General features: G+C 36.2%; 2 long non-coding RNA genes and 1 pseudogene across 2 annotated transcripts; 1 reads left to right on the top strand and 2 right to left on the bottom strand.

Moving 5' to 3' along the window:
• Positions 1–33,296: 33,296 nt before the first annotated feature.
• Positions 33,297–37,073, bottom strand: LOC121676795. The gene is made up of 3 exons (XR_006020600.1): positions 37,063–37,073; positions 35,060–35,080; positions 33,297–33,402 (listed from the first exon to the last, which is right to left on the bottom strand). It is a non-coding gene; the product is annotated as an uncharacterized LOC121676795 (long non-coding RNA).
• A 976-nt stretch (positions 37,074–38,049) lies between these two features.
• On the bottom strand, positions 38,050–38,742 carry LOC121676609 (annotated as a pseudogene).
• An 8,632-nt stretch (positions 38,743–47,374) lies between these two features.
• Positions 47,375–68,533, top strand: LOC121676431. Its single transcript, XR_006020456.1, has 3 exons — positions 47,375–47,427; positions 56,093–56,098; positions 68,492–68,533. It is a non-coding gene; the product is annotated as an uncharacterized LOC121676431 (long non-coding RNA).
• The last annotated feature ends 3,556 nt before the right edge of the window (positions 68,534–72,089 follow it).

Here is a 72,089-nt window from a genome sequence, read left to right as displayed (position 1 = left end):
GATGCTGAGATCCAGCTGCAGCCCATGGAGGAGAGCAGGTGGATGCCTCAGAGGAGGCTGTTGCATCTGTGGGAGGCCTGTGCTGGAGCAGGGTCCTGGCAGACCATGGAGAGAGAAGTTCAACAGAAGCAGATTTCCTGGTAGGACTTTTGCTACATTTTCTCCCCCCGTCCATATGAGAAGGCTTTGGTCAGTGACTGGCATCCAAGCAGGGTAACACTCTACACCAGTATTTTACACAATCATTCTTTAGTGGGAAAGTAGAAAACAAAACCTGTCCAAACAAACAAAAAAAAGAATAACAGGTCAAATTACCATTGTTGGTTTTTTTCCTGTCAATTACCATTGACAAAAAAAGTATCAGAAATGTCTTTTGTAACTCAAGATGGAATTGAGATTGTCAGGTGAAGTTGAATGCCAGAGTCAGAAAAACAAGCAGTAGCATTATAAATTATCATGGAGCATATTTCAGCAACTTATTTTGGAAACAGCATTGAATACAGTGTTTCAAAGAGGAGAGATCATCAGATGAATAATTCACTCTATAATTTTAACAATGTTTGGTCTCTGCTCAACAAGTGGCTAAGCAAAAATAAAGCTTTAGATTAAATCAATTAGTTAATGCACTTAAAGGTCCTGATAAAACTCATAGATTTTCCACACTATAGAAACTCCACACCCTGCTAAGTTTCCTATATTGTATATGCAGCCCAAAGGCTAAAGTCATGACTTCAAATTAGTTTCTTCAATGTAAGGGACACATTAATCATCTAGAATCATGTTACCTCTGACATGACATGACATATTTTATTTTCTCTTTTGAGCTAGATATGGGATTTATATAGGGTCTTTAGTCTTTGATCTTAAAAGATTGAGGGGTTAATAAAATTATGAGGAAAACATTATATCTGATGGTCTAGGAGCATTTGAAACATGCCAATGCCAATACATTTTCTTAAAATAATGTTAAATTCAGGTAGCACTAGTAAAGGTATCAAGTCTTAAAGGCTCACAGACTCAGAGATGAAGAGGAAATTATCAGGATCAACAAAGCTAATTTTTTTAAAAGTATTTATAAGTCTACCTATAGATTTTCTTGGTTTCAGACTTCTCCAATTCAAAAATTCACCCACTTCTAACTAAAGTAAATACATCCGCCATAAAACTGGGAAGCATTTTCTTCCAACATGGGGACAGATAAAATGATTCACTTCAGCTTTGACTTTTATCTTGTCTGAAAAATCTAGACAGTGTTGTAGAATCATTTTGCCAGTTACTTTGAGAGAAGTGTGATACCTACACAGTGTTAATCAAATTTATTTTATAATTCCAGACTGACTATCCTGGTTGTTCTTGATTCTGTTTTGTTCTGCTCCCAAAACATGTTGTTCAAATTGATCCATTGAAACTGGATACATTTCTCCACCAAAAACTGAGATATATGTTAGGAAAGCCATCAATGGTATCTAGATAGTCTAATGTATAAAGTGATGGGAAAATTTAATTAATTAAAAAGGCATTTTATTATATTGATGGCTTGATTACATACTTATAATAATTGAACAATCCTATGTAATTTTCCAAAGAAGTAATAAGAAACTGTTAACCTCCCCTAAAAACCAAAAAACTGCAAATTATTATCACAGACCTGGTTAAATGATAGTGCTGGTTAAATGATATTTTAATTGGTAATGCAAAATTTGAGATATATCTATGAAGTAAGACAACTTCATTAAAGTTACTTAATTGAATCAATGTTAAGGATACAGTTCAGAGTGGCAGCCTTGACAGAGTCATATTCAGGAAGCTTTCTAAAAGAACATATCTTTGTGGGGTTTTTTTCAGATCTCTTTTAATTTGAATACTTATGAATAAAATTGTTAAATTTTGCAGGAAAGTGTTGATTTTCTTGAATCTTTGACAGCAACCAGGCAGATTTCCCAGGATAATGTTTCTTGCCAACAAGCCAATCTCTCTGGCAATCTGAAAATGTCAACTATCTGCCATGGAACTGGATACGGCATCACCTACTAGGTCTATCTTTAGCTAGGATACTCCACAGAGAGAGGGTTTCTTTTTAGGATATTCAGGGAATCTAAATCCTGAAGCTGAGTTGCCAGGAAGCTTTGCATTTCTGCTGTTGTGTCAGCATCTGCTTGAGGAAGATTTCTTTGGGCATGGATTCATTCAGCTTTGTGATGGTAGCTGGGAAGCTGAGACTTCAGATCTGCAGTGGGCGGTTTATTTCCAAGTCAAAACCCCTAAATATCAGTTGTTTAAAACTATTATAAAAAAAAATTATAACAATATGGGAATTTCATGAAGAAATGTATTTCTGGATTCTCTTTCATAAAATTTCTGGAGTTATGAACTGTTAAAAGGAACAACACAAGTAAAGACAAAACTGATTTAAATAATCATAATGAAACTGTGTTTTGCCTTAGAAAATTTGAACTTACCTCACTCCTTTCCTCACTCCTATCTGCACACATAACTTTGCCCTTTCAATATATTGTGAGCCCATTTCAAAATATCTCCTCTGTGTTAACAAGATCAGAGAGCACATTTCAACAGGTCAAATGTACATTAACTTGAATAGAAGAATTGAACAGTCTCATTATCAGCTTGGAAAGAACTCAGGGTTTAATTTTTACCCTTCTTCGGTAATATATTATTCTATATTTATCTATTTTCATATTTTCTTGAAGAAACCGCTGTGTTTCAAGAATAAGAGTTCTTAAAGACTAGTTAAGTTTTCAAACTATATATTCTAATATGAATACTTAAAAATTTTAGTGGTTGAGCCAGAAAAATAGATTAGTTTTCTAAAAAAAAATTAAATAATAAAAATCTCACAAAGCTTTCAAACTACTTTCTTTTCTTTTACCTCAGAAAATTCTTTAAATTTTATGTAACTCTAAGGGCAAATCATGGCTTACAGGTTATAGGTTGTGGGTGGGTTTTTTTTGTTTTGGTTTTTTTAATGTATTTTGTTTTTCTGGTTAGTAAGTTCAATATTGCTTTAAAATTGGTTATTCTTCCCTGTGTTAAAAATTAAAAACCCTCAGCAAATTCACATTCCTATAATTTTTGCTTTGGCATTCAAAAGCATGTATCTTTATGCAATACCTGACAGGTTGTGCAAGCATTGTACTGTGTTGGCTTTGGCTGGGATAGCACTAATGTTCTTCACAGTAGCTGGTATGGGGATGTGCTTTGGATTTGTGCTGAAAACAGCACTGATAACATAGGGATGTTTTCATTATTTCTGGACAGCTCTGACACAGAGTCAATACATTTTCTGCTTCTCATGCCACCCCACCAGTGAGGAGGCTGGGGATGCAAAGAAGTTAGGAGGGGACACAGATAGGATGACTAATCCCAAATGCCCCTAGGGATATTCCATACTGTATGATGCGCTCCGTACACAATGCTGAGTGACAAAGAATTAAGGCTGACATGCTCAAAATGATGGTGTTTTCTTCCCAGGTCACCATTACGTGTGATGGAGCCCTGCTTTCCTGGAAATGGCTGAACACCTGTCTGCCTGTAGGAAGTGGTGAATGAGTTCCTGTTTTACTTTGCTAATTCCTTGTTTTGCTTTGCTTGCATGTGCAGCTTTTGCTTTACCTTTTAAACTGTTTTTTATCTCAACCCGAAAGTTTCCTCACTTTTTCTGATTCTGATTCTCTTCCATCTTCTCACCTGAAGGAAGTGACAAAGTGGTTGTTTGGTACTTAGCTGCTGGCTGGGGTTAAACCACAACATGTACTTGCATAACTTTCAGTGGAACTTAGAGGAACTATCCAATGTGCTAAAATCAAAATATATTTTGGTGTATTTTCCATGAAAAAGACATGCCACCGAAATAGCTCTGATAAGATACTGAGTATACTAGAAAATGAGGACACCCCCCACACACACCTCCACACACAATGTCTCAAAAAGTGAAAATCAATTTTAAAAGGAGCATACTAGAATGTTAATCTTGAATAATTTGTACAATTTTTTTGTATAAATGCAGTGCAAATGCATGAGAGTTGTGACTTAAAAATAAAAGAGGCTGTGAATCGTCTATGGGATCTATCAGAGTTTATGGGATGGATTTTAGGACTAGATATTGTTGCAGTGGGGATCCTGCAAAATACATATATCAAACCAGGAGTCCCGTGGAAAGGAAATATATATGGACAGACAGATTCTTGCTAGATGTTTCAGAGATGTTTATTTCTCCAGCCGCATGGCCGGGGCTCTGCTGAGGAACTGCTCCAGTCACGGGACCCGAGGGTCCTTCTGCCCGCACAGGGAACACAAACCAACCAATGGGAACGAGACTGAGCAGGGGCAGGGAAACCCCGTGTCTGTGCCCTCAGGGCCCCTCTCCCAGGGCTACACGGCGGGGAGAGGAGACCCCAACAAGATATATGTAGTTCTTTATTTTAAAGAAGTTGTTGCCACACTTCAAACTTAATTAATCTTGGTGCCCAAGGTTTTTTGCTCTCTATCACATCTTGGACTGGGAATTTGCTATTTTGACCTACAGTACAAATTGAGTCCTGATGGGACTATAACCTTCAAATAGTGTTTATGTGTCAGTTATGCAATCCATCTATTTCCACAGTCCCCATCTTTTCTACGTACCCAAGAAAACACAAATAGGTAAATCCAGTGAAGAGTTTTTCTTGTCTCAGCCTGTAACAACCTTTGCAGTAATTCTAATAGGGAAGGTAAACACATCCACCTGTAAAAGACAGAAACAGTTTGATATTGCATAGCTTGTGGTAATCCCTTAGTCTACTAGACTAAAAAATCATGCATCTTTACAGTTGACTAAAGCAAGGGGAGAAAGGAAAAAAAAAATCTTCACTTAAAATTTGGAAGAATTCAAATTTCACTACCATTTCTTTTTCCTTTTCCAAGGAGAGCTGCTTTGTCAGGTTTACTGTTTCCCCACTAGGTTTCTTGATGTTGTGCCTTTGCAGTAGGTCAGTATTTACAGTTGAATAGCCTGTGTGGAACCATACCTACTTAGTGTGGTGGAATTCTTTTGTCACTTTTCTACTCTTATATTTTTAAACACAAATTATTGCACAAAAAGTCCAGAAATCAGAAAATATGGTTGGGAGGCTATGGGTTTGTAATTAAACAGGGAATGAAAAGTGGAAGTATGGCCTAGGATTTGTATAGTTGAAGTTTAATAATTAGAGGAGAATTGCACCTCCTGTGTTCATACTAAGACTGACACATGTCTTGGCTAGCGGAGTGGAGAAGTGCTACAGATTGTATCAGTAACTGGAGAGACAACACATTGCTTTGCCTCTGTTTTATTATGTATTGGATTTTTTTTTTTTTTTGGTCAGGTTTTAAAAGTGTGAACTGTTTTTATATTTTTCACAAGAGGCATTTTATGTTTTATTTATTAGGAATTAATTGGGTTTTATGTATTTGCCCTGCTCCAAGACACAGTCAATAACCCTAGGTGTTTCTTCCCTGAAGTAATAGGGCAGAAATGGAAGAAAGGACTTGCTTAGCAATACTGAGGGGAAACAAACAAAAAAAAAGTGAACTGACCAGCTAAAAACTGTTGAGGGTATTCAAAGCTATGTGTTTACACACTATGAAAGAGTAATGTATTTCAATATATTTTATATGTGTATTGAATGCACACATATTAACATTTTCAATTAGCATAATCTTTTCAATCAAAGAAACAATTATTACAGGCAAATATTAGTTCTGACAAAAGAAATATTTATTTTACAATGAAGATAGGTTAACCTTTTAGGTATAGTTATGAAGTACAGGTATTATAAAACAAGAAGGAAAAGTAAAATATATACTTCAAAGTAAGACTATTACACTAAACATATTGTTAAATCATTAAACTCCTATCTCTATATGGAAATTTGCTTCTGAAATCCTCTCCTTTATACAAGACAAGAAATTGCAATCCTTCATTACAGATACGCCAACACTGACTTCTCTGAAAATTTAGAAAATTTGTATTACCTGCAAAATTATTTCGCCATAGATTTGCAATTTTTTCCCTCTCCTATATGTTCCTGCTTAACAGGCCTCTAGAGAAGTACACATTTCAGCATCAGTAGCTACTCTTTCCCTTTTCTGCTGAAGCTGTCTATCATAAGAAGGTCTACAATTAGATTAGCTATTTAAAGAATATATATGATTTTTAAGTTCAATTGATAGTTTTAATATTTTTTTGCTTACTTAAACTAAGTTTCAAAAGACAAATAGGTTAACCTACTTTGAAGCATTCAGAAATTATCTACAGAAAGTATCCTGAAAATGTTAAATAAATTCTAATTTTATCTCTTTAGACCACACTCATTCTATAAAATTAGGAATATAATTCCAACATATTTCTCTGATAAATACTTTTTAAGTTCTGAGTAACGTAAGTGTCAAAATTTTAATGCATTATCTAATCTTTTAAGAACTTTATGGAATGAAAAAATGTATTTTCTTGGTAAGTCTCAGTATCTATATTTTTACTGGTGCTATTATACTGGTTATGATGGCAACACAAAGTTTGGTGATCTTTTGGCCATTCAAAAGTAGATGAATAAGGGCATACTTTTGTGTTTCTTTTTCTCCTAGAGCCTTTTGTTGTTGTTGGTCTTTATAATAAGCATTATTCTTTCATTTTAACATATCTTGGAATAAGAGAAGAATTCAAATAGTATGGTCTCTTATGTTCAGGTTCTTCAAACCTCTATGTTATTATTTCTTTACACTTTTTAAGCCTTTATTGATCTTACTAATTTCTGCCTCTAGAAAGTGTCTTTTTAATTTATTTATTTTGGTCTCTGCCAGCTTGCATACATTCATATAAACTCTCATCAAGGTTTTCTAAACATCTTTTGCATCTATCTTTTCTGATCCAGCAACAGAAGGACTTGGTATCTGATTTGTATCTTAATTATTATTAGCTGGAATAAAAGAATACAGGTAGGGTATGTTCTTATATAAACAGACTCTTCATATTTCCTTTATGAATAACTCATAGGTTGTCTGACGTTCCCACTTAATCACTTAAAAATTACTTTGGCTTAGTTTAAGTAGGAAAAAATCACACAGGTAATACAGCTTAGACATGACATTTATTAAAAGTACAGTACAAAATGTATTTCTCTGAAAACTGAGCAAACTTTAAGGTTTGGTTGCACAAAATTTTTTACATAGATATATGGCAACAGAATGGCTCTGTCACAAAATGTTTTAAAATTATAAATGTTACTACCCAAAAAATTATAAATAAATTGATCTCTCAAAACAGTATAATCTAAGACCTGAACTTTCTCAACCTAAGTCAGTATGAATACTTATAGAACTACATTTAAGCCAGTAATAAGAATAGATTAAACAAGTGTCATGGTTTAGCATAGTTTGGGTTTTTAGTTAAAGAGGGCTCCATCAGCCACAGAAGTGATTCTTTGCAAAGAGGTGCTTACAGCTTTCTCTAGACCTGACAGAACCAATCAACTGGCTCGTTTGAATATTGACACCTTTTTTGAGCCACTTAAGAAGCTTGAGACGCCTCTGCGATCCACGTTCAAGAACGAACAAACCCTGGGAAAGCTCTCTTGCTGCCGGCTTTTGGACAGGTAACTGGGGGCCCGTGGTGCAGCCCAGCCGGGCCGGGCCCTCCTCGGCGTGTCCTGGCTGAGATCTCAGCCGCTTCTGCTCGCTGGACACCCGGCACAGCCCCTCAGTGCGGGCCGGGCCAGCTGGGACACGGCCACCCCGGAGCCGTGAGGCCCTGTTCCACCCACGGCCCTGCTCCGTGCAGGCGGCCCCGTGGCTCAGCCAGCCCCTCCAGTGCGGCTGCCGACATAAAATGCTACACTGGAACGAGCTCCGGCCGCCACCCGGCAGAAATTAGGTGACCAACAGCAAAAGGCAAATTCCAGCTGCAAGGCCTGGGTGAGATTAAGTCTCTTAGTGCTGTAAGATTCTCTAAAACAGATGAAGCCTGCAGACATCAATCCTCTCCCGAATCAGAGGAAGAGGAAAGATGAGGGCAGGTGAAGAAAACACCATAAAGACACCAAAGTAAGTGAAGAAGGAAGAGCTGAAACCCCGAGAGAGGAGAAAGAGGAGATGCTTCAAACCTAGAAGCTGAAATTCTGTTGTAAAGCTATGGTGATGGACTATGATACATCAGAGTACCCGCTGTAATTTCATGAAAGCATGGGGGGGTGGAGCATTCAAACTGTACTTGTGAGCAAAAGTATCTGTGCTGAAACAAGCAAATGTTGAAGTAGCTGTGATTTGATGAGAAGCTTGAACAGAGAGAGATGAAAGTGATGAAGACCCTTGCTCCCAGGGAAGAACAAGACCTGAGATGAAGATGTTCCCAGAGGTAAGTGAGGAGAACCTTTGCTTCTGAACAGCTCATCCTTAAAATGGTACCCCAGTAGCTCAAGATTGGACCCTCGAAAACAGTTGTGGGGAAAGCTGTAAGTCAAGGGAAGGGACTCTCACATGTGAGCAGAGAACCAACTCGGGCGGCTGTCTCGCTGTGACATTAAAGCCATGAGAGAACTGTTTCTTGTGGAGATGTCTCCATAGCATGAGCAAGAGAGACTCCTGTCCCTAACTGAAAAAGAGATTATTATAGAGGTGGTAAACTGACTGAAAATCTCAAGGGTTGTCTTTTTACGTTGTCAGTGGGAGAAGGGAGAAAGGTGGGGGGAAGTGTTCTGAAGGTTTAGTCTGACTTTTTTTTTTTCTTCCTTTTAGGTCTGTTAATAAACTTCTTTATATTCTTTTGATTTTTGTGCCTGCTTTGCTTTCTCCTAATTCTTATCTCACAGAAGCAAAATAAGTAAGTAATGGATATTTTGAACCAAACCGCTACACTTAATTGGTGTTTCCGCCCAGTTTTACGAACAAAACCCTCTACAACAAGATAAGGAGAATTTTTTTTTTGAGGTCTTCTTATATCCATCAAAGTGAAAAGATTGACACGTTAAAAAAGTCTGTTAAAATCTTTTAAACTGCCTGTGTAGTATCACAACATCTCCCATTGCTTTCAATATCTGACCACTTATATAAACCAAATTATTCCCAAATGAATAAAACCAATTGTTTTTTATAGAATGTCAGAAAGTATAATAAAACTTAATATTGAAGAGGCATGAAGAAAAGTAAATGCTGACAAAGGATCTATAAAAGTTAATGTGCTCTGTTACTTGCAAAATATTCGTGGGATTACTGATGTCCCATTGGAGTAACAGAAGCACCCAAAGTGCTTAAAAACAAAATAATTGTAGTAATGACTTTTATTCCTGAAGTTAATATTATTCAAATGTAGCAGTATTTAGCAATTACAACCCTCCCTCAAAAAAACCCCCAAAAACAAAAGCAGGAGAAGTGTGTGAGTCTTCTTCCTGGGGAGCAATAAGCAGAAGACAACGTGATGAAAGGAGGAGTAAGGAGGAAGGTATTTTTAAAATTTAGTTTTTGTTTCTTATTACCCTACTCTGCTATTAATTGGTAATAAATTAAATGTTGGTCAAGTCTATTTTGCCTGTGATGGTATTTGGTGAGTGATCTCACCCTGTTGTTATCTCAACCTATGAGGATTTCATTGTATATTCTCTCACCTTTCCAGCTGAAGAGGAGGAGTGATAGAGTGGCTTTGGTGGCCACCCAATATATAGCTGGGGTCAACCCACTACAGTTTTGTAAGACACATGCTCATCTTGTTAACTTCCTTTTTTCTTCTTCAAAAATACATATAAAGACACTAAATACAGTATATGTAAGATTAGAGTAGCAATTGACCATGAAAGTCTAGTGAAGATTGTGGTTGGTGGGAATTTGAGAAAAACTGAAATGTGTGGAACTACACAAGAATCAGAAAATTATGTCCAGACACAGTGTGAAAAGAACAGGCCCTGATCTAGATGTTTAGAAAGAGTGTTCTGGCTGACTCAAATTTTTGCATATCCCTCTTGAAGCATTGTCAAAGGAAACAGTCTTCAGATGGTTTGGCAGATTTACCTGAATGTAAGAAGTCTGTTAAGAAATCTCAGAGTGAGCTATCACAGTGACTATTCATCTCTAAACACAGAAGACACAGGTTTTTAACTCTTTGGGATTGACACACCATGACATGACACAGTCATGTTCTGTATCAATCAGAATCAATTTATCTTTTCACAGTTAATAGTTGTTGAACTAAAAATACAGTTTTGGTGTTAGCCCTTGGTTAAAATTAAAATCTTCCAAAAAAACCCCCAGAAATCAAACCCAACATTTGAGGCTAGCATATACAGTAAAAATAGAAAAATAACATCATTAAACTATCTCTGTATTTCACTAGTTTGCAAAGATTTTGCTTCTGATGTTATTATTCAAGTCTCTAAAATCTTATTGTCTAGGAGGTTAGACAGAGAGAGAAACAGACAAGCATATGACTGTCAGGCTTATGTATTTAAAACACAATTTTTTCAAAGACTCAGTACTGAACAGTCCTTATTTTAAACAGACTTTTATTGTCCAGCTCAGTGTATCAGTGTGTGTCTTTGAACTGTGTTGAACCTTGATATGAGAAGAGTAAAAAAAACAGAACACCTGATCATTTACAATAATCAAAACATATTTTCTCAAGAATGAAATTATTCAGATTCTGCGAAAAAGATTGTCTGTCAAAAAAAAATGGGCTTTGGAAGCCCAGAGATACTGTTTAATGGAGCAGTATTTTTCCCACTGACTGCTCATTGCCCCCTGGCATGGACTAATCAGATGTAGAGACAGGATGCTTGAATTTTATCATGATTCTGAGCCTTTTAAATTCACAATTAGTCATTGAACTGACACCAGGTATATCAATGCAGACAATTTATTTTGATATAAAACTGTCTGGAGAAATTCTTTCTAAAAGAACTATGACTTGTAGCACAGTTAAATGTTGAAGTGGAAAGTGGGTATATCTAAGAAAAGGAAGGATCTGGTATGTACTTTCAGTGATCTGTAAAGAGTAAGTTACAGTTTTTATACTCTATGTGCACAGTGAACTAACATCAACAAAAAATTCCAAGGAGAGAGACTTTGGAACATCTCCCTTTTTTTTTTTTGTTTGGGTTTTGGGTTTCTTGTTTGTTGGCTTGTCATTATGGTTTTTGATTTTGTTTGTATACAAAAGAAAGGCCAGAAAATATAACCTGACAAAAGCTGTAAAGTAGGAGAAAAAAATCTGTTATTGATTAGACCTATGGTAAAGGGTTCAGGAGTCTCTATTCTGTTCTTAGCTTTATCACTCATTTTGTTGGGGTCTTAGGAGTGATTTGTTTTAACTTAGTGCATCTCTGTGCCTACATCTGTAAATTCTACAGTAAGTAGAGAAGATTGTACAGGGTTATGAAACCTGGACTAAGTGTTAATGGAGTCAGTCTGGTTCCAAATAAAGTGAAGTAGGTACAGGGGACATAATGAACATTGATTCTGCTGTGCTAGTCCTGTATTTTGATAGTGAACCAATATGAAGTGGAACACTGAGTTCTATAAATATTCTAAAAAATTTGTTTTTGTTTGGTTTTTATACTGCTGATTTTTTACATTTTTTCAATTCTTTTTCTCACCATTATATGTGAAAGAAGTCTCTATAGTTTTCAAATACAAAACTTTATACAAATTCTGATAGATTTAAAAAAAATTACCTCATGCTTTGCAGAAAAGGCATTTAATGTAAAAAGTTGCTTTCCCCAAGAAATTTACATTTGTTAGAATAAAAATTGTGTTGTGCTAAATAAGAATTACACCTTTTTTGTTTTGATTATATAAATAGTATAGATTTTGTTTAAACCTGTATAATTTAGATTTAAATCAATTTATGTTCCACTTCTTTTATTAATGTTTTTTCCCCTTATATTTATGATTTACAGTATAATGTCTATACAGTAGCTTATAAATATTTGTTACTGATGTGATTTTGTTACTCGGGAAACCTAAAATTATCATCACTTCAATCTGCTAAGGCCAAATAAATAAAATAAATAAGGTCATTGATGTTTGTTCTACTTGAATAAACAAATTCATTCAAAATTAACCCATGACTTTCTATAATTAAAAAACCCCACACACAACACTGTAAATTCCAAACTGCAGATGCTTATCCACAGTCTTGTCTTTGTATTAATTCATTTCCAAAGATCCTTTTATTTGTCCCAATTTGAAGCACATTCAGTACAAGTCAACAATACTGACTAAAAGTATAAGTTCTCATTTTCTGAGTTTCATGCAGTAAGGTGGAGCATCATGCTTGTAACTTCTTTTCCTTTTCCATAAATGACCCCAGCTGACCAAACATTATATATAGCATGCATTTGCATTTAGGAAGATCTATGTGTTAAAAAGAGTATCACTAAAGGATCCCAAGTATACAGCTTCATTCTTGCTTAAAATAGCGAGTGACATTATATTTTCTTGCCTGTGTTTGTGCAACACAACCCCTATCACTAAGTTCTAGCCACTTAAATTGTTAGGAAAATATTCTCCAGTGATTTTTGTGTACATTCCTACAATTTTCAAAGATACTGTTGGTTAGCTTGCCTCAGGATCTCAAGTGTTTTTCAGTCTTTCTATAGAGGAGTGGCATCTACTAAACCTCTTCTCCCAGACCTTGCCCCTTTGCTATGATTATCCAGTCAGCCACAATGATCATCCCAGTAAGTGTGAGCACCTGAATCTTGATCATAAAATCATAAAAACAAATTCCATTAAATCAAGTCTCTGCAAAAACCCAGTTATTTTTTTGGAACAATGATAAACAAGAGAAGGTGCATTTTAATTTACTAACAGATGTATATTTCTGTCTTATGAAATTATAACTCATTTTTCACATGAACAGTATTCTAAAATCTGAAAAAAAATTATCAAATTTTATGTTTTAAAGTCGATAATTGGTTCAAAAGTTTCAGTTTTCAGATAGCACCTCACTCTGTAGGACAAGAGGGATCATCCTATAAGCCTGAAATGTTTTTTTCCCACAGTTACTAGCATGTTAGGTAGAATTGTTTTACTTTTTTTAATACTGTTAATCCCATTAAATATAGAAATTTCTTATCTATGTTTTTCTTTTTGGTTGTTGTTTCACTGGATATATGCCAAAAAACCAGTTTGATGCCACTATATTGAACACTGTCTTCAGTTCTTGTAGGAGGCAATCTTTATCTTTCCATTTAACTGAGAATGCAATCTTTGGCAAGGCCATAAGGCTGCAAAAACATTTAATAAATTAATAGAATGGTCTTTGAATACTGCATGATACCGCAGCATCTGTCACAGATTCCTTCATGCACCAGTAGGTGAAGAATGGAGGGAGTTTTGGCTGCAGTCTCTAATATGACATCCACCAGAGAGCAGATATAATAGAGGAAGAAGAAAGCTGGCAAAGGGCTTAGGGCGATATCTTTCACACAGAGGAAATGAGGCTCTGCTTGCTGACTTGTTATACAGTTCTGCACTACTCCCTGCCCCATTTGGGGCTGTTTCTTGATGGGAAATGCTATAATAAATATTGATACTGTACTTCAAAATACCATCAACTTGTTTCTAACTAGCAATAAATTCAAAGCAGATGTGAAATTATTTCTGCCTGTTTATGGCTTGAAGAAGACTGGCAATCTGTAATTCAGCTTGACTAACAGATCAGAAGACATTCCACTTTCCTGTTCCTGCATTACTATTCTGCAAAATACTCTTAGTCCTACCTGATTAAGGAGAAAAGAAGACAAGTGTAATGTGTTGTTTTACTAAAATGTAATAAAGCACCTTCATTAAGCTTTATTTGAAACACAGAAAAATTACTAAAAATTATCAAAGGGTTCTTTATGTTCTTCAGCTATTGAACTGTTAAACATGTAAAAGAAAGAAAAACATCTACTTTATGCTGTTGGATGATTATATTAACAGCAAAAAACCCCTTCTTTTTATATTAATTGTGTTACAGAATGATTTATATTTGGAGGTATCTGAACTGGCAGCAAATCTGGAAAGCAAATATCTTTTTCTAGTCTTCTAAAGAAATTATTATTAAGTCAATTTTGCAAAACAAGATGCAATCCATGTGCCTTTCCTCTGCAGTCACAAAGATAAATAATCCTATAAAATGGATCATCTGATCATTGTTTTAGATGTCTGTTGCAGAGTTAAATAAAACCTGATACATATTTATTTATCACCACCATCTAAAAAGGAAGCCTAAAACACTTTTTCCATTTTTTACTTCTAAATTTTAGCTCTATAAAAGCTATAAAGGATGAACCTCACTATATTTAAATCATTTTATATATATATATAAAAATCAGTTTATAAGAACTATAAGATGAACACTGAATTAGAATTATTTTTATTAGAATGTTAGAAATATTTTTATATGTACACAAATATTAACAAGTTGTGTCAAATGTGATATTAACAGAAATTACACAGTTTCATTGTTCTCAAGCACAGTTCTTCAGGCTTTCTCATCTTCAAAAACTCTATTTGTATACAAACAAACCCAACAGTTCATGTGAGACTTTGATTTCAACTTCCACCTCACTTACTTTAATTAGCTAATCACATTCTGGCGTGCATATTCCTTGCACGCAATAAAAAACAATTTCAAATATCAAAATGCAGCTCCTATATTTAGCATTCAGTCAACACTTAATCAAAAAAGAATAAATATCATCTTGACAATATAATAATGTTTTAGAATAACATGCATAAGCAGATGAGACAGTAAGATCTATGAGTGGGATAATTGTTTTACCTTTCCTTTCTCATACAACTGGAATGAGATGACACTATATTCAAAACTCTTCTGCCCTTCAGATTTGTTTCTTCCTGATATTTTTTCAGCTACTCTTAAGTCTGAAAAATTTAAACCTTTTTGGGGGATATTTCTATTTAATCTCAATGACAAATTGTTAGGAGTTTATTTTAAAAAAATGGAATAGCTAAGGTTTCCAGCCAGAAAGTGCTTACATGTGAACCTGTAAATGTCAAGGGACTGAGCGTTCCTCCTGCTCATTAGGAAAAATGTGCAAGAGAGGGATTAAAAGACTTGTTTATGAGACCTGATAAAAGAAGAAAACACTAAGGTGAGTGTGCTGGTTATGCTGGGATAACTTTCTTCACATAGCTGGTATGGGTATGTGCTTTGGATTTGTGCTGAAAACAGTGCTGATAACACACGGATGTTTTAACTGTTGCTGAGCAGCTCTGACACAGTCAAGGTCTTTGCTTCTCACCCAACCCACTAGCAGGCAGGTTTGGGGTGCACAAGTTTGTTGGGACACAGCCAGGAGACCTGATTCCCATTTACCTAAGGGATATTCCATACCATATGACCTCATGCTCAGCATATAAATCTGGGGGAAAAAGAAGGAAAGAGACATTCAGAGTGAGGGCATTTGTCTTCCCAATTCAACATTGTGTGTGATGGCCTCCTGCTTTCCTGGGGATGGCTGAACACCTGTCTGCCCATAGGAACTGATGAATTAATTCCTTGTTTTCCCTTGCCTGTACATGTGGCTTTTGCTTTACCTTTTAAACTCTCTTTATCTCAATCCACTAGTTTTCTGACTTTTACTCTTCTGCTTCTCTCTCCACTCCCACTGTGGGGGGGGTAAGCGAGCAGCTATGTGGGGTTTAGTTGCTGGATGGGGTTAAACCACAGCAGTAACTGATATGCATTAATGGGAAAGACATGATAGCTATGTTATGTGTACATTAATTGTTAAGTGTGTATTAGTTTATTTATATAGTAGGTACACTGAAAATGAAAATTTACACATATGAACCTTTCATGAGCAAAGCAGCCTTGACTTGAGGAACTTCATGAAGTTTAATTCACTCTAAATTAACATGAACTTTTAATTACTGATTCAGGTACTAACAAGAGAAGTTAATTAAACCAACACTTAGAAAACCTACTTTTCTACTTACTCTTCAGGCTCTGCTTCAGTCTAGCACTTCTCTCTCACTTCCTCAATTTAACTCCCTTTCTTTTCATCACACATGACACTCAGTCCCTTCCAGTCCCTTTGGTGATGCAGTGGTCAGGGTACAGTAGGTTTTTTTCTGTTCCTTGCTTCTTACTGTTCTCCTGGCCCAGCATGTGTCCTTCACAGGCCACAGTCCTTTTGGGGTTGTCTTTGATCTCACATGGGTCCTCCATGGGCTGCAGTTTCTCAGAGCATTCCTCTTTCATTTAAGAGTTATTCCTTCAGGCCATTTTCAGTAATGTCCCCTTCCACATTCTTCCAAACCAGCCTCTTTACTTACTTCTTCCCATGTCCTGTTTTGAGGTTCGTCCCTGACCTCCTCTCACCTTTCTTCTTTTCTCTTGTCTCCTACCCCTAGCAGCTGCCACCCTTCCTCAAGCACATGTGATCAGAGGCACAGTATCCTCCTCTGGCTGATTGAAGGTTTGAGGCATGATGGGCTGTCTCCATCCTTTTTAGAGTAATCTAGAACCTGCTCTGACTGACACATCTGGCAGCCCCTGTTACTAAGCCTTGGCTTTTATGGCTAATACACAGCCACATGTTTTTTTCATGTTACACTTGCTCTGTTTCCATAGAGAAATGGATGAACGCACATTTTGTCCACAGTTTATTCAATAACTGAGCACAAATCCAGTTTGTCATTTCATTACTATGTTATCCATATCTTGTCTACATTAATATGCAGCTATAAGTCTTTAACAACTTCTTCTCTTACATTTGTTGTCATAGGTCTATGTAGGGATCATCAAATCAGTATTTGAGTGTCTTTAAGAATGTGAAATGGAAGCAAGATTCAAACTTATTGACTCAAATATTCCTCTTCTGAAAGACATTAGTCATGAGAATTGAGGAAAAAGAACAAGGCTTCCAGCCATCTGAAGCCTTGTTCTGAGCCATCTCTATTACTGCCTGGTAAATGATAAATTTATAACTTCTTGATCTATAAATTGCATTCAAGCTTTGATATTTCAGTCAAGGATGCATCTATCCTCCTGGACCTTCTTGAAAACCTTTGAAATACCTTTGTGCTTAAGTTTTCCACAATCTATTCAATATTTTGGGAAAAATCCCACATCACTAATACCAAAAAAACCACCATCCTTATGCTTACTTTTGGTGTATTATATGGGAATTTATACAGGAATATGCTTGTCCTAGTGAGAGAAAAGCACATAATTAGACAAACATGAACAATAGACAGTCCATTTCAATGAAGAAATACTAGTTTCTTGAAACACCCTTCATTTTGTTTCAGGAATATAGATGTCAGTAATAATTTCTACTGAGAACAATGCTTGATAGCAGTGAAGAACTAATAGGAGGGGGAAAAAATGGTTCCTTTAAATCTAGTTTAGCTTTAGCAGGGAGAAGTTCACAGCTGAGCCTAAAACCTGATTATCTGCAGTCCTGGTGGGCAAGCAATAGTACAAGGCTTGACTTGATAAAAGAGAGAGATAAGGCAAAAATATAGCTTTTGGTAAACAGCTGAAAGTATTTTTTGGCTGAAAGTGTCACGAGAAAATAATAAGTTGGCATTTTACGATGCTCTCACTTTTTTGAGTTTTGTGGGTTTTTTCACTGATAGAGGGCCAGAAGATTTTTTTTTTTTTCAATTTACTGCAAGAAAATGGAGAATAATCTTCACAAGGATTATCACAACTTAGTAGGGTTGAATCTGGTGAAAACTTTTTATCTTACACTTGCAATGTGTTTCTAGAACATTGACCTGCACAGGTCCTTATTTAGCTGATAAAGGAATCATGACAGAAAATCAGAAATAAGCAAGTAAATTCATGTACTGTTTTCTGCTTGGTATTGTCTAAAGGACAGTGGGAAAAAAAACTTAAAAAAACATTACAGAAATGCAGACATTCTAAGATAAACCAGATACAGTAGTTCACATGCATATCCTATTGACTATAAGGGCTGGTTTAAGCACATGTCTGTGTGGCCAAGAAAGAGAAAATTGGAAGTATCTTACTGTAGATTTTCAAATGGCCTACTCAAGTTCTGAAGTAATAGAAGATGCAACTGAAGTTCCTCACTTCCTTCAGTGGTATTTTCTTATAAATCACAGAACTGGTGAAATTGAAATGAGGGGGTCCATTGTATTTTGTTCTTTTTCTTTAACAAGGGAACTCCTATGACTTTAAAAGAATTCATATACTTTCTGACCTGGTTATACAAATATGCTTTCAGTAGGACTTTTTGCATCAGTCTCTGTACCAATTTAGCTTTACAAATTCAGGCCTATATGGTTTTAGAAGCATTATGTATCAACATCATGTAACAACATATCTTAGAAAAATGAACTGTAGCCAAGAAACCTGAAGGTGAACAGCAGACTTCTCTGTAAATAGTCAGGGTCATGAAAATAGCTGACCTGAAACTGTAACTGTTGTGTCAATCTGTTTTCTATCTGGATCATGATTTTTTTTTCATGGTGAAAAAAAATATTTATTATTGAAATTTACCTGTGTCATAAGCATAGAGAAGGGAGAATTAAATTCAATAGAACTGAAAAAAGATGACTATGATTCTGAGAAAAGCAGAAGAAATAGTCTCCACCACAGTCTTGAAACCAAGTTGTTTTGCCACAGACAGCTGCTTGGAATTCAAAAGCACAAAGTTCAGCAGTTACATGATTTTAGTTGCTGGTTTGCTGCAAAATTCCTCTGTGATGTTGGCTAAACCACCTGTCATCTGGTGACACATGACTTGCCATCTATCCCTTTCTTTATCTGTCATATGTTGATAATAATGCTGATTTATTTAACAGGAATGCAGTGATGATTAATTAGATACCTCAGAAAACACATACTTATGAAATATGAACTATCATCTCCATACAACACAGAATTTTTTTTTTCTTTAACACAGACTGTTAAATTATCTGCAAAGCTGTGCTTGGCAAACATTTGACCTGAAATTTTGTAGAAAAGGTTATGTGAGTTTTTCACGATTATTTTTTTCTTTTCTCTTCCCCAGAAATACTTTAAAGCAAGACAGTTTGTAATGCTAACCTTGCACTTTTACATAACTTTAGATTAACTTTTAATTAGATTAGATATTGACCTGGTGGCTATGTTGTGCCTTAATAATCTTCACATGTAATCCGTTAAACATTTATAAATTTTCTAAATGTAGGTGATTCAACAGAGATTGGTTCACAGAATTCTATGAGTGTGGTAATAAAAGTTCAAATGTTTATAGTATGGTTAATTATGAAATTATGCTGGGTGTTTGGACAAGCATATTGCTGTATGCAAAGGAAAATTGGTATACTGTGAAGTATTGTTAAGTGTCTGAATATTTTCCTATCTGGCTGGCTTAGTATCTGGAATACTTTAGATATGTCCTAATTTATTTAATTTTTTTTATATAGTAGAACTGCACCTAGCAAAGATAATTGAAGCAGGAGACAGCTTCTCAATAGCACAGCTAAAAGCATATAATTAAACTGGAATACATCTGGTGCCCTGTGCAGGTAGAGAGTTCTCAAGTTCCCCAGCTTTAGTAATAGGACGGCTAAATGAAGAAACAGAATTTTTAGCAAGTGATTATTCATTTGCTGAATATCTCTAATCAGGCTAGGACCTGTTTTTTTCAGAAGTTAGAACACTCAGCCTTTGGCAGTAATATACTCCTTATTTAATTAAAGTATTTAGTAATTTCTTCATATTTTCATTTGTGAGTTACCCAAATATTACTCAGTCATATCTCATGTCTCCCTAAATAGCAAGTAATTCTAAATGTCCTAAACTTTCTGCAAATTAAGTCCAAGGTATTCTATTAATAAGAAATGTTTTGAAAAAAATATCTTTCTTGTATAAAACCAAGTTTTAGAAATGCCTAATCTTTTTTTAATAAGTCTGTAACTTTGATAAAGCTCAGCTTATACAGCAGAAGAAAGTTTATCTAGGTGGCCTTTGAGAGTTCTAGGTTGATGTACTAATTTTAAAACAAACCAGTGGGAGATCATAAATCAGAATTACAATTTAACAGGAAAATTAAATAAATGCAATAGTACAAGAACACTGACAGAGTCAGGATACAACCGGACACCCTGTTAGTCAGGGTGGTGAAGTGGTCCAGTTGAAGCAGTGATCCTGCAGACGGGTCTGGTCCTCACCTGACAGTCCAGTAGTAGCTCTTGTCCTCAGGGAATCCAGTAAGTAAGGATTCCTTGTGCTGGTCCAAACCCGGGAGGATTGTATCCAGGTGGGAATGCTTGGTTCCTCCCCCTTGGGCGGAGCATCTCACAATGGGCTGATGCAATTCTATGAGTCCTGTGGTGGGGCCTTGATTGCCCATTGAGCAGAAATAGGCCCCAGTGGGAGTTATCAGGGATGAGTCATGGTAGGAGGTAACAAACACTGCCCCACCTGCTTTAACAGCTTGTGAAGATGATTGTAACCTAGGGCAGTTGAATATAGGAAACAAACCAGTATATATATATTTTTAATCAATTTTATCTATTATTATATCTCTAACATAGTTTTCTATCTTTTTTAAAATACTTTTTTTCCTATTTTTACCGTTGGCATTCCCATTGTAAATGGCTTGATTATATTAATCAAGCTGCTACCTGAAAAGAAGGACACAGAAAATTCTGTAACATATCATTTTTCATTATTCTTCAGTAAAATGAAAAATACAACTCCTTGTTTACTTATGAATGGAGATAAATTTAGACCACTTCAGACTGACAGATGATATTTGCAGAAAGTTATGAGTGACTGAAGAGTTAGTCTATGTTGGCTCCTGTTGCCTAAGGTCAGCAAATAATAAGCAGTTTTTATACAGTATGCATCCAGTTAAAGTTTCCTCATTGTGCTCTGACCTTACTCTGGCATAAGACATATTGACATAACTGGTGTACTTCAGAATAAATGCAGGTTTATGCACTTTGTATTTGGACAATGCTGTGTTCACCTGCTTCCTATATACACTGAACAACAGTTTACTCATTCTTCAATTTCCTAAGTCTCTGGCTACTCTTAATTATCCCAGTGACTAGCAGGTATTCAACAAACTGTACCGGAGACACCATCCAGAGTCACCCCTTATTTCTATCACCACTTACTGTGTGGTAGAAATGGAAGAATCTGGGTCTCCTGTACAAGTTCTTGGAATATACCTCTAGAAGTGTTATTCTTCATTCTTAGTCAAATCAGATTCAACTCCTTATCTACACTGACAAGAGAAAAAAGATGAATTATTACAATTATATAATGATTATATGATGAATTATAATGATGGAAGATCTAACCAATAGCTCAAATCCTAACACAGCACCAAGTTCAGACATATAGGGAAACAATCCACATCAGGTATTAAATTAAATTAAATGCCATCACACCTCTAAGCACTTTTTTTCACATCTCAAGATAGAAAAAAATTATAATCCTCTTTTAGAAAATCCATTTAAATATGTGAGTAGTAAGTAATTATATCTCTAAAATTAATAATATATTTTTTTATTTCTTGAGACCTTTTTGTATAGGTCAAAGGAGGTTGTTCTGCCCCTCTACTCCACTCTTGTAAGACCCCACATGGAGTACTGTGTTCAGCTCAGGACAGGAAGGATGTGGACATGCTGGAATGAGTCTAGAGGAAGGCCACAAAAATCATAAGAAGAATGGAACACTTCTCCTGTGAGGACAGGCTGAGATGGTCAGGGGTTGTTCAGTCTGGAGTAAGAAGGCTCTGGGAAGATATTATTGCAGCCTTTCAGTACTTAAGGGGGCCTATAAGAAAGATGGGGACAGATTTTCTAGCAGTAGCTGATGTGATAAGAAAAAAGGTAATGATTTTAAACTGTAGGAGGTTTGATTAAGATTATGTATAAGGAAGAAGTTTTTCATAATAAGGGTGGTGAAACACTAGAACAGGTTGCCTAGAGAGGCGGTAGATGCTTCATCCCTGCAAATGTACAAGGTCAGATTGGATGGAACTCTAAGCAACCTGATCTAGTTGAAGATGTCCCTGCCCATGGCAGGGAGTTAGAGTAGGTGGCCTTTCAAGGTCCCTTCCAACCCAAACTATTCTATTGATTCTCTGATTCTATAGATTTACAGTAGACCTAAGTTACAGAGGTCTCAAACAGGACATTAAAATTCTCCTCAGTTTATCACTTGGAATGAACCTCAGAATACTATTCTTATATTTCTTTATATTCCATTTTAAATTAAAGTACACAAAGATCTTAGCAGCATTAGTATTCCCAAAATATGTGGTTGTAGCTACACACTAGGATATAAAGGTACTTAGACAAGCAAGTATTGAAAACATTGCCCCTCTGTGATGGATGTATTCAAGTTGTTAATCAATCTAGTGGTAGTTCTGTACCATCTCCGAAAGAGGTCGAGCCTAAGTCATTATTGGGCGCAGCACATATCTAGTTCCAATCTGTTCTCTGAAAACCCGTGAAGAAACAGTGACACAGTGAGTTTGGAGCACCAACCATGTGACTGACGTGAATGGTTTTCCAAGGCTCATTTATCAAAGAACAAAACTAAGGAGTCTCACTCATACCTTTCTCATTGCATGTAATTTAACTACAAGCTAAGCACTTTATTCCATAAATATGACAGCCTAAGCAAGCTTTCTTTGAGCTCTCCCTGCTCAGGACCTGGCTGCATCTGAGCTGGGAGGTGTCTCTGAGCTGGCTGCTGACTCCTGAGCTGGGACATCTCTCAAGGTTGCTCATTGGGCAAACACCTTTTATATGGATCTTTGGTCAGTGACTGACATCACATAGAACCTTATACTACAGTGTGCTAAGATTCTGTATTGATAACTTTGATTTTGTCCTGGTGACTTTGATTCTCACTCGGTAGTTTTGAATCATTTTTACATTATTTGTGAAGTAAGTAATACAGTGAACACTGTAATCAAACTTTGTTAAGTCACACTTTTATAACATCTTATTTCAATATAAGTAGTTTTGCTGATACTTTTGTTGATGTTTCTTTGGGTCATCTAAATCACTCATTTTCAAAACCCTCTACATGACTGTAGAGTTTTCTGTCTTTTAGCCTTCCTAATGAAGCATATTCTCTCTCACCATTACAAGTGACAATGATACATGTTGATTGTTTAACAACACCTTGCTATCACAAACTAAATTCAACAGTAGGGAAACAGACAACTATTTGGATCTATTTATTTTGAATTGATTTGGTTGTTCTCCCAGTTTACATTAATTTAAATTTTTAGAGGCAGGTGACAAATATATAAACACTTCTGACACCTTTTCTCAATGTATGAGCTGAGGCAGTGGTCAGTGGAGAGATCCTAGGCTATTTATTCTTTGATAGAAATTCTGACAAAGCCCAGACTTCCTTTGCAAGCTTGGTGCTAGTACTGTGTTTCTCTCTTACATTTAACTCTGCCAAAACCCAGCATCTGTTCCCATATAGGGTGTTGACAACTGAAGCATTTTTCCATTGTGTTGTAATTCTGCCGAGACCAGGCATCTGCTCACAAATAGAGGTGTTGACAGTTGGAGCTCTAGCACTTTCCCTTTGTGCAGCAACTCTGTGGAAATCTGGCATCTGCTCATACACACAAGTTTTGACAGCACAAACTACAGTCTAACACTGAGTTACTCCAATGTAGGGGAACATGTGTAGTCATAGTTTTGGAGGGAGACACATTCACATGACATCAAATCCAAGAGATCAGAAGATAAAGCCGGTATAGGGCTTGGAGCATTTTTTAGCCAGCAGAAGTCTTCACAGAATCAATATACTATGATCTATATGGAGAATTTTTCCTTCATAACAGGTACCAGGAGAAAGTGAACCAGCACTCCAAAGACTCAGCTTTACACCTTTTCTCTATGACTTAGGAAGGTCCTCTGTGAGTCCTTAGTACTTGAGTAAGATAATTTCTGTTTCTTGCTATGCTGATCAGCAGAACTACTGTGATCTTGTTACTTTCTCTTGGAGCTTGTCTTGAATCCTCAGCCATTTTTAAGGTCTTAATAACCTTTCCTGTACATTTTAATGGCATCTGCATGGGAAACAGACTAAATTGTAGTTTAATAACTTTAACATATATTTTTTCTGAACTATGATGTGAAAGAAAAATCCCTATACTCTATTTTAGGAAAAACAGAAAATGACCAAGTAAATAACTTCTCCCAGATGTGCTTTCCTTAATTTTTGTATTTTTATTGTTTTTACAACTAGTTCTGCAGAGATTGTTTTTCTATAATAAATTTATTATTTATTATAGAAAACAGTCTGAAATGATTCTTAGATATCTCAGTCTTAAGGTACTAAATATAAATGAAAAATACGAAGAGAAACTACATTTTTTCTTTAGATTACTTCCTGTGAAAAAAATTGGCAAAGTGAATGAGAAAATTAAACAGTTCTTAAGAAAGCAAACAAAATTCTTTTGTGTGACATCATTACTTCAACAGTACATAAGTACCATATTAGGAATATGATGTTTTTTAACTATTTTTGTCCTAATTTCATATTTATAAAAGGCTTCAATTATATTGTGGACACAAAAATAAAATTAATGAAAATAAATACATCTAAATAGAAAGAAGGTAGCAGACAGACTCTCTCTGAAAAATAAAGCTTTGACATATGCAAAATTAAACTTACATATGCTTATATTAACAGATTTTGACTTGAACCTAGGACTACTCCATTGGTATTTCTCTACTTGAGATTCAGTATTAATTTGTATGTGAAAACAGAAAACCCCAGATAAATAAGTAGGGATTAGGGGTATTAAATATGTCATGCTTTGAAAGGTTTATAATAGGTAGTTTTTAAATGGTAATATGAATTGATTATCTGCTGGACTAGTTTCACAGTCTTTATGATGTCACATGTGAAAAATAAATGCCAGAGTTATACTTTGAATCTTACTGCCATAAGTTATATTCTACTCTTTTGATATATTTATCTATGGAACTGTATCTGTAGCTCTGCATATATGTATATTTATATCCTCTGCAGATGATATACATACACATGTGCATGTGCAATTCTAAAGAGTTTCCATTTTCAGAACTTAGTAAGTTTTGCATATGAATTTGTCAACATAAACCATGTTGTCTTGGGGTGACTTGATGATGTGTATCCCCTATCACCGCTCTTTGCCCAGACATGATTCCTGTGCCTTTCTGTGTCTTTAAAACTGGGTGCGAGAGAAGAAAAAAAAAGCCAGACGAACTTTTCAAAGCAGTTTGTGCTCCAAGGTCACATTACTATCTCTCTCTGCGTGCTTCTACAGCGGCAAGAGCAGAGGAAGCACCCTTCCTTTTTTTGTTTCTGAGTTTTTTGGCTTTTTCTCAGGAAAGAGACAGAGAGTTAAAATTCTTTGCTGTTTAGCTGGCTCACTAACTGAGGCAAGAACTTTTCTTGGACTGTTCTGCTCTGGACTGGATCACCAGCACCAGGAGGCTTATGCCACAGCCTGGTGGGGCCACACCCCAGCTCTGGAGAGAGAACAGCCACACCTATAGAAGGACTTTGAATTTTACCAGGTTCTCTCCACAGTGAGAGGTTTTATATTTAGCATTATTATTCCTTTCCCGTGTGTTTGTTATTAATTTTTTTTTTTCTCTTTCACTTTCCTCCAAGGAATATTTTTTTCCTGAACCTGGTGGGGGAGGGTTGGCTGTAACCTGCCTTCTGTCAGAGGACGTTCAAATTTGGATGTTCCTCCGAATCTGTCTCAAACCCGCACACATGTAAGACTGCTTCCACCATGTTTTTTCATCAGCACATGTTGCTCTGGATAATGTTAACACAGGTCAAGATGGAACCATTTACTTTCAACCAGAAAATCTATGCCTCTTTCATCACTGTAATTTCAATCCATGACTTACATCAGACAGCTGTTTGTTAACTGCTACACACAGAGACATGATTCAAGTGGTGTCTAGCCAGCCACCGAAGAGCTGGATGGTTGCCTGGAGACTAAATTTCAGTGTTCAGAATCTGCCTCTTTTAACAGGAAAGAACAAAAATTGCAGTTCACTCTAAAGATACTAAGCAACCATAGAGACACTTGTTGGTTTTGAGTGCTATTATTAAGGTTTGCTGCATCCTGAAATTACAGACGAGCGTAAACTAGAACATGAGATTTTTTTCATGGTCACCATACCTCTCATCTTGCTAATAAGAGATTCAGAGCTCAAATGAGACATTTTCATGATTGAGCCACAGCTTGCCTTTATCTCCAGCATCTTCAGCTTTCCACTGTCACCATAAATCTCTGCCCCAACTTCTTATTGCGTGTCACAGGATCATAGGATAATTCAAGTTGGAAGAAACCTGAGGAGACTGTGCATTACAATTCCCTGCCCTACGCAATGGTAGGCAGTTTTGCTCCTATTCATCACATCATATCAGAGAGGCATTTACCCTTGCTACATGCCTGAAACATTCATTTCAAACTGAAAATCACACCCACTGAGTTTATAAAACTTACCAAATGTAGTTTCTAAGGTTGCTATACTGAGACTTAATTCTGATGAAAGCCACATCACAGAAGACGTTTTCTGCAGATGTTCTCTGAAACTACAGACAAACCACAAATGAGGCTTTCCAAATTACTTCACTGAATAAAGTACCCAATTTCTATTATTTAAGTTTAGCCAAATGGCTTTTTTAAGCAAAATACATTTTGATTATTTATGCAAATACAACAAGTCTTTCGAAAATGTACTAACTTAATTGTTAAATAAAATAGCCCCACATCAACCCCCAAAATTGTCAGTGTTGAAGAATCATAGAGCGTTTTAGGAAGATAAGAGAAAAAACCAGCATGTTTCCAATTTTGGCATTTACCCTATATTCATATTCCATTAATTCTGGCTTTTTTTAAGGCTTTGGTTTTGGTTTGTTTGTGTTTAGAGAGGAAGTTGCCGTCTTCTTTCAATGAGGATTCTGTTCCGGTATTTCAACACAGCTACTTTTGGTTTGCTATAAGACAGGAAAATGCTACTGGTCATCCTTTTTAATGGAAAGGAAAATACTTTGTCTCAAGCAGCTATGACTAAGTGCTCATTGTTCGCCACTTCAAAGCAAGCTGGTCTTACGGAATACGCAGCTGCAATCACTTCCTCTCTCAAGACCACAAAACTGGCTGTTTGTCTTTGCACAGAAGTACCTCTGTAGACTACAAGTGACTGAAAGATATACCTGACACTTCTGTAGGCTGGGTAAGAGTGTCACACCTTTGTTGACCTGAATCAGATGTTTGGAGTCCTCTTCAGGGACATTGCAAAAAGTGAGGAAAACCTCCTGGTTAGGGATATAGTTGAGATTGTAGTTAAAGCTGAGAAACTTTGCATTGTTCCCAGGAAACAGGAGACCCTTTCACAAAGCATTAAAAAATCAGACTATATCATTAGTTATAATCAAAAAGCACAGTTTACTCTGTTAAAGATGCAATATTTTAACAGAAGAAAGATGCTAGAACTCACATGACTACTTGTTCCTTGTCACATTTTTCAATTTCATTAATATACTTCTTCTAAACGTCCTGTCTACTGACATTCTCCTCACTGATTTAAGGGAATCATTGCAGTAGTAGAAAAAATCATGTTTCCCTATACATCGTTCTAAGAGATACACAACAGGTGGATGTTAGAGTAGAAAACAAAACTCAAGAGAACTGCCATACAAAACAATTTAACATGAAAATCACTTAAAAAATTGTAAATTATAGTCTTAGAGACTTCATTTTTTAGAAGTCTCATTCATACTTTTGATACCTTTGTGGCTGCTATATAGACTGCCAAATATGGTTTTTGCTGTTACTGAAAACCTGTAGGCTTCTTATTGTTCTGTCACATTTTAAGGAACTTTGGCATGGTTTTATTTGTTTTATGTGTTTTTTAACAACTGGCTAGTAGTCAAGTTACTATTAACTGATCCAACTGACTAGCTGAAGCTCTGTGAGTAGATTACATGCTGAAGATCTGACAAACCTAGGTAACATTTGAGAAACAAAGAGCAGCCCTTTACACCAGCTGAGGCTGGGAAAGGCCAGTATACAAGTTTCAAACTTCACATGGGAATCAATAAGAAGGAAGTAAACTGTGATAAAGAAACAAAACTAAAAAGATCCCAAGGCTCAGGAGGAAAGAAGCAACACAAAGAGCTTTAAATTCCTCCTTGCACAGAATATGTTATAGAGCTGAGTAGCTAGACATCCCACCATTTCTCTCCTTAAAGAAGACTGATGCTGCTGACCAGAAGACAATGAAAATATGAGCCTAAAACCAAAGAAGGGCAGAAAACCTGAAATTATTTGTATAAACATTTTAAGCATATTATTGAAGCATATTATTGATGAAACTTTTGTGTATTGATCTGGGCCATGGGAATTGTTGTAACTATACTAATAGTTGCATTTTGATGGGATTGCTAAGTTTTTACTAGACTAATAGCAAATTCTTGGCTGTGTGTATATATATGCAAATATGTAATTTTCTTGTCTAAGAGATGCAAGATATCTTATTTCTTTGTAAAAGTCATCAGACATTTAAAAAGTCAGACCTACATATTTTTTCAAACTATCTTTTTCACATTTGGGACAAACAGGGATCTCTTTGATATAGGAATTAGCCGTGTGAAAATTTATAAATTACAGAAACATAAGACATTATTGCCTATGGATAGATATTGTTCTTTGGAAGAATATCTCTTTTTTTTTGGATATATGCAAAGTCATATGTGGAATAAGACAGCCAAATACTTAGAAAAAAGACTGTGTCATAATTAAAGCAGCTGAAATAAGTCTGAAGACTTTGATTTGATCTTCTGCTTTCTTATGATTTCTTGCATTCAGTTTTCTTCTTTACTAAGTTTTATAACACAATAATGGTGAAATTTTTAACTATTGAATTTGAGATAAACAATCAAAACTTTCTAGTTTTCTGGGCTCTAACTGGAATCAGTAGGAGATTTAAAATGTATAGTTAGTGGAACTAGTCTAGAAAAGGAGCTCACAGACACACAAAATGAGAGTGTGCTTTCCACTATAATTTTACTGCATGTCGTATCTCAGCTGTTAAAATAGGAATAATTACATTATCTTATTTTGGGAAAGCTTAGTAAAAATGTAGTCATTGTTCAAGTGATAGATTTGCAGGAAAAAAATTTGTATTCACAGCAGAAAAGAAATAGTTTATGTAAGCAAACCAAGGAGCATGCACCGCATAAACTGAAAACAGTCTCTTTTTAAGCCGACATTGCTGGCTTTGTTGGCTCAGTGATTCAGGTGTAGGGTCATAGCACAGGAAAACTTGGCAAGGGCTTATGTAATGAGAGACTGCACCACACTGACTTTTTACTACACAACTGACTGTCCTGGTCATGGCAGCTGGCAGCTCCCTGGGGTCAGGAACTGGGACCAGAAGGGGCCCTCCAGGGCAGCAGGGCTGGGCCTCACTGCCCAGCCTGTCCCATTTCCCCAGCCGGGGCCAGCCAGGCACTCAGCCCCATCCTCGGGCACCTCCTGGGCTGCGGACAGGCCGGGATCGAGCTGCGATGTGGACCTGTGGACAGTCCCGGTGCAGCAGTGCCCATGGCCAGGGGAGCCCGGGCGGCTGCAGCAGTGCTGGGAGAGGGGCTCGAAGTGCTGGGGCGGATATGTGGCCCTGGGGCCTGGGCGGGCAAGGAGAGGCACGAGGAGGCCGGGAGGGGTCCCAGGGTCTGAGAGGCTCTGGCATGGCAAATGAGATGACATAAATAACATGCAACCTGTTTTATTTCTGATGTGAATGCTTGATTTATCAGACCATTATTATGTTATTATATCTGTGTCATAAATCTTTGAATTTTATTTTAAAAAAATTATATTAGTCTTACTATTTTAATTATGTGGATGTCTTTGCTGCTCTGCACTGAGGTACATTTCAGGGAAAGGAACCATGTGGTCTCCCAGCTGCCCAGCTTCCTCTGTTCACTGAAATAAATTTTAATAATTCTAGCAAACTAATTTGTCTCTTTGAACTTTCCTGAATTTTGTCAACTTCTTTACTAATTTCTCTCTTCCTTACAAATCACCTTATCTTTTTTTCTGAAATCCTTGAAATATTCAGAATAGCAGGTTAGGCTGTATGTATTTCCTTGTCTTTACTATCAAAGTGTATTCAGATTTTTACCAGCAGTATGTTATGTTTCATTTTCTGAGCTATTTTTGACAATGCATCCTTTCTTACACTCTGGTCTGCCAGACTTTTACATACCCCGTTTTTATGAAAATCATTCAATTTTTTCCTGTGCATCCTGTGTGTTTTTAATCTCCAGTTTCCTGAAATTTTAAATCTGCTTTCATATACCATGTTCTGGCTTCTACATTTTCTTATTTTCAGTTAATTTATGTGGAGTCTTGTATTGAAAAATCATATCTCAAATAACATATTTCTTGAGTATTTCTCCTTGGTTTTATCTCTTACTTTCTACTTTTATATCTCTCGTATTTCACAGATTTCCATAATGTATTTTGCTTCCTTTGAATCTGTATATTTTGCTACCATACTCCTTGACTAAATGACTTGAATTTTTTCAAATTCACAATAACATTTCTTCTATACTCCTAGTGATTTCGATTTTGATTACAGATAGAATGAACTCCATAAAGTTTTGTTAGATGGTTTGTTTGGGTTTTTTTCTGTGTTTACTACTATCAAACCTTTATAAGAGGAATGTCTCCTCCAATGTAGGTTATCTGGTTCAGCTTCTGTAAATATCTCAATATCCACATAATTTTATGAGGCTTGGCTTTCTTGGAATATGGTCTCATTTCCTTTTGGTATGCTAATAAATTGCACATCAGTTTTCCTGTGTTGAGTCTGTATCTCTGCCGGTATCACTACTCATTTATGTTCAAAAATCTGTCAGCCATGAGTTTTGGCTTGCAGAAAGCTTGCTCAGAGCCTGGATAATAAGTAATGACACACAATTTACATTTTGATTGAAGGATCCAGCTCAATACACTCCGTATGCATGCCAATTGGTACGATCTGGCAGGAAAGCTGGTCAGCTTTTCATTTCGTTTTGTCTGCCCTGCTTGAAGACAAATGTTTCATAAACCATATTATTTCCTAGAGAGAAAAGGTCAGCTAGAATACTAAGGGCATTTTCAAGGACATCTTCATTTCTGCCACTTATATTTAGTCAGTGAATCATGTCTTCTATATCGCTGCCCATGCAGTGAAGATGAAATGCAACTTCTAATGTACTTTCAATTTTAGTGCATCCATCATTTATGTGCTTCCTGATTTCCAACATTGTTGAACAACATCTCTGTCCTAGTGAGAACATCATGCTTGAAATAGAGCTATTGCAAATATCAGATTGCTTTATATCTCTTTTTGTTCTGGTTCTGCCTGTAAGTTTTTCTTCCTTAGTCTTTATTTCACCATAATGTGTTAAAATTTTGATCTCACTCAATTGTTATGATTTTGTTGCTGCAGATTTTACAACATACTTTTACTTGGTGTTAAATGACTTGAATCTCTGTATTAATGACCACATCAAAGTGCCCAAAAGTTTTATACAATGAGCCAGTTGCCCTTGGAAAAAGTACCTTTGAAGAGGTGTCTGCTAACAACTGTAGTCCCACAATTGGAAGATAAAAGGTCTTTTGTAATCATAGAATCATAGAATCATAGAAGGGCCTGTGTTGGAAGGGACCTTACAGATCATCAAGTGCCAACTCCCCTGCCATGGGCGGGGACACCTTCCACTAGACCAGGTTGCTCAAAATTCCATCCAACCTGGCCTTGGACACTGCCAGGAACAGGGCATCCACAGCATCTCTGGGCAATGTGTTTGACTGCCTCACCTCTCACAGAAGTGAAGATTTTCTTCCTAATATCTAATCTAAACCTACTCTCTGTCAGTTTAAAGCCATTTCCTCATTCCCCCTTGTGTTGTTACTGCATGTTTGTCTTGGGGTGATCTATGATGATGGTCTATTCCCTGAACCTCTGCTTTATGCTCAAAAATGGTTGCTGTATCTTTAAAGTAGGTCTGGGGAGCCTTGGGCTCATTGGCGGGCTTTCTCAAAGCCTCACTCCCCAGGCATCCAGGGGTGCAGTATGGTGAGGGGTCAATTTTGGATAGGCATGAAGCTTCTAGGATGAGAAGAAATGTCCTCAAGTTTATCTAGGAGAGGTTTAAATTGGGTATTAGAAAAAAAAATATTTACTGAAAGTGTTATCAAGCATTGGAACAGGCTGCCAACGAAAGTGGTCAAGTCACCATCATTGGAGATACTGAAAAATCTTAAAGATACGACACTAAACATGGTTTAGTGGTGGACTCGTCCATGTTGGGTTTATGGTTGGACTCAATAATTTTAAAGAGTTTTCAGGAATGAAGATCAGAGGTATGTGGGCCGATTGCCCTATTAGGAAATACTTTGGTATAAGGTTTTTAACCATATATGTTTTGGCAGCAAAATGTTTATGTAGTATATTATTTTCATCTTCCGACATTGTCATTTTTATACAGATTGTAAAAAGTAGTGCAGGATGGTTGTTCAAGGGTGCCCATACAAATTTCTTATTAAGGGAAGTGAAAAATTAAATGGGTCATTTCTTTCAGAGTAAATGTGTGTTAATGGCGCCTTACTCAACAGAACTCTCTATTAAATGTATCATGGAGAAAATCTGATCACTTTAATGACTATAAAATAACCTCAACTCTTTTATTTTTGTCAGAACTGCAGAGTTAGAGAGTGCAAATCTAATATGGTTGGATTTTATTTTTTCCTTGTGCACTGACAACATAGTCATTGTTGTGAATACCACAAAATGAAAGATAAGAGAGTAGTGATAGCTGGTAAGTTAACTAAACTCTCACTTTATTAGGTGGAGATGTGTCTTAGGTTACAATGTAAGATGTAACCAAAAAAATGTATTCTATCACCATCTTCATAAACTGTTAAAAACAGGTGGGGCAGTGTTCCTTATCTCCTTCATGACTCATCTCTGATAACTGCCTCCGAGGGATATCTTCTGCTAATGGGCCATCAAGCCTCACTGCATGACTCATAAATTACATCCTCCCATTGTGAGATGCTCTGCCCAGGGGGAGGAACCAGGCATTCCTACCTGGATATAATCTGAGGTTTGGAACACCACAGGCAAACTTGCCTACTGCATTCCCAGAGGATGAGAGCTACATAACCACCACTGGACTGTCAGAGGAAGACCAGACCCTTCTACAGGATCACTGCTTCAACGGAACAACATCTATCCCTTCAACGGGACTGCAGCAACACTTTAATCAGACTGCTATCACCACCCTGACCAACAGGGTGTCAGATTGTATCCTGACTCTGTCAGTTTAAACCAGTGTTTCTGTATTATTGCATTTATCTTAATTTTCTTATTAAATTGTAATTCTGACTTGGGATCTCCCACTGGTTTGCTTTTAGACTAGTACAAGATGATATTTTATCTGGCAGTCATTTATCCAGAACAGAATATGTGCTTTATAATCATGCTATTTCATGCAAATATACCATCTCCTTGCTCTTCATTTTTGTCCATCAAGTACATGAAAAGCACAAGCCCTTTTCCACTTTGACTGCTGTTTCCTCAGGTCTTCTCTCATTTTCTGTGAATGTGTACTGTGGAAATATAGTGTACCTCCAGGTCTGTGGCTGGCATGTTTACTCTGCAAGTCCCAATCCCATCCTGACCCCATGAGTAGTGGCTAAATGGTCAGAACTGTAAGAGGAGCTTAGGGACAGTAGACATAATTTCTGTACACCAAATGCCAGGAATCCCACTACAACTGTAACATTTCGAATGATTACATACACTGGGTAATTGCTAAGTTGGTAAAATAAAGTTTTTAAACCCAACATCAGTCTCCCTTCACTGATGAACAAAAATTGAAATACCTTTCCTCCATAAAGCTAATCTAATAAGGAGGGTAAAATTCTTCCTAAAGCTAAAATATGACTAAAATGAATTCTGAAAATAAAGTGCCTGAAGACTGCTTAGCTTTAGTCATAAAGATAATGTGGGGCTTTGGGAGAAGAAAAATGCATGATACATGACGTTAAAAAAGTTACTGAAGGAAAGACATTTCCTATAGGAATATATATAGTCATCATCTCACCTAAGCAGTGAGATGATGAATAACTTTTTTTCTTGTACTGTAAGTTTTTAATTATTTATGCTAATAAAAGAAATGCTGCAAAAATACCCTGGGAGGGGTACTCTACATGGAAAGTACAGCACTCAGTCTGCAGTAAAATCCTGCACAGTATCAAACAGAGTAAAAATTTCGAAATAAGTTTCTTGATTCCTTAGCAAAATACTAGACATTTAGCACACTGGGAATCCAAAATGAATAAACAGGTGCAGCTGGCCACATACTAGTGCTTATCTCTGTGAGCCAGCCATTTATGCCATGACATTTCAGTACCATCCAACTTGTTTGAGTTCCTGTTTGAGTAGAGAATTCAATTTTAAACTTGCAAATCTTCTGTGCTGTGCATAGGAACAAGCTGTTGACAGTGAATGTTCTAAGACTGGTCAGGGAAAAAAACTCACTAACCTTTCCTATTTTGGGGGGAGGAGTGAGAGAACAAAATCCTTAATTCTTTGTGATGAATCTTTCTGACAAGTGATAGTGTTTTAAAAAGGAGAGGGGAAAAAGGAGTAAGTCTGCAACTTATTATTTTCCTATACTGTATATTTCTTTGTAATTTATTTCAATAAGTATTAATTTTTACACAAAAGTATTGTTCTAGTAGTATTTCCTCAACTGCTAAATGAATAATGGCTATTATTCACTAAGTTACTTAAGGTAGTAATTTTGAAATAAAGCTTTTAGTCAGAGTAGTATCACTGTATGATTCCTAAATGCATATATCAAACTATGATGTTTCTTGGAGGAGCTGGGAGTGGAAACCAGTAGTCACATATGTTGAAAAGCCAATTGATAAGCCTGTTTTGATCTCTGCTGGATTAGTAATAACTCCCTCTTTCACAAAAATAAATTTTAGGTGACATATGTTACATATATATAGTTACATATATTCTGTTATAAAAATTTTAAAGTTTGTATGATATATACTAAAGAAGTTTAAAAAGTGTGGTAAGTATTCCTAATTGCATACATGGAAATTGAATTAGTTTCTAATTTATTTTTTACTATTCAAATTATCTGTATTAATAAAATTCTCCAACCGTTGAATATAACTCCCCATTTCACTTCACAGACAGATAGAAAACATCTGAGGGCAGGAACCAAACTGGGGTTTCTAGGCACTACTAATCACTGAAGTTTGTTGCAGTAAAATGGGACTGCCCCAAGAAAACAGAGGGGAAAAGGAAGAGTGTTTTCAGACCCTTATTTAGGTACATTCCTTACTTAGAAAATCTGAGTTTACTCTGTTTCAAACATTACCTTCTTGAAGCTCATGTTCCAACAAGGGCTAATGTCAGAGCTCACTCAACTTTCCAGAATTTGTAGAAAACTTGCAGACTCAGATGTTTGATTTCATGTGTCTGGCTGACTTAGAAAGCTGCTAATTTGTGACATTCTCAGAAAAGACAGTAAGACTGACATTCACTATGTGATTAAAGTGCATAAGCATGCTTCAGGCAGTTTGTAGGTATTTTACTCAAACAGAATGTCTGAAGAAAAATCTGCTTAAGCACCTCCTCTTTTTCAAATCTCATGGCTTTCACCAAAATATATTCTATAGTGTTCAAAGCACTAATAAAATGAGTAACTACTTTAGGAAAATATTATGTAATAGAGAGTGCAGACTGGTGCCACCATCCGTAAAAAAAGGAAGACCAGTGATTCATTCATTTAATCTGTTCCCTGTTGGATTCCATGGCTATTTGTGACCAATCAACTTCAATGAGAGAAAATTTGGAGATAATGGGCAAGGGCAACATGCTTATGAATCTTAGGGAAGAATGAGTGAACTGACTACACCCATTGCAAAGACAGACTAACAAAGGGAAGTACAGGGTGTCCTTTACAATATATGGATAGCTACTTTAGTTGATGGGAGCACCTGGTTGTACAAATTTTTTACTCTAAATTGTTTCAATAAAAAACAATAAACAAAAAGAATTGGAAGAGAGCAGTAGGCTTGAGCTTCCTTCAAGCCATGTATTCCTTCCTTGAGACAGGAGATACCCCAGCACCATGACAGTGAGCACATTATAGAGATCTGTACTAAGAATCACATTTATATTTGAATCAGCATGCTCTGCCAAGTGTAATTTTTACTTTCGTTGTGATTTCAGTACACTGCAGTATCACTCTTATTAATGAAAATATTATGTAATGTCAAATAATTTGAAAGAAGTAAAATCAGTATTAAAATGAAACCATCTACATTAAACAGTGAGACTGCCACTCTCTTGTTCTAAAACAGTCCCCTCACCGCCGCCTTCCAAACTGGCAATACTCTGAACAATCATCTTGTTAATTTTATTCTGAATTTTCTTCATAAGATGCCTATGGAATCCAAGATTTGTGAACACCAGTTCTAGGAAAAGATTGCCAAATTCTGCTCCCTGAAATGTTTAGCATGGCACAGTACAGGTTTCTGTAAAACTCTTCAGAGCCTGTGTCAGTTCTCATATCAGTAGGTTAAAGCCATTGAAATCCCATAGATCTGAACTCCATAGATGTATTGCCAACGTCACATTTTTCTTCATCTTGAAGCTAGTGCATCTCCTCAAGTCTTAGGTTCTGATATAATTTCAGTGTGTAGAAAGATCAATTTACACTTTTAAAAGTGTAATCATATGATTAAGACCAAAAGCTTGAGGCCAGTAATACTAAAGCCTGAATACCCAGAAGGTAAATGAAAAGACCACAACATCTGCTATTTTCTAAATACAATAAAAATAATGAATCAACTTCTAAAACAGTCATGAGCTTTTCTATCTGCCCAATTACTTTCTGAACGTATGAATAAGGTCAACCCATTATTAGTTCTTCCATTAATTATTTCACTTTTATTAAAAATAAAATCAACTGCATTGACTTAGTACAGTACAAGAACAAGTTTGAGATTTAACTAAGAATATTCAGCAGGGTTTTGTACCATCATTTTAGCAACACCATGTCAAAATGATAGAAAAAATAGATGCCTGAATTCGTGAAGCTATTGCTTCAATAGGTGTTTCCATACCTTAATAAGGCATTAAGAAAAATCACCAACATGCTAAACGTGCTAAAATGAGAATGGACATGAAGACATGCCATTTGGACAGATATATTCATCTTAACTTTCACATATTGATCAATGAAGGTAATAAATAAATTTTATATTGTACTACAAGCTAACTGTCAATCCTAGGAATGTATTCTGCTTACTACACTATACAGAAATGTGTACCTTGTTGACTTTTTCTGTTTTACCTGTTTCTCAGAGTAAGCCAGCCTAGGATGGCTTGGCCACCTCACACTACTCTTGAACTTTTTGTATAGACATGCATAATTTTTATGTGTGTCTATCTATCTATCTATCTAATTTCAGGAGAGTTTTATTTTATCTAACTATAGACAAATGCAATGAGCCTCAGTGCTTGTTCTTTTAGAGTTACTGGAAATCTAGTAATTAAAATCAAAGGAAAATACAAGTAATTAATGTAATTTTATTATAGAGCTTTGCATTTAATCAAATAAATTGCATCAAAAACTGCACAAACTCTATTGATTAACTCTCCAGAGATTATAATTGAAGCATAGTGACAGTGTTTTCATGTAGAGAACTACACAATAGATATATAAATTTAGGAAAAACAAATTCTACTTACATTTATTGCCATATGCTATAGACTTTTCAGTATCAGATGAAACTAGGAGTTTTCTGTACAGCGTCTATTTAGCAATGGCTCTTTTCTGTCTGCATGGCTTGATAAAGTTCCTCTGAGTCAAAGAATCAGAATCATTGAGGTTGGGAAAAAAACCCAGGATCCTTGAGTCCAGCCTTTGATCGAACACCACCTTGTCCACTAATCCATAGCATTATGGTTTTATTTCAGTGCCACATCCAGTTGTTTCTTGAACACTGTCAGTGATGGCGACTCCACTACTTCTCTGGGAAGCTTTTTCCAGTGCTGGGCCACCCTTTCAGTGAAGAAATTCTCCCTGATATTCAACCTGAACCTCTCCTGGTGTGGCTTGAGGCCATTTCCTCTTGTCTCATCACTCCTTATCTGAGAGAAGAGGGCAACCCTCACCTGGCTACATCCTTACAGGCAGTGGTAGAGAGTGATAAGGTTTCCCTTGAGCCTCCTTTTCTCCAGGCTAAAGACCCTCAGCTGTCTCAGCCACTCCTCATACGACTTCCTCTGTAGACCCTTCACCAGACTTGTTTCCCTACTCTGGACATGGTTAAGCCACTCAGTGTCTTTCTTGTAGTGAGGGGCCCAGAACTGGACACAGGACTTGAGGTGTGGCCTCACCGGAGTCAAGTACAAAGGGACAATAATTTCTCTAATCCTGCTGGCCACATGATTGTTGATACAAGCCAGGATGCCATTGTCCTTCTTGGCCACCTGGACATGCAGTGGCTCATGTTGAGGTGGCTGTTGACCAGTGATCCCTGCTAGGCCCCTTTCCAGCCACTCTTTGCCCAGCCTGTAGCTCTGCAGGGCTTGTTGTGGCCGAAGTGCAGAATCCAGCATTTTGCAATACTGAACCTCATACAACTGGCCTTGGCCCATCAGTGCACCCTTTCCAGGTCCTTCTGCAGAGCCCACCTACCCCCCAGCAGATCAACAATCCCACCCAACTTGGTGTCATCTGCACATATGTGGCCCACCTGGTCATAGAAGAATATCAGGTTGGTCAATTAAAACCTGGCTTTCCTAAATCCATGATGGCTGGGCCTGGTCCCCTGGTTGTCCTGTAGGTGCTGTGTGATAAATAATGGAGTGTGGCTTGGCAACTGTTCCACCAGCTCCCTCAGTATCCTCAAGTAATTCCCATTTGGCCCCATAAACTTGTGTCTAAATGACACAGCAGGTCATTAACCACTTTCACCTGGATTGCAGTGGGTCTGTTCTGCTCTCTCTCCCTGTCTACTAGCTCAGGCAGCTGGTTCTCCTGAGGACAGCTGGTCTTGCCTAAGTCTTTTCAACATCCTTGGTTACAGTGCTTCCCTCTGAGTCCAATAAAGGATGAAGATTATTTTTTTTTTGGCCTTCTTTTTGTTGTTAATGTATTTATAAAACCACATTTTATCATCTTTTATAGTAGTGCCAAGATTGAGTTCTAGCTGTGTTTTTGTCTTTCTAGTTTTCTCTCTACATGACCTACCAACATATTTGTACCCTTCCTGGGCTGCCTGCCCCTTTTTTCAGAGGTCATAAACTCTCTTTTTTTTTTTCCCTGAGTTCCAGCAAAACCTCCCTGTTCAACCAGCTTGGTGTTCTTCCCTTATGGCTTGTCTTTTGACACATAAGGGAAGCCTATTCCTGCACTTTTAATATTTTCTTCTTAAAGTGTGTCCAGATTTCCCAGACTTCTTTTTTTATAAAGTACAGTTTCCCAAGGGATTCTCCTGAACAGGCCAAAGTGTGCCTTTACTCCAAGGTAAAGGTTTTGTTAACTCCCTTCCTTACTTCATCAAGAATCAAAAACTATAATTTCTTGGTCACTTGTGCCCAAGTTGGTCTCTCACCACAACATCTCCCACCAGCCCTTTTCTGTTCATAAACAGCAAGTCTAGCTGGGCATTACCCCAGTAAGCTCTTTCAGCAGCTGTGTCAGGAAGTTATCTTCCACATGCTCCAGGAACCTTTTAGACTGTTTAGTCTCTGCTGTGTTAAGATGCCAGCGGGCATCTGGCAGGTTAAAGCCTCTCACAAGAACAAGAACTAGTGATCGTGAAATGTCAGCCAGCTGCCTATAGAATTCTTCATCTGCCTCTTCATCCTGGTTTGGTTGCCTATAACAGACTCCCTCAAATTTGGTCTGCTTTGTTAAGCTGAAATTGTTCTTCATTTTCTTTGAAACTATGAATCAATATTCTTTGTGTTGAAGATCTAATATTTGTTTTCAGTACATAAAATAAGGAATAGTGAGACTGAAGGAAACAAGAAAATCCAGTTAAGTAGATGAAAAGAAATATCGTACAATTGGCAAAATGATCAGTTTTGAAGTCCAGGATATTTGAGAGAAATGGATGAAGACGTCATGTTCATAACTAAGTAATTATGCAAATATACATGTATTTGAATATCTAACTTGTAAGTAGATGAAAGCATCTTGCCTGCTTGTTTGGCAGCTTAGTTATCTCTATTACTTTTATAGCATTTTGCATTGAAAGAGACTAGCACAGGTATTTGTTGGTATCTGTGTTTAATTGCACAAACAGCAAAAGTTTTTTCTCTACAGAAAGCCCAGAGTTGGCCTAGAATCACTGCTCAGTTGTTATTAGATGGCTCATTAATGTGTTCATATTTTTAATTGAAAAACCTGTGGGGTTTTCATTGCTTTTATTTGAATTTAGACAATTTCAAAAGTTTTGGGGTTTTTTCAAAATGTTTTCATCATTATGGGGATAGGAGGATATTTAGTCAATTTTTATTCCCTCTTTTCTTATACCTCATTCTTGTTGAAATCCATCCGCATATCTTAATGTTTTTCCAAAAAAAGAAGTACTGCTATCTCTGCTTACAGTTAGGGGAGCCAATAAAGCCCTCTCTGTAATGCCATCTTGCTGTGTTTCAAGCTTATGCATCTTAATTTGTACTTGTTCATATGTTCCTCCTCTACTTTTTCATGCCTCCTCCCCACCAAAACAAACTGTGAGAAATAATCTTTCTAGTAGAAGCCTTTTCCTTTATTATATGCTTTGAAAATGAGTGAAATAGTTAATAATGCTAAACTGTAAAATCTCTTTCAGTTTCTGCATCACATGAAATAATCCGGACATTTCATGTCTCAGAACTGTGGTATCTGGCCCTTTACTTTTTCAGGTAAATGTCTCTCTAGGTAGCACTTTATCATTTGAATTTCAAAAGCTTCTTTTGCAAGCACATCATCCTTTGGGTTTGCCTTTATTTTTATAGTAAAAGATTAAGCTGTGAAGAACATCAGAGCTCCCTCTTGGAATCTTCTATGCTACTGTTCATGTCCCATGAGGGAACATACATTTGAAAACACATTTTGGAAACATGGATATAAGTAAAATTTTATTTTTATTTTAATCCAACAATATGTATATATTTTTTTTTTCAAAGTATATTCAGATATGTATCATTAGGATGATATTAGTAATTTGATTTGGTCAGAAAGCAGATAGAAAAAAAAATCTTTTAAAATTAAATTTTGGGTAGCACTGAAAGGCCCCTGTAGCCATGATTTTAAGCTTGTTTCTAACATCACCTTCAAATACAGTTCCACGATGCCTTTCCTGGCTGTATGAACCAGAGATTTAAGTGTGATGTCCAGTATGAGAATAACTGCAATCAGACTTTTTTCTCAATATCAAAATCAAGAAAGAGAATACTTTTTTGGTTGGAGTAATTTTGGATTTGTTTTCATAATCTGATGACAACTGGAACTAAGCCTAACCAAATGCAATGTTTAATTTGATGTGCTGTGTCTTAAGTTTTAGGCTGACATTACAACTTTTAGAGATCCCTAAGTGTAGTCGTAAAAAAGTACATTTATCTTCAGATGTAAATGTGAATGTTAGTGTTCAGGTGCAAAGGTTTGGTCCTTAAAAAGCTATAGAAAAAAAAATGTTGGAAATTTTATTTTCTGATGGAAAGATCTAGCTGGTTGACCATCAGTTAGATGATAAGCAGCATAATACTGCCTTTTGTTGTGCCTCAGTGTCTAAGAGGTACCAAAGAATACAACGGCAGGGGGAGGGCAGGGGAGAGAGAGAAAGAGAGAGACAGATCAGAATGGAATGATCACTTTCTTTGTCCAAATATGAATAATGGAATTCTATTTATCAGTCTATGGAGTTTCAGAGGAAGATCAGTACTTATGATTTATATCTTATTGCACATGTAAACGTGTACAGTCTTCAACACACTATACTTTACCTTGAAAAGACTTAAATATTTACCAAAAATAATGATTTCAATGCAGTCTTGATCAGACTTTCATTTGCCTGTTATTGCCATAGAGTACGTAGGGAAGTCGAGTGGGTGGAACTCTAGCAACCTAAATTTTATTGGATACCACTGCCTCAGGAAACACCATGAAGATTTTGATAATTATTCTGATTAATTTTATTGTAATATTTTTTGCTAACAGGAAGTGTTCTGAGCTGCTGAGATGTAGAGATGTATTTTGATTTTTAGTCTATTAAATGGAATAGCATTTATTTTGACATTATTACCTTGTTTCTTTTAGTAGGAAACAGAAATGAGTAGAAGAAAATATGATCTCTTCACAATTTTATTGGACTGAACCCTCATGTGCATCATCTCGTTTTTATTGCTACAGCACTTATTGCAAAAAAACCACAGGCAGACAAACATATACAGACAGGAAAAAGACAAAGAAAAATACAGAATAATAATATAAATTCTTCCTCGCCCTGTGTCATAGGTTAGCAAGCATAGTCCCGGAAGGGACGTCCTTGCTAAGGGGTGCTTACAGTTTCCTCTGGGAACTGATAGAACCTATCAGCTGGCCAGTTTGAATATGGACAATTCTCTAAGCCACTTAAAGTTGTGATCACCTCTGTGATCCACATTTAAGAATAGGCAAACTCCCCCTCCAAGCTCTCTCTCTCGTTTCCGGCGCTGGGACAAGTGGCTGCAGGCCCCGTGTGGGGGCCAGCGGGCCCGGCCAGGCCCTGCCTGGGCCAGGCCGGGCCGGGCCACGGCCATCCGGGAGCCATGGACCTGTTCCAGCCGTGGAACCCCCCCCCACTGCCTTGCCGTGGGCAGCCGGAGCGGCTCGGCTCTCCCCCCTCTCCACTGCGATAAGAAAAATTCAACATTCCAGCTGCAAAGCTGCAAGGCCGAGGTGAGATTAACCCTTTTATTGCTGTGAAGAGCTGAAAACCTGAGGGAAGAGAGAGAGGAGATGCTTAAAGCTGAAATTCTGTTGTGAAGCTATGATATATCAGAGTATCCTGTTGTAATTTCATGAAGATATGGGGGGTGGAGTGTTCAACTCGTGAGCAAAAGCACCTGCGCTGAGATAGGCAGATGCTGACGCAGCTGTAATTTCATGAGAAGTTTGGACAGGGAGAGATGAACCAGATGAGGACTTTTGCTCCAAAGGGGAAAGGAGAAAACCTCAGTCCGTAGAGATGAACCAGATGAGGACTTTTGCTCCAAATGGGAAAGGAGAAAACCTCAGTTCCTAGAGATGCTCCCAGAGATAGTCCTAAAGATGAAGATGATGAAGACCCTTTGCTCCCAGGGAAGGAGAAGGGCCTCTGTTTTTGTTTCTGAACGGCTCAACCTTAAAATTGTACCCCAAAAAACTTCAAGAGTGGACCCTCGAAGGCAGTTGCGGGAAAAGCTGCAAGTCGGGGGAAAGGACTCACACGCAGGCAGAGAGACTCCTCTTCCTAAATGGACTGAACAATATTTGGAAGTGGGCGGCTGTCTCGTTGTGATAATGTTTTCATAGCATGAGCAAGAAGAGACTTCTCTCTCTAAATGGACTGAACAAGGTTATTATGGCAGTGGTAAACAGACTGAACATCTTAAGGGTTGTCTTTTCACATTGTCAGTGGGAGAAGGGAGGAAGGTGGGGGGAGGAGGAGAGTTCTGAAGGTGGTATAATTTTTTTTCTTCTTTTAGGTCTGTTAATAAACTTCTTTATATTCTTTCAAGTTTGGTGCCTGTTTTGCATTTCTCCTAATTCTTATCTCACAGCAGATAAACAGTAATGAGTATTTTAGACCAAACCACTACACCCTGTAGACAGGTTTTTACATCCTCTATCTAGCTTCTCTTCGGTATCACTCTAGGCCATAATTGTGACAAATATTAACAGACTGGGAAAGTCCATGCAGTGCTTTGAATCTACTGATGTACATTTTTTCAACAGAAATTCTAGGCAATTATGAAAGTAGTTCATAACATTTTACGAATAGTTCATTTAAAAAATTCCGTCAGAATTAATTTAAATGTATCCTGTGGGACAAATTCACTGCAGGTTTAAGTCAATGCAGTCTTGTTGGGCATATCTTCTTCCAGGGCAGGGGAGTTAAACCCTATTTATGTGGCAATGACTGTAATAAATTTTATTTCCTTACCTATGTCTAGATCCAAACCATCTAAACTCATAGTTTTAAGGAACAATCAAAGGATTTGTGTTTAAAGCCAGGAATTTATTGATGGTATAATTGAAATCTTTGCAGTATCACCAGTGTAGACTTGCTCTAATTATTGCAGGTGTTCTGGTTCTGGCCAGGACAGGGTTAATTTTTGCAGTAGCCAGGAGGGCCATCGCTAGGACCCAGAGGTTATGCTATACAAACTCACATCATTTTTTTAAGGATGCAGGAAGGGCTGGCTTCCAATTGGTCAGGTCAAACCTGGAGAGGTCGGGTATTTTCTATCCTTGTGGGGTTTCTGTGGGAACGATTGTCTTCTTTCTTGTACACTCTGTCATTAGTATTGTTGCTGTTACTGTTTGCTTTCTTATCTCATTGCTGTTTCCAGTAAATTTTTTTTATCTCAGCCTGTGATCTTTACCTTCCTTGCCTCCACTTCCTTCTCCATCACGATGCAGCAGGGATGAAGAAGGCAAGTGAGCAAGTGGCACTTGGTTTAGAGTCTCAGAGGGAGCACTAAATAGGAGAGTACCATTCCTAAACCATGACAGCAGGAAAAGAAACAATACTTTTATGCCGAAAATCTTTAAGTACTAATAACAGGGGTAGAATTCTTATATGTGCACTCCCTAGCTTCTACTCTGTTTCCTGGTGGTGTGCTTGCTCTTCGCCTTCTGTTTCCAGATCTTAAGGTTGGTGCTTTCATTCCCATGGTGGTAGGGATGTTATGGTCAGGTTTCCGCCTTTGACATTCTTCACTGGAGATAATACGGTGCTGCTATTGATAATTTCTTCCTCCTCTATCTACTCGTGATTATTTTTACAGGTCTGCTGACGTGCTTTCACACCTTGTGTTGCTCTACACCTTCACACTGCATCCAGTTTTACTTTATATGATGGCTTTTACTGGTGTTTAACCAAGAGCCAGTTTAGCTCTATGTTTGATATTCTTTAACTGACACTTGCTGAGTTGTTGATAGCCTGTGTTTCATCCCCTGTCTTCATGAGGCTGTGCTCCTCTAGGAGCATTCTCTGTCTCCACTTCTCAAGGCCTGTGCTGTCACACCAGGTCTATTTTTCTCTGTAGATTTTAAAAATTGTGCTAATGTCAAACAAAGATAAAAAAATTAGCCATAGCCTCCCAGTTAGTTACAAAAATTGCTCTTACATCTAAACCAAGTCACCAAGGTAGGTCAAAAAAACCTAAGAGAAAACAAGCTTGACAAGCCTTAGTCCTGAGACTGCACAAAATCAGTTCAATGTCTTCCCCATGTTGCTAGCAATGACAATACTATGCCACAGGGTAGCAAAGAGGACATAAAAGTACCTGAAATTTTAAAATAATAGAACGCTAATGAAGAGAATAGAAAATAACTGAGCAAGCAGAGGAAGATGCCATGAAACTCCTACAAATTGTTCATTATGTCCCTCAAAATTTCCCAGTGGCCTCTAACATTTAATGAATATGTCACATCCTTTACAACAATAAGAGAAGAAAAAAGAGTAATTTGTAGCAAAACAACTATTGAACAGATTGGATTAATCCATAAGTATTTCATAATTATCATTCTTTCTCTATCAAGGACTTGAGACCACCTCTGTCATTGTCTTACCTGTGTCAAGAGATAGCCTTGCCAAATAATTTTGGAGATACTTTTTTTCCAGATTAAGTCAATATTTGAAAAGTGTTTGTTTTAGAGGGAACAAAAAATGTATTATTTGTGAACAGTCTGGTCATTAAACTAAAAATCTCTTGTATCTTCAAAAATGGTGTCAAGTTTTCTATATTGTTCTATAATGTTCTACTTTTGTTCCCCCTGAGGGAAAAAAAGTAATTTGGGATGAGGGTATTCTTTAAAGTCTGACTTCTCCCATGCAGTTGAAAAAGATACCTATCGGTGCCTTTTGCCACAGTGGTTTTCTTTGATATGATAATTTGGTCATTAGAGTTGTATCACAGAATATTTACTGTAGGGAAAACAAGAAGGAAAAAAAATAGGGAAGGAACACATTTCAATCACAAATGTGTGAACAGGACTGAATCTTTTTTAACATGTTGGCATATAAGGCCTGGATATGGATGATATAGCTTTTCATCATAGTGCTATTGTCAATGGCATATTATTTGCACATTTGGAAAATGCTGTGGTTGAGCTCACAAACTGAATTTATGGATGACAATAAAATTAAGTATATACTGAATACAAAATTTCTCTATTTGTGAAATAAAGAAAATGAGGAGAAACACATCTCTGCCTACTAGCGCCCTTTCAGAGTTAAGGAATCTGATTTCTTCTTTTTCTTTTTCTGTAGGGTCAATTAATATTTAGTTATTCAATGCAAACTGATTTCTGAAAAAAAAAGGATTTTGAGGTTTTTCCAAAATACATATAACTTTATGGATGGGTCATTATAATGGAAGAGACAGATCCTGATCCTCTGAGATAAAGCAGGTAATTGAACCTGTCTCTTTAGACAAGTAGTGTAATCACTGAAATGCAAAGGAACTGATGAAAGAGGATATGAGGGGATTAGGAAAAAAATTATTTGTACCCCTTCCTCTTTAGACTGAATTCATAGGATATGTCCATCAATTTTGAAAGAAGGTTAGTTAACTGAAATCTGGGAAAGGGTCATGTGTCTTGTAGTGCTAAAAAGCTCAGAGGTACACTACTGCTACCTCTACCCAAGACTGATGTTTTTACTATTTCCTCAAGAGATTAATTCCTTTCCTAGTATATTGAATCTCACTCCTACCTGAATGTTTCTCTGTGCCTCTCTATCAAACCTAAATTAATAATTTGACTTTCATGAAAAACATGAATTACTAGTGATAGACTTAATAAAATAAATGCTCAAAATATGATCTTTGTTGTTAATGGCCTGATAAATCTGACTTAAAATTTTATCTCAGAATACTGTACATAAGAATTTATGATCTTTACTCTGTTGGCACCATAAAATGCCAACATGCATGGTAATCAAGGGAAAAAAAGCCATAGACTCATAAGATCATGGAATATCCTGAACTGGAAGGGAACAACAAAGATCATCAAATCCAATTCCTGGCTCAGCACAGGACAACCCCAAAAATCACAGCATGTTCCTGAGCACATTGCCCAAATTTTTCTTGAACTCTGTCAGGGTTGGTGCTGTGACCACCTCCCCGGGGAACCTGTTCCAGTGCCCAACCACTCTCTGGGTGAAGAACCTTTTCCTGATTTCCAACCTAAACCTCCCCTGACAGAACTTCATGCAGTTCCCTCAGGTCCTGTCACTGGTCACAACAGCAAAGAGATCAGTGTCTGCCCCTCCACTCCCTCTGTGAGGAAGCTGTAGACTGTGATAGGATCTTGCTTCAGTCTCGTCTTCTCCGGCTGAACAAACCAAGTGACCTCAGGTGCTCCTTGTATGGGTTCCCCTCAAGACCCTTCATGTCTTTATAGCACTCTTTTGGATGCTCTCTAATAGCTTTATATCCTTCTTACACTGTGGGGCCCAAAACTGCCCCCAGCACTCAAGGTGGGGCCGCCCCAGTGCAGAGCAGAGTGGGGCAATCCCCTCACTTGCCCAGCTGGTGATGATGTTCCTGATGCACTCCAGGACACAACTGACCTCCTGGCTGCCAGGGCACATTCAATTTGCCGTCAGCCAGGACACTCAGGTCCCTTTCCATGCCAATGCTTTCCAGCGTATCACCACCCGGTCTACACGGACATCCAGGATTGCCCCATTCCACGTAAAGGATCTGGCACCTGTCTTTGTTAAACGTCATACAGTTGCTGATTGCCCAGACCTTAAATTTGTCAAGGTCTCTCTACAGGATGTCTCTGCCTCCAAGGGAGTCAACAGCTACTCCCAATTTAGTATCATCAGAAAACTTGCTTAGTATCCCTTCCAGTCCTGCATCCAGGTCATTTACGGAGATGTTGAAGAGCCCAGGGCTGAGGATAGAGTCCTGTGGAACCCCACTAGTGACAGGTGACCAATGATAGCTTAAGTGCAAGGACTTAACTTTGTTTCATATTGTATTCAGGAGTAAAATATGCTCTATTTTATTGCCAGCTGTTTGATTACACAGAGAAAATATTCATTTAAATCGCTTGCCCAGCTACTCCGTCTGTTAGAGAACTATTACTACAGCTTACAGTGATTAAAGGCATGAAAAACATTCTAAAGGAAAAGTGACCAGTGGAGCTGAGAAGCTGAAAAGGAAAAAGAATTAAATGAACTCAGAAAAATTAGTTTGTGTAATAGTGCTATGGCAGCACTTTCTTATTCTTGTTAAACAGTAAGAACAAGGTAATCCTTTGGAGTTCCTAGCTGGCATTCTTAACAATGACACTCGATGCATTCCAATGAGGTTTTATGTCTCAGTAGTTCCTTGGGCAATTTACTATTGGTTTAAAAGCTGTCAGTCAACAGATACTCTCTAGGTACAGTACTTGACTGGCACTGAAAGTTTTGGATTACTAGAGAAAAATTGTAGCCTTGTTCAAAATTGTGATGAAAATCTTCAATGTAAAGCTCCACAGAAGAAAATCTAGCTAATGTGTCTTTCTTTACAGTCCTGTAGTGAGAGGAATATATGTTTTCATATGAATCAAATCTTGTTTCAGAATAACAGCTGATCACTCCTCCCTATCATTAACACATTTCCTGGAATGAATTTCATCCTTACATCATTACTATTTAGATGAGACTATGACTTATACATTGTTGCTGTCATTAGATGTCTTTCTACTTCTAGGAAGTTTTTACAGTGTCCTTGTTTTTATTGTTGTTAATCATTTACTTTACACAGCTATCCAAGTTTTTTCAATTTCTCTTAAATCCCTCACTTCATCTTTTAAACTGTATGAACATGTTTGAGAGCCTCGTTGCCTAAAAACATTTTAAAAAGAAATTATTTAAATTTTTTTCAACTTTGTTTAGTCTGTACTTTGACATTTATATTTCTACGTCTAATTATGATACAGAAATTGCTGTATATAGAACTCTGACATTCAGATTGCTAGAAATCTGTTTCAATTTTAATACTTTATAAACAATTAAAGGTTTTCACTCTCTTCTTCTCAAACTTTATTTTTGTTTATGTAATTCTCCTTCCAAACTGTAGTTTAAGGCATTTGTCCCATAGTCTCATGTTGTACAACAAAACTTTCATTGAAAGTGTGATGCCACACTTGCATTATAGAATACACTTTTATGTAGACTGGGTTAAAACCATTATTCAGTACCTATTTGGTAAAGCACAAATTATAATGAAATGATGTCTTGAACAAAATCTAATCAGTTAATTAATTAATTAATTCAGTTAGTTTAAATAAAACTAATTTAAACTTGTAAAATCAACCACAATGAGGAGGTGGAGACATGAGGAATGGGTACATAGATGGCTCATTCCAGTCTCCTAGTTTCAGAAGTTAGGCAATGTTATCTCATCATGTTACAGATCTTAATATTCAAATGGTTACAGACAACATTTGAACTGGCCTCTTGATATCTCCATGTTCCTTGAGAGTTACTCTTTCAGACAGAGTTCAGTGCTAAAATGCTTCTTTTTCAAACTTATTTGTTGCAAATATTCATGTGTAAGTTTTATTTCTTTGGTTGAATGGTCCTATTGAAGTGAATAAGACTAGTGCCTGAAGCCATTAACACACACATACAAGACTCTGCAGGACTAGAGCCATCATTGCTGCATATTTCTAGTAGAGGAGAATAAAATAAACTTTGAAGAATATATGGTGTGTAATAAAAGTATACAAATTGCTTCTGAACTCAGTTTGATAAATTCTAAACAATTTACTTTTAATCGGCTCTGAAATACTGATGTGATATGTTGCATGGGAATTATAATTTGATAAATGGGCATATTTTAGGTTCCATATTGAGTCCAGATGGTTACAGATTCCTTAATATATCCATCCATGTGGCATTTGCACATTTGTGTATCTCTGTCTTCCTCTCATTTATGCTTAATGATGGATTGAATCCAAACAATGCAAGATGTTCTGCAGCAAGCTAAGCTTCTGTTAAGTGGACTGAGAGTCAGATACTTCTGCACAGGATCCTCTTTTTTTCAGCATACTCTACTCCAAGACAATCAATCTCTATTTTATCAATAACATTTCATGTATAAAGAAATGATAGCACAAAGAGCCTCCCTAATTATCCATGAAGGAGTCTAACTTGACAGTTGTGTGCAACATCCTTGCTAGGTTATCAATTCTATTAGACTTTTGAACCAAAGTTATAGTTTTGTATATACTATCTTTTGCAGGTCTGTATTTGATTGTTAAAACAAGCTGCAAATTTCAATTAACTTGGGGCACTCAGATTACTCAGGGCTTTGTGGTTTGTTTGGTTTTGGTGGTGTTTTGTTGTTTTTGGTTTTTTTTTCTCTAGTGTGGGGTTTTTTGTTTGTTTGGTTTGGTTTTTTGAGGGAAAGATGAAGACTTCCAGATTATTCTACCACTTTTATGTGTCCCATCCTCTCACCTCCATTGCCCCCTGTTTCTCATCCACTGATAGAAGAGCTGTTTTTCTTTTGGTCAGGAAATAGAAGACTAATTAGTTGGATTCCCACCAAAGAATTCAATTAACTGAGATAACAACTTCTTCCCTCAGGTCAGGAAGTCCTGTGAGATAGCAGCTGAACTTTACTCTTCTAATGGAAGAAATATCATGTTCACTTGCACTAAGTTCTGAATTTGTTGGTAACCATAAAAAGGAATTAGCAAACAATAGCACTTTTTTTGGTGTGTGTTTTATTGCCTTTGTAAATCAATGTTTCAGTGTTGTGGATTCACAATATGTTATAATTTTCACTGCTCATTAGACTTCTGTGCAAACACATGTAGACTCTGTACCACTTGAGTGGTGAAGGAATAATTTGTTATGCATCCACTTTAACCACTATCTGAGTTCAGAGTTCCTCTCTTCAAATGTGTCTTGGTTTCTTATTGGAGACATATGTCATTGCCATCTCACACATCTGTCATTAGTTATTACTCCTGTCTTAATTATATTATATGGATGAAAAAGAATTACTAAATACTACTTTAACAGTATTTATGGGAAAATTAAGTTGTAGTAATAAAATGGGTCAACTGTTAAGTATTTTGTCTCTGTAATATATTTAATTGTTTTTCATTTGGAAAGCAAAGATTTCCTTTTTCTGCATAACAATATCTTTTTCAGGTCAAACAGTTCCAGTACTAGATCATTAGTTCCTGTATTTTACATAATTCATGAATTTTGGGAATTTTGAATGAAGCTCAGTGCAAATTTCTGTGATTTTGAAGGAAGTTCAATGTGTGTGATTTAGCTATTTTTTAACAGATTTATATCTAAATATTCTGGATGCTCCTAATGTCAAATATGTGGGCTACTTCTAAAGAACAGCTTGTTAGGCAGAAATTCTCAGTTCTTCTATTGGAAATTTCCATTAAACCTAAAATTATGTTAGATACTTTTGTTAGATCCAATCAAATTAAATCACAGAAAGAAGTAAATATTGGTTAATACTAGGGGAGGTTTTCATTTTGGGTAAGTAAGCACCTTACCTATTACAATACTTTTTTCTTCTGGTTTACTATTATTCATCTTCACAAATGCTTTTGACAGATTATAATTTGACCCTATCAATATTGTTCCTGACACTTGTCATAAATTTCATATGTTTTATATATAAAACATCTCAAATCAGAATTGTAAGATATAGAATCTGATGTAAAATATTAAAAGCTATATTAGATAGCTTTGTCCTTACTGAAATTTACGTAGGATTTTTCAAAATCCCATATTTTGCATCATATGACATTTTAATGTATGTTTCCTGATTAGATATGTTAATGTGTGTTTCCTGATATGGAACTCATACTTCCATAGAATTATTTTCATTCCCCATTGGCTGAATTTTAGGATGCTGCCTTCTTCACTTAGATGAACAAGACAAGGATAAAGATTCATACAGCGCTAGTTCAAACAAATGAATTTAGAAATCCTCTTATTAACAAGGAGCTTATTATCTCACATCTTTCCAAGAGTGGTGTTCTGAGTTACTCATATATATGCATCACAATTTGGAATAAATTTTATAAATTTATATCGTGTATATATGGTTGTCTCTTGAGCTGATTTCAATTGTGCATTTTTAACTAGCTGTTATCTTTTTTTGACAATCCATAATTTTCTCTATTTTACATATCTTCTAAATTGCCTTCTGGTTTCTTCTTTTATTGTTTTACATTTATTATTTGTAAGACCTTATTTCTGTTTTTGTCACTCCATGCTCCTTTTCCTGATGATTATCTATTAACAGAAAAAATGAAACTTTCCTTATGAAAAATAAATTCTGTTTCAGAAAAATTACTTTCTTTTTTTTTCTTACTGTGACAGAAAGCCAAATTATGAAATAATAGGAATTCAATTATTTCCAAACACAAGTATGAAGCATTCAATACTTCTAGTGAAGATAAAGTTGATGACAATTGCTCGTGCGGTGCAATTTAAAAGGAATCAGATCAGCCTACCCCCTATCCCTTTCTGACGGATACAATACCATGTAAGATATGAATTACAGTTCTGCAGATATTGTTCTTACCTGCTTGTCTAAGTGCTCTCCCTGTGCTTGAAAATTTCCTCAGCAATCTTTATTTAAGTCTTGGACATTTAAAAAAATTCTGCAGGAAGAATCAGAAATCGCAGCTCACATAGTAACTCATTTAGTCCTGTAATAAGCACACCAGCTGACAAAAGAGAGGCAGAAATTGGAAGCCATCATGTGCATTTGGCAACTCTTGGTAAATCTATTTGAACATGGCAGCAACAAAACAACAGGGATCAAAATTTGGCTTTGTTGAAATAAATGACAAAATTCTTATCTATTATATGGCACCCAAGATATGCTGGAAATTCTCTGAACAAATCTGTATGAGAATATGATAGGAGATGTAGAGGGGGAAATATTTTAAATGAAAATAACTTTTTAAAATGAAACTTTTTAAAATGAAATAATTGAAAAGTTGCTAATTTTGTGACAATGATCCTGGTTTCTGTCAACTATTAATATCAATTGTGGAATAAAATTAAGTATAAAAATTTGTTGTTTACATTATGAAATGCAACACAATTGGCTTGCATATCTCAATTTACTGGAATCCATTTTAAAATCATGATCAAGACACTCAGAGTCTCACTGCACCTGAGGATAGATGGATGGGAAAGAAAAAACTCATTAATTATCTGTAAGAGAATTTTACATATAGAAAAAAACCTAGGAAGCTTTGTGCAGTGGCAGAATGATCTTAGAATGGAAAAAGAGGGATTAGGGTTTGACTTTGGCCAGTTTTTTACTCTGGTTTCAATAATACACAGTCTGAAATAGCCAAAGGGAGAATTTTTCAGTGCAAACCTTTTTCAAGGGCTAGTTGCCCTCACATTTACTTTCTGGAAAGGATGAACAAGAAAGGTTTCCATAGGAACCAAGTGAAAACAAACATTGCGATGCTATTTAAATTGTACATATAGATGTCTTACTATGTCAAAAGAAAGAAGGTTAATAATATTAGAAAACCACTCAGAGGAAAGGTGGCATAATGACATTAGAAAACAGAACCAATAAGCTAAAGAAGCACGAAATACTTACAAGAAAGACTGAGGCTTATTCTGTATGCTGTTTGCTTTTTTATTTATTTGTGTGTTTTTATTATAATTTTATTTCCTTTCAAAATCTCTTCTTTTGATGTGATACAAGCCTGGGGCCAACTGAAATTATTTCAGCTACTCTGAAGTTGCAAACCCTCTCCAAAAGAAGGAAAACTCTTTGACCTCTAAGGAATGGAGAGAGAGATACAGGGTATTTTGAGCTCTCCACCACTTGAAGTTGCCATTCAAAAGGCACAAATCAAAGGATTTTTTTCCCTGAAGAGCTGCTATGTGGAAGGCTGTGTCAAAATGATATATGCAAAAAATCCCATAGGAATCAAGAAGGCATGCATTTTAAAGGAAGAAATGACCACATTATTAATTGCATCTCCATTATGATACCTGATAGTTAACTAATTATTTTATACTAGTGAATACTCACATATTTGAGAAATATGCCTGTCATACACTTTCTTAGACTATGAGAATAAATTTATTTTTAGAAGATTGTTTCCATTCAGTGGAGAGTTGCACTATATCAACAATTCTTGTGATTGTTAGCAAAAAAAGGGTACCTGAATGACTTTTTTTTTATACCTGAGACAAACAATAATGTAATAACTAGTTAGTATTATATAAATATATCCACACTCCTGGATAATCCAGGAAAATAATATTTCCTAAACTGCTGAGCTCATGGTCTCATGCTTAACCCGATACTTCATTTTCATGCTCAACAAGTTGTAAATTAAATTCTACAAAAATGTTCATTAAATCTGGGAATATGAACTGTCTTTCTATCCACCGAAATACAGGCAGCAGCTCTAATTTCATCCTTTTTTTTACCAGCAGAAATTTATCTGAAATGTGTTTATGTACCTTAACTGTACAAGGTTTATTTTTCAACCCAATATGGAATTTTTCTTGTTCTTTTTGTTCAGACCATTAGTCCTTTCTTCAGATCATTTCTCACAATGGAACTATAGAACTGTTTGTTCAATAGCATGAGTTTTGCAAGTAAATTAATATAATATGAATCAAAGGATTTTTTTCTGTTAGTAGGTGACCAAGTCAAACTTCTATGTTCAGAAGGATCAGTCAAGCCTATCAGAATTCTATTGAGATTGAAAAATCTGAAGAGAAACATTTTGCTCTTAGAGCCTCTGTCTGTGACATTAGAATTTTTTTTCCTAATTCCTTTAGGAACTGTCAGCTATGAAGAATGGTCTGATTGACACACAGTCTATAAGTAACTTTCAGTTTTACATAGAGAACTTTGTTTCTCTGTTATACAAGGTCTTTTATCCCATCAATCTAAGACATGAGATTTTATTCTTTTCTTTACAAAGACTGACACCCTATCTACACCTTTTATTCTCCCACTCAACTGGAAGTTGCCTGCGTCTTATCACTTAGTATTCTGTTTCATGGGTCTGTTTCACAAGGGCAATTCTTCCTGCTAGTTAACCTCATGTCATTGATTGATACAGAAATTGCAATTACTGGATAGGTCATTAAAAGGAGGAGAAATTTTGGTGAACAGACTCTTTGGTATCTTACAGTGTTATTTTTTTAAAAAATAGAGACCCTAACATTTCTTCATAGTAGAAAAGAGACCAAATGCAATTGAGACCAACATTTACTTTTTGCTGTGAAATGAAAGGATTTGAAAAGGTTATTTTTAAGTGTTCAAGGCACATTTTGTTTAGTGGGCACAGAAAATTAATTGTTCTCTCTAGTAGTATTATGTCAGTTCTCATATTACAGAAAAAAAAGATGAACATTTGGGGTAGACATTGTTGAAGAAGGCACCACAGAATATTATACCAGGGAGTTTCTGTTTACTGAAGAGGACAAAAATGTATCAGTTCAGCCCAAGAGTCTTCTTAGATTGATACCTTGCCTGTGTCTGGCAAGGAACATCATCGGATTTCCTGTCAAATGTGTTTGATGAGGTTAAAGAAAACATTGCATTTTCCCAATGTACAGCATTATCATCTAAATCTAGAAAAAAAAAAGAAAGAAAAAATATATTCTTATGATCTATTTTATCCTTCTGTTGGGGACCAGCAAGAGCAAGGCAGGGCAATGCCCTCCTCAGCTGAGTATGGTCCTACTGCCTCTATGCAGGATAAGCATTGCAGGGATGGTGATAGCTGCTGGTCCTATTGACAGTTCATTTCATCACAAAAAAATGCAAGGTAGAAGGGACAATTTGAGGTTCATTTGGAAAAATACAGTCTATTCAGAAGGCAGAGCTAAGTACAGAGCTGAGCTACAGAAGAGCTCAAGTAGAGACTGGATGCTTCTGGGTAAAGGGCAGTGGGGTTGGGGTGTTTTAGAATTATGTAATTTATATCCCAAAAATACCTATCTCTTCTTTGTGATTGAAAAGGTATTCCAACTAATTCAAATATAGGTGTCTAAATCTGTACTGATATGTTTTATAGTGCTTAGTGCACTTTATGCACTTTTTTTCATAATTTTTTTGCAGCTCATAGTATTTGTATCATGCAACGAAGTTCAACAGTTAAACTATGCATCTGTCTGTATCTGTTTTGAACATGACACCTACTAGTATACTTTTATTACTTTATTCTTTATTTTGAAAAAACAAAGATAAATTTTTCTGTATTCATCTTTATTCATGCAACACATGATTTAATACACTTAAACATATCACTTTACAGTCATGTCTTTTTCAGTCTAAAACATTCTTGTGTATTTAATTTTCCCCTGTACTGAAGCCAAAGCTCCTATCTTTCCTGTTAAGATTTCTCATGACCTTCTCTAGTTCTTACTATTTCCTGTCTGAGATTAAGGGATCAGTACTGGGCTGATAGAGATATTGGGAAAATAAAGAAGTTAACCATATCTGGTAGTCATTAGTTGTCTACACCAAACTTAGAAGTTTAGCACTTCGCACCTGAGCATTTGTGTCTGTTGTAAAGCCAGGTAGTGCCACATTGCTACCTCAGATCTTTTTTCTCAGAAAAAAGAAAATAAACCATAAACCATAAAAAATCCTGCTACTGGTAGACCAGAGTATTTTAAATAAATCAAGGTTCTTGAATGAGAAGATTTCAAAGAAAAGAAGTTATATCTTTTTTTCAGTGTGCTTTGCTTCCTTGTGTGGTTTGAATTTTTTAGCTTATTTTTTCATGAAATTTACAGAAAACTTAGTAAGAAACTAACTGCTGTACTATCCAGGCAACAAAATACCTTATATTTCCAGGAGGAATGCAGATTTCTCCTCCAAGTTTTTGATCATGTGTTGCACATGTCTGCTGTCAGTCACCAGAATGTTATCACAAGCAATCCTGAGGTAGGTGAACAAGTGTATCCCGGCTATTCTAGTTGCAGCTTCGGAGAGAAAACAAGACAAATTATTTATCTGTCATTTCACATTTTGCTGTGGCTACATTATCTGCTCTAAGGCAAGCAACAAAGTCCAAAACATTACAGAAGAAAAGATGTCTTGCCATCAATCACTGTGACATTTGAGATAACAAAAGCAAGTGCAGACATCATAGGGCTTTAATCATTTCCCAGTAGACAAGAGATGTTTTACAATGTCCACTCACTAAAGATCCTCAGCTGCTACAATTCGGAACACAAAGCACCCTAATAGTTTCAATTTGAAGAAAAGGCACTGAGCTTTAATGCTATGGCAGCCAAAAACCTATGAGACTGTACTTCCATTCCATAACTGACACACATTCTGGTGACAAATATTGTAGTGGCTGCTGCGAAAAAAAATGTCTTGTTTGATAGAATTTATTGATAGAGAGGCAAATGCAAGAGTTAGGATTATGGTGTAGAAATTTTTTTCTTCTTTGTCTGTTATATCTACACGCTAAATGACCATGAATATTTCTAATTTCTAACACATCTGAGGAAAACGAGAGTGTATTTTCTCATTATTTGAGGATTATAATGTCTAGCATTTCCATGGGATGGACTGATGTGATATGGGACACACACTTTGCTCCAAAAGTTACTGGGAAATGAAATTGACATGGATCCAAAGGTGGCTTTTTTCCAGGGAAAAGGAGTTTTCACACAAAAACTAATCTGAAACTATAAAATTCCTGAACCGTAAATATTTATTCCTACACTGTATGGAACTGTAGTAAAAGAGTACTCAAACTGGAATGTACAAAAAATTTATAAAAATGTATCTTTGACATTTATTTATATAGATTTGGATGAGTATTTTAACTAAAGAAAAATGTTTTTTTAAATGATCAACAGTTTTCATTGCTTATGAAAAATTTGCCTCTTATGAAGAGAGGAAAATTTCATTATTATCTCACTTTCAATAGAGGTACCTTCCAATAACGGATTCCTTACTGTTTTAAAATACTAAAGGATGGATAAAGAAATATTGATCATTATCCTCTACTACAGAAATTGTTTACATCCTTTCTTAGTCTTGAAGCACCTATGAAACCACTTGGATCTCATAAGATCTCTCAAAGATAATACTAACATCTGCCATTACTTTCTAAGAAAATATTCAAACTCCTAGAACCTAAATCTCATCACAGCTTCTGTCACAAAGTCTTCAGGAAATACATGAATAGTGACATGGGGTTTTTTTCCCAAAATGAGGATTTCAAATATCTGTAATTTCCTTAACACTTTTTAAATGTAATTTGAATAGAATATATATATATATCATAGAAACATATTGCAGTTTGAGGTTAGAGAGCTAGGAAAGTGCTTTTCCTTAGGAAGATTTAAATAGCTTGTTATGAGTTTTTCCACAGAAAAATTAGCATTTCATATTTTGTGTAAAGTTAACCCTGTTTCCCAGAATTTTAAGGAACTTTGTCTCATGCTTCACTACACACCTTTGTCTTGGTGCTATCAGCCTAGCACATGATATGTAACATTTTCTAGCTTAAGTGATGTGATTTAGGAAAACATATGCAAAATAGTCTTCAAAAATCAATTATACAGGAGTATAATACCAATTTTGCAATATTAATAAAGGTCCTAAGAGACAGCTCAGTTAATTTTGCTCCAAATATAGTAAATTTATCCTCATGTATTATACATTGCTTAAATTTGTGTAATATAAATAATACATAGTGGCTAATAATTTATTTATAAGAAATAAACATAATTTCCTTTTCTTTTGTAGTTTTAAGCCACACTGTTTTTCATGTACTATAGTTATGCCAATTAGCTATGCTTGCTAAGTGTAATAATATGTGAAAAATACAAAAATTATTTCAAGCAATCTTTAAGATCTGTCAGACATATTAGGAACCCCAATAATGTTTTATTCAATAAAAACAATGATGTATTTCTATGTTTTTCAAGCTCAAATTCACCTCTAGTGTCTTTACATTCCAATTAAAGTAAATATATGCATACACACACATGCACATATGTATATACAGAATCAACCAATTAAAAAAACTCATCTCTATATGATGATCTATATGAAGTGGAGGAGGTAGTTAGGAAAAGAATTTAAACTATCTTTGATAAAGAATTTTGTTTTAAGATCCTGTCAGAGCAATGAATAAAGTACTCATGTATGGGTGAGTGTCCTGAAATTTTTTTTTTCTGGTTTAAATACCAGTGAGTAATTTTTTAAAATGGTATATCGTTAAGTTGTGCTTCTGTCTGTAGAGAAAAATAGGGTGTCCAGAAGAGTTTGTACCTGTTAAGAATTTTGTACAAAAAGGCTTGAAATATTATACATGCATGCATATTTGCTCTACTTTTGCTTTTCTCTAGATTTACTGGAACTCCATGACTATATATAGAATTTGGACTGATTATCATCATAAATTCTATACAGAAAAGATTACTTGGGAATATTTTATTTATAGATTAAATTTACAGTAGAAGAACTGAGGTTATAAACAGTTCTTCGAACAAGTAGCTGTGATAGGTAGTATGTAACAAAACAATGAAGTGTGCCTTTAACATTACCAATGACTTTCAGTATTTTACCCTCATATTTGGTTTTTTTCTGCAGCTCCTGCTGGGGAATTTGTGGTTTTTTAGACAAATCTTAATTTTTCTGATACTCCCAGGTGTATCTTCATCATATACTAATATTGCATTCACATTAAGCATGCAGAAAAGTAACAGAAAAGAGGGTAAAACAAAAATAAGCATAACATTAAAAAACCAATTATCTCCATAAAAGAGCGAGAATGTTTGGGGAGGCATAATACCTGTCTTTATGATAAGCTTTCTAATGAAAAAAAAACAAAAAAGAAAATTCTATTAGTTATGTAATAGAAATTTCATGAGAAATCCACACCCCATCTTGTCATATTATTCATTAAAAATGATGGCTCAACATGTCCTTTAGAAGGATCAAGCGAGCCCCTTACTTGCGCATGCAGATTTTAAAGTGTTATACCAAATCATTTCATTTTCTCCACACCAGATGTTGTTTGGCTTGCTATTATTAGACCTAACACTGTCAAGCTTAAATCATTTAAAATTACCAGCTTAACATTCTTTTTAGTAATAGGGGAAAAAAAAAAGCAAGCACAGATGTTCAATACAGGTCCCATTTGCCCTCAGCCTATTTTTGCCTACAGCCTCCTTTTGCATGTCTTCCTTTAAAAGAGCAAAAATATGGTCAGAACATCAGTCTTCATTGACAACAGCTGTTTTTTAGTTTAACCTCATTAAAGCATTAGTTCAAAAGATGCTTCCTTCTCCAGTTTGCAATGTGAAAATCGGACAAGCTGTATTACACTCTCCAAATCTAGACCTATAAATCTTACACCTTTGAATTCAACAAGATTTCTTTCAGCACCGTAAGACAGTTACAGTATAACTCACAAAACTGAAATGCTAATGCATGCAATATATATGCAGGAAACAACTGGGGTAGCTGGCTCCACTGTCATGAGCTATGTTTCACATACCAGCAAGGGAAAAGGACATTGTTGTTAGAGGTAATATGATGTGGCATGGAATAAGAAACATGTTAGGGGATTAAGTCTAATTTTAACTGCTATTTGAAGCCTGGCTGTGACAGCCATCAGTCTTAAAAACCTGAGAAAGATTTTGTTAATTATTTATGATGATAGTGATTTAGTGGTAGATATATCTGATTGACAACTTTTTATTTAAACTTTTTTCAAAAGTAGAAAAAGTGTCTTTTTTTTTAATGGTAGTAATTGTAGAAAAAGAGCTGTAGTTTTTCTTAGAAAATGTTAGAAATAGAGCACTTGAAAAAGTTGAATGTGTATAAGACTGAAATTATTCTCATAGTATTCGGGGTAAATTACAAGACACATTATGTCTGGAATTATACATATATGAGAGAAGACAGATGATGCAAGGAGACTTTTGTGTTAAGGTATGCAGACAGGCTATGCCCATGTTCTGAAGATTAGGTGACAGAACGGAGCCTAAGAATTTACTGAATATGGGATGAGGTATTTCTGGTCAGAACAAATAAGAGTGAGAAGCTTGAAAAAACAGTTTTCAGTATAAGAATAATACCATGAGGGTGAGGCATGGCTGGATTGCAGAGATTACAGTTTGTCAAATATCACAGATAATTAGAAGAGTTCATTTTGGATTCACACAGCACCCAGATAAACACATCAGAAATACCATCTGTGTATGCAAAAAAAAATTTGCAATTTTTTATCAGAAATAGCAAATTTGGATACATAAGGAACAAAACTGTAACCAATAGGAAAAAGTATTAGGGGTGTTTTGTGTTTTATTATCTGGGCAAAGATAAGGACAAAGAAATGGAGACAGAGGTAAATGGGGAAGGAGCATAGGAAAATGGAGACAAGTGGGGTTAAAATGGACTATTTGAATGTAAGCAAGATGGTGGTCAGTACACTTGCCTGACTGAGCTCTACACCTGATCACTGTAAACTTTCCTACCCCTTATAGAGGTCTATTCCTAAAAGGGGTGTGTGTATGTGTACATGTGCACAACCACCACCAGACTACAGACTAGCTAAATAGAAGAAACAAGATGATTCTGTCTCATGACTTATGTGAATGCGGTGTCTGCATATTTGGATGCTGATAAAGGCATAATTCTCTGTCCAGGTTGGCCTGTGTGGCTGTTGTTGGTCTGTGATGTGTATCTGTATATATAACTTGTGCTTGGCCTCATTGCTAATCAGACCTAGAGACTGGTGACTACAGCAGCTGCGTCTATGTGACAGAGACTAGATAAACACTTCCTGGTGTGAGCCCTCCTAAATCTGCAGTAGGGATCACAAAAAACTTCCCTGAAACCCAAAGATTTCTAGCTGTGGCTTCTCCTAGAAGCTGTGGGGGGGGATTTTTTTTTTTTTAATTTTTATTTTTATTTTTTTTAATTATGAAAAGGTCCAGAGTAGTGTCTTCTCATTCCTTGAAAACTCAAGCCTGGTGTCACCTTAAAAAGAAAATGCCTAATGTCAGGTGGATATAAGTAGGATTTGTCCTAATTTTTTCAGTAGCTTCTCCACCTAATCTCATAAGGAACATTTCTAAGTTTCAAGGACTCAGTCATCACAAAAAATGAAGTTCTGTATGTTTCTTTCTTAAGACATCTTCTGACATGTAAAAGTTGATAGACTGCTCAACCTATCCTACCACATTAATCAAATAATCAGTTTTAAGGAAATTAGGCTTTCATGTGAGAAATCCTCAGTTACTTCATTTTTCCTGTCAAACAAATTATAAAAATATTCTGTAGGAGTCATATTTACAGGTTTTAAGTATTTCTGTTTCTTCTCAATAGCTAAGCAATGCCTACCTTGTGTTCTCTATTGGAAATCTTGTGTGTGGGTAGCACAAAAACAAAATGGAAAAATCAAAATCTTTTAGAAAAGACAAATGAATACAATTATAAGTAATATTTTCTTTAAATACAGTATTTTAAAGTTCCTTCCAATATTGTGAAACCATGGAATTACAGGGAAAGACCCTCAGCTGGAGAAGTGTTTATAATGTCTGTTGAATGAGCCAGGCTCATTCAGCACAGCTAGAAAGAGATTTACAATGCCATGTTTCATTGTTATGGAGAAAGGTTTTAGGGATATATTTTTTAAGATTTCATGTACATGTATTTCTGTTTACTCCTTTTGCAAAGGGTTTATACATATTCTGCTTGTTTAGAACATACTCTACAGCACTAAGCACAAGAACATATATTTTGCAAGTCACTGGAGGAACTAAACTGAGCTGGCATATGATTACTTACATGCATGCTTTGCTTTCTTTCACACTCAGTATTCACAATAAGAATAGGAACTGTGAAAATTAATACTTTGGCATTTTATTTTAATCTTGTTTCTGTTTTTAAGAGTGGATTAGCATAATCTCTGTAATTAGATGAGGTCCTCCTTTTTATGGAATTCTCAAACAGCTTTGGAGTTTTTATTTAGTCCATATGGATCTAAAGTACCTGTTAGAATGGGTAGATAGCAGTCAAAATACATATTCTTGCTGTATATATAGTAAGAGAACAGACTTTATGTGAACAGCAGGTAATGACAAAAACAAGCCTGTGTTACATTTCTCTCATGACGCAAATAAGCAATGTCTTGCTAGAGAGGGCAAGGTCTAATATTTGGATTTGTTTTGGCAAAGGCAATTGCATTTTGGCATTTCACATCCTGGATAAATGTTATGGTATTAACATAGAACAGCTTTGAATATGTTGGCTACATTTTATGAATAAAACACTGCACATATTTAACACAGAGAAATAGTTTGTGTTCGTACTTTCCATCTGGAAATAGCAACTATTTGAACCAAGAAAGGAAGGCACTTTGGACATAAAGAAAAGACCCTTAATGGACCTAAGAGTCTGTTAAGACCCATCCTATTCTCTGTTTATTATTTATGGGTTTCAGAAGGCTGGGTCTGTGATTCCTATACTTTATATATGGAAATTGAGGGTATTCATTAAGGAAGGAATTTTTAAAAGAGGCAAAGTATAAAGGTGGATCTCAAATACTTGACTTAGCACTACAGCATAGACATAGGCTGTTGATCAACAGTGTCTAAACTGAAGTGCCTAAAATTCACAAACTATATATAGATACATAAAATTCCTTTTGTGAAAAGTCTAGAAGAATACCAGTATGACAGGATGAAAAGGGAAGGTAAACACATTAGGAAGAAGTCTCAAAAACTACCTCTTGCTAGCTGTCAATCACAACCATCACAAATTGTGAGACAGAACACTCTGCAATAGCAGATTTTTTCAGAGTTCAGTTTTCCCTTAAAATACTCTAATCCACTCAGACATCTACACTACAGGCCGTAGTCTACATAAAAGAATTATGAGGATGAAAGAGAAAACTTGTGGGAAGGATGAAATAAATAGTGTGTTTCTCAGAGGTTATGTCTGATATAAGTCTTCTTTTACAAGTTTTTCTTGCTACACAACAGTTCTAACTGTAACTAGCCCTCTCATTCTTCTCAGTGTGCCCTTTGGTATCCTTGTGTCTCCATTCCAGTCACACGTGCTAGTCTCTTTTTCTCCCTCTCTCTTTGTCATCTTTTTCATGTATGTTAGTGCTCAAAGAAGCTTCAAAAATAGCCATCCTCCCCAGTCCATACAGGATGGGAGTGTGTACAAAGGAGATGGAGGGAGATGATTGTGAACTCAGTGAGGCTTCTTCATTTAAGAGACCCAGAGGAGAAGGAACTTGTGGGAAACAGGAAGTGTCTGAGATAGGGAGTGTCTCTTTTACTTCCCTAGCATATTGAAAAATTGCCAAAAAAAAAAAAAAAAAGTAGCATTACCAGGGTCCCTTAATGGAGTGAAGATTTTGAAACCCTCAGAGTCTGAAGCTGATATTTTATTCATGTTAATCAGAAACAGAGTACTGCGTTATTGTATTTATAAACTCAGGATAAATTGAAATGCTATGTCTCTCATAGTGTCTTGAAATGAAATATCCATGCTTGGGAAACACAGATGATGATGCCCATAAAAGAAATAATGCTTTTGGGGGAGATGTAACCTAAGTGCGGCACAAAGCAAAAAAAAAAAATTGCAGAAAGCCTTTGGTCATCTGTGTGGGTGTACAGCATAAGTTGTCTATTTTTTCAGCAATCACTGAGAATTTTAGAGGTAGTCAGTCAAGTAAACTATCTAGAGGCAACTCTAGTGTCTCATAAATCCTAAAGAACCTGACAGATCATGATTATTTCTAAGGTGCTTCAGACTCTTGGGGTTTTTCTGTAGAGAAGCTGAAACATTTTGAGTCTGTATTTCTGTTGTTGCCTGTGTCTTTCATGTTTTCAAAAGATAGATATTATTTTACAGTACTTTATTTATTTCTGTGGAAGGTTAAAAGGCTGGTGTTGGTGGTCTGGCTTAATATAACTACTTCTTCTAAAACAGCCTTTCTGTGCGACCACATTATGCACTTAGACTAATTGCATCTCAATTTCCTTCTGATAAAATGAGCAAAAACAATGCATGGGGGGCTTTCTTTCCCTCTCTCTTTTGTCTATTCAAAATATAACTTTTTACATCATTGTATTTTATATTTACCTTAATGGTAAATTGAAACATTAGTTTCAATTTTAATTTGATAATAAAAATAGTAAAAAAAAATAGCTTATTTATGACCTATTGTTTCAGAGAATTCAGCTGGTATACAGCTATTTTTTGAAGTAAGAATAGACCTAAACTTCTTTAGGTCTCATTTCAATGAAAAATTTTATGTTTGTTTGCCTGATTCTGTTGAAAAGTTTTATTTTTGCAATTACACAACTTTTCAGATAAAATTACCAAGCAAGAAGTGCCTTTTTCATCTTGGGAGACCTTTTATGACAAACCTCAGGAGAAAGCTCATGACTACAAGTACTGCATTCATCTGAAGGGTAGAAGGAGGACAGACAATTGAAGGTGAAGTCACTGAAATTTTTAGCACAAACATATGAATTAAATATTACAAGGACAAGAAATGTTAGAAGAGACTTGTGAAGAAAAAGAACCTAATTTTGCTTCTTCATTAAATAACAAATATAAAAACTTCAAAGATTTCATATTGGGTTTTGTAGCTAGATACACTATCTAAATTCTGCATCTGTTGTTTAAAACTTGACTTTTTTTCCTGTATACATTATATGTTTTTGCACTTTTCAGTGTTATTTTCTAGAGACTTAGACTTACTGCCCAAAATTTACAGTCTACTCTAGTTCACTATAAACAAGGGACCACACTGCTGAATTACATTATTTGAAGCTGGGTCAAGCTCATATAAAAGATTTGAAAAACCAGTTAAGACTTTTATCAAACACTTGATTTTTTTTCTCCTGTTGTACATCAGTATATCCCCACACATAACATATCTTTGTAAGCATGTAAGACAGTAAGCCATACAGGTAATTTGTCTCATTTACTCCCCCATGTCTTGCACTACCAGAGACAGTTTATGCTGGGTTAAATTACTCCTTATCATCTCTGACTGCTTCACTGTCTTGCATTGCTATAATTATGGAATGTTCCAACATTTGTTCACTGAAAGGATCAACATTTGGAGACAAATACTTTTCCTTTCTATTTTCTAGTCTAACTGAAGAGTATACAAATCATGCGAAAAGTCTGCTGAGGATATCTCCAAACTAATCACTTTTGCTGCCATGCCAGTATCATCTAATAGAGATAGGGGCATGATGAGAACTAAAACTACTTCCCCAGATTGTACAAAGATATGTTTCAGTTAAAATCAATTTTTTGTGATGTATACCAGTTTGTTATAACACTCTTTTCTCCATATCAAGTCTCTGCTAAATCAGTGACTTCTGTAACACAGTCTATGTTTTAGCATCCCTTTTTACTTTTCTAGAATTCTGTTCTCACATCAGGTTTGATCCTTTTCTCAAGAAACACAGATATACTTGCTCAAGGAGGGAATGAGCCCCTTCACTGGTTGACCTGCAACTGACTGCAGCCCTGTCACGGCTGGCTTCAGTCATGCAATGCTGACTGGACACTGTGTAGGTCAACAACCATTGTAACTGCATGGAGGCTATTGTGTGGCAGAAATTCAGATCCCCCAGACAAAGAGGCTTAATGTGACCATATTTGACCACAGAAGGCACCTTAGAGACCATCTAGTTCCAAAATCCCTGTGTTGGACAGGAACATCTTCCACTAGACTAGAGCCCAATTCAACTTGGCCTTAAGTGCTTACAGGGATAGGGCATCCATAGCTTCTCTGGACAACCTGTTCCAGTGCCTAGACCTAAACCTCTCTGAGTTTAAAGCCATTCCCCCTTGTCCTACATGCTCTTGTAAATAGGTTCTCTTCATCTTTCTTGTAGGCTCCCTTTATGTACTGGAAGACCACAATTAGGGTACCATGAAACCTCTTTTCCAGGCTGAACATACCCAATTCTCTTACCCTTAACTCATAGGAGAGGTGGTCCATCCCTCTGATCAACTTGGTGGCCTCCTCTGGACTTTTTCCAACAAGCATACGTCCTTCCTGTTCTGGGGACCACAGACCTGGATGCAGTATTACAGACTATCTGCAGGCAGGAAGCGTTTATTCAACTTGGATTGGGATGACTCCCAAAGTGACATTGTGAATTTGAGAGCCCTCACCTTTTTGGATTAGAGATTATATTTTCTAGGTTATCCTTTCTAAAATGTTGAGGAGACTTGAGTCAGTTTTGTAGGAGACCTCTTCCAGATGATATCACAAATCAGTATGCAAATGGATAATTGGTTTATCTGGTTTAACTGGTTTATAAAATAATTCATACTTGAATGAGGAAGGTATCTTTTCAGCTTTTTACTGGCTAGGCTAGTGGTTTAATGCCTTAGAAAGCCTTGAGCAGCCTAGAGAGGTAGCACAGGTGATCTAGCACTTTAGTAGCTCTAAAATTGGTACCTGTATCAGCTGCAAAGCAAATACCACCAGCAGAAGCAAAGAGGGAGAAATATAGCTCCCTGCTCGCTCAATTTCCCACAGTTAGAAGCTTTCAAATGAAACAGACAACAAGAGATGTTCACAGGAGGGTAGCAGAGCCAAGAGAGGGCAGGGCCTCCCTCGACGGTCTCTTTTATTCGGAGAAGGGGAAAGGGGAGGACTGGGGACGGACCCGGGGTGAGCGGCCAATCAGACACTGCTAAAGAGTCTGAGTTACATTTGGTTTTGCCTGCGCTTAGAACAAAGGAGTTCAAAGCACATGGCAGAGACAAGTGTCTTGGGGAGGGGGAGAGGAAGCTCAGAACAGGCAGCAACACTTGAATATATAATTTCTCTCAGTTTTATAAGCCTCTAAAAAACCATCCTAAGTGGGGTATATTATCTTATCTTGTGAACTATATAACCTCAGCCTTCTAATTTTTCCATAAAAGTTGTTCCTATTAGAAGCACTTATTGAGAACTGCTTCAGTGACATCCTTTCTCACTTTTCCTCCAGTTTTCATAGAATCATAGGATATTCTGAGTTGGAAGGGACCCACTAGGATCATCAAATTCCAGCTCCTGGCCCTGGGGAACAGGGCAGCCCCAAGAGTTACACCATGCAGCTGGGACTGTTATCCAAATGCTTCTTGAGCTCTGTCAGGCTTGGAGCTGTGACCACTTCCCTGGTGAGCCTGTTCAATGCCCAGCGACTCTGTGGGTGAAAAACCTTTCTCTATTATCCAACCTATAGCTCCTCTGACACAGCTTCATACCATTCCATTTGATCCACTGAGTCACCAAAGAGATCAGTGCTTGCCCCTCTGCTTCCCCTGGTGAAGAAATTGAAGCCTGCAGTGAGGTCTTAGTCTCCTTCCGGCTGAACAGACCAAGCGAACTCATCCGCTCCTCTTATGGCTTCCCCTCTAGACTCTGCACCATCTTCATAGCCCTCTTTTAGATGCTCTCTAATAGTTTAATGTCTTTTTTATGCTGCAGTGCCCCAAACTGCACACAATGTTCAAGGTGAGGCTGCAACCAGTGCAGAGCAGTGTGAGACAGTCACCTTCCTTCACCAGCTGGTGATCCATTCATGAATAATCTGTATTTAGAAATAGACCTGCAAGGCAGCATGCTGAAGTAATATCTCTTTAAGGAAGGTAGTGACCTCCTGCAATAAAAAGGTGGCTTGATACGAATAGTCTGCACAGGAAGTAATTTGTAATTATACATACAGTATTCAGAACTGTAGGATTTGAGAAACTCATTTATACCTGTGGAGTATTATTCATAGATTTCAAGTCGAGAATTTAAGTAAATGAAGAAATAGATTAAGCCTATATCCAGAAACTCTTCAAGCTAAGTGTGCTGGCAAAAAAATATACACATTTCCACTTTCAGCTTACCTGGACCCAAGCCTGGGAGCAAATTAACAGTTGTGGACAATTTTTAGACTGGGACTCTCTGAAAGGAAACAGGGAGTTTAATCCAACTGACAGCATAGAAAGATATAACCTGGTGGTCACAAAAGAAGTCCAAGATGAAGGAAATAGAACATTGTTAGATAGACCATATAGTGATGAAGTCTCAGAAAAATCATCCAACTTGTCCCTATCTTCTCTAAGGAGAGAGAAAGGAAAGATGGAGATTTGCTTATGCCTTAACACAGGATCCCTGGGAAGCACTAAAAACATCCTTGTAACTATTGTAACGTGCAAACACTTGTATATAAAAACAGAGCCTACTTGGCATTATTGTCATAGCTTTTCAGAGTCTTAGCAACAATTTTAGTTACTAATTGTGGAAAATATGAAATAACTATTTTCAGTAAAACAAATAAAGCAAACTTAGAAAAATAATGTAGATGACACCCTGGAAATATAAACCACATACTCTGTATTTTTAGATTTTGTTCTGTAACTGGATTACTATACAAATGTTTAATAATTTTTAAAATAATAAGATCATTTTCCTAAATAATATATCATAGTTTAGGGCACACTGTGTTGCAATACATTTATAGTGAAGCATTATTAACCACATTTTTTGCATAATCCCATTACTTCATGTTATGTGACTGACAAGACTTAGATTTTTCTTGCATCTTCCTGATTTCAAATGCATAGATGTTCTGAAGTCATTATGCTCTTTCAGATTCTTTTTTGTATGCTTCCCACTGTGCCACATGAGTTTCACACACCATTACTCAATTAAAAGCTGGCATAAAAAAATTATTATATTTAGCCCTGAATCACTTAGACAGAGCTTTGGAACACATGCATAAATGTCTGTGAATTGCATGAACACAATGGATATTTTCTTCTTCAGCAAAAGATTATTTCTAAAAAATTCAGGAAACCAGTAAACTCAGTTAATTATATTAACTGACAGTATGTAGTGTAACCAAAGAATGCAGAGATGTTTGTTGTCTCTAATAAAGTGACAAACAGTTTCCTGAAACAAAAAAAGTCAGCAAAGGAAACTGTTTTTCTGAAAGAAGGCAGCCCACAGAGAAATCCAAGACCTGTAGCAGCAAAATCACTTTATTACAGCAGATTGGTGGTCTAAATACCACACAGCAGTTATCTCCCATTCTCTGCAGTGTTGTCACAGATGTCAAGGACATGAGAAAAATGAGGATGAGAATACTTTATCCTGCAGTTAAAAGCAAAGAATTCAGATGAAGAGCTTCATATTCATAGATGAAATTTAAATCAACACAAATTAGGAAAACTATGACTGAAAAAAACCCCTATGAAAGTAAACGTTTTAACTTATTTTTGTCATGAAACTAAGTTCATTTTCTATTACTCTTATTCAAGCATAATTACTATATGTCTGAAAGAAACATAGTTGAGTTTTTAGTGGCATATACATGAAAGAAACCAAAAGAATGAGATAAGTGGGTTGCCCTGTAAAAACCTCTTCTAAAAAGAAAAATATTAAATTTCTCTTTCTAGCTTCTTCAGTTTAAAATAAGCAATTATGCTTTGCATGTTGTAAAACTACAAATTAAACTACACCAGCAGGGGAGTGAAACTTGGAGGTGTAAACATGGGAAGAAAGATAAGATTTCAGCTGAGATTTCAAATTAAATTAAAAGGAGAAGAAGAGGTATGTTGTTTCAGATGCCAAAAAACAGCAGAAGAGAAGGTTTCTGCACCAGATTGTGCAGAAAGTGAGGAAGGCCAAAACTGGATGAGTAGGGGATAAAAGGATGAGGAGAAGTTAAGTATTATAGAATATTTGTAAGTAAGATAGCAAGTATCAGTAAGCTAGCAAGTTTTTGTATGAATGTTTTTTTCTTCAAAAATCCCATTTTAAGACTTAAAAAATAAAATACCCAAAACATACACATCAGTTAAAAAAAACCAAACCAAAACAACAAACCATATAGTAGCATGATATATCTGTATGTTATTTTTCCATTTTAAATGTGTAATGATTCCTTTAGGGCCATAAAATTGTTAGCTGGCAAAATACGCCAAAGTACATAGAAAAATCAACATCTCATGTGAACAGAAATTAGTATTGGATAGATATTAATGTCATATCTCTGAACAAAAACACATGTGCAAAACATATATTCTGCATATGTAGTCTTCTCCCTGTACCAGCCTTGGTATATTATCTTTCCCTTTAGATAATTTCCCATTGGCCTTTTCCTGCCAGAACTCTGCCCTGGAATCCAGCATTTATTTCCAAAATATTTTTGATTTACATGGTTATTCTCTTAAACATAGCTAATAAAGCAGAAAGTTGAGTTTTATACTACCTCTTCTCTCTCTAGGATCATTGCTGATTTAGCTGTCTATAGCTGGATCCGTTACTGCCAGGGAAATTAAGTTCCTGAGTGTCATGCGAACTATTGTAAAAGATGGTAATTTTTTCCCCCAGTGCTTTTTTTCTTCTAAAGCTATGCCATTAGCAGTATCACCTGTGAGTGTAAAAGGGTGTGTTGATGGTTTGTATATGAATATTCAAGGAGCCCTGAAGTAACAGTGAATCATGAGACTAACAGAAGTGTTTAGGATGTCTGTTACAGAAGCAGATACATACTTGGCTCCCAGATCTTACCTGGGTTCAGAAAGAAAACATGTACACCAAAAAACTTTAAATCCTTTTCCCTGGATTTCTTCCCCTTCTCCTCCCCTCACCCAGTTTTAATATTTCTTAGGCTCTTTATCACAGTCAATATACCAATTTTATTTTCAAATTGTGCATCATTTTATGAGGAAAGATAATACTTAATACTTAATTTGCTTTTGCA

This window comes from Corvus kubaryi, unplaced genomic scaffold (assembly GCF_017639235.1).
Source record: "Corvus kubaryi isolate FWS band 111438036 unplaced genomic scaffold, C.kubaryi_AGA036_p1.0 split1-131, whole genome shotgun sequence".
Classification (NCBI taxonomy): Eukaryota; Metazoa; Chordata; class Aves; order Passeriformes; family Corvidae; genus Corvus; species Corvus kubaryi.
Note: the sequence above shows the minus strand (reverse complement) of the source record. Positions and strands in the feature narration are given on the sequence as shown.